The 70,573-nt window shown below is 50.4% G+C and overlaps 3 protein-coding genes across 5 annotated transcripts in view; all 3 read left to right on the top strand.

Moving 5' to 3' along the window:
* LSM4 (LSM4 homolog, U6 small nuclear RNA and mRNA degradation associated) overlaps positions 1-1,434 on the top strand; it is a 12,250-nt gene extending 10,816 nt beyond the window's left edge. Inside the window, exon 5 of the mRNA XM_029051585.2 lies at positions 1-1,434. This exon is cut by the window's left edge and continues 529 nt beyond it. The gene's annotated coding sequence lies outside the window, so the exon portion shown is untranslated.
* A 38,274-nt stretch (positions 1,435-39,708) lies between these two features.
* JUND (JunD proto-oncogene, AP-1 transcription factor subunit) lies at positions 39,709-41,782 on the top strand. The gene has a single exon (XM_001512398.4). The coding sequence runs from the start codon at positions 39,763-39,765 to the stop codon at positions 40,834-40,836; it is 1,074 nt and encodes a 357-aa protein (XP_001512448.3). The 5' UTR covers positions 39,709-39,762; the 3' UTR covers positions 40,837-41,782.
* An 8,621-nt stretch (positions 41,783-50,403) lies between these two features.
* IQCN (IQ motif containing N) lies at positions 50,404-69,958 on the top strand. Of its 3 annotated transcripts, none has more exons than XM_029049978.2 (4): positions 50,404-50,431; positions 59,429-59,512; positions 63,356-63,410; positions 67,127-69,958. In XM_029049978.2, exon 4 carries the CDS (start codon positions 67,137-67,139, stop codon positions 69,675-69,677), a length of 2,541 nt encoding a protein of 846 aa, XP_028905811.1. In that variant the 5' UTR covers positions 50,404-50,431; positions 59,429-59,512; positions 63,356-63,410; positions 67,127-67,136; the 3' UTR covers positions 69,678-69,958. The 3 variants fall into 3 exon arrangements, with proteins under 3 accessions (XP_028905811.1, XP_028905813.1, XP_028905810.1); XM_029049980.2 differs by lacking the exon at positions 50,404-50,431 and adding an exon at positions 51,052-51,095 and having other exon boundaries at positions 63,359-63,410; XM_029049977.2 differs by lacking the exon at positions 50,404-50,431 and adding an exon at positions 51,052-51,095.
* The last annotated feature ends 615 nt before the right edge of the window (positions 69,959-70,573 follow it).

Raw genomic sequence — 70,573 nt, 5'->3', positions numbered from 1 at the left:
TGGATTCGACAGCTGGAAGGTTTTTCTTTCAAGCTATATGCTCTGATATTGAACATGGAGTAAATTTCCTTAAGTATGGCCTCAAAAGTTTCCTTTTTTAAAACATATACAAAGAAACTTGTTCTAGGGGATGGCTGCCGGGGCAATTTTCCTTCCCATTTGCCAAGAAATCACATTAATTTGTGTGCTTCAAAATGAAATTAATAAAATTCTCAATTGAAAAATTAGTCATTCTTTTCCAAATCCTAAACAGATTACTCCTTGTATTCTTCATTCCCTGTGACAGGTTTAACTGCATTTTGGCAATTCCTCTCAAGTGTAAAGAGTGATAATAAACTGTTGTGATAAAATGTCTTTGTTTGATCAGAATACTTTTCATAATTTAAAACCGTATTCCTTTGTCCCCCGATAATGCATCCTTTTCAGCAGCATCAAAACAATGCCCAACAGTGCTCCCTAGCTCTTAGGCCCTTTTGTAACTGTATGGGGGAAAAACATTTTTTTAATCAATCCATCAGTGGTTTCGAATGAGGGGCCATTTTGTGCACTGTACTAAGCACTTGGGGAGCATATACTAGGGCAGTAGACATGGTTCCTGTCCAATGGGTGAAAATACCAGTGTTCCCCTTGATGGTTTTGTCTTCTGAAATATTTTTTTGCTGAATATGTGCAGGGGGATTTTGCCATTGGAATGTCTCAAGTGTGCAAATGGCATAAAGGAACCTCTGGAGATACTCTGAAACAAAAGAACAACATTTCTCAGGCCCTTGGCTGTACTTTTTACTCTGGGTGGCGTGCAGATACTATACTATTGTGGCGTGAATGTTTATCATTTGAAGCCTTTCTCCCCTGCTCCCAAACCTTAAGGAACTCCGTGTTTTAAACCATAGGAAAAATAAGCCTTTGGGAACACTGGTTTCAGAATTCATCAGGAAACACTTGGAGAGGAACTGCTTTAAAATCGATTCATATGGGATAATTTGTTTGGAAAAAGAGCTCAATTTGGGGGGAAATCTTTCCAGTAAAATCATTAAGGTGTGTGGTACATCCAGTGTTATTTCATTAACGTTTTTAACAAGAGCAAGTAAAGTTAATGTGACTTTATTCACAGCATTCTTTTAAATGATAAACCTTTTGGAATGATGATTGGAATAAATGTTGTTAACCTGTAGCGCATGACATCACTTCTATCTCTTTGGCAAAGCTGCAATCAAATCTTCCTGACCTCTTTGCTGCTTAAATTTTGCTGGGTGTGCTATTTTAAAATTTACATGATTGCAGTAATCCTGTTGCTCAAAACTTTGCCTCTAGAGCAGCCATCATCCTTCGCTGTCCCTGTAAATGCAACATCACAGCGTTTGCCTCATATATATATATATATGTGTGTGTGTGTGTATATATATATAAATAAAATATATTGCCATATTGCTATGACTTAGAAATGAGGCAGGCAACATAATTTTGTTATTTTTCCTCCCCCCCCCAACCCCATGACATTACCTCAGCTCATTTCCTGGTGCTTGGCACTCCCAAAATATATATATATATTCATTCAATAGTATTTATTGAGCGCTTACTATGTGCAGAGCACTGTACTAAGCACTTGGAATGAACAAGTCGGCAACAGATAGAGACAGTCCCTGCCTTTTGACGGGCTTACAGTCTAATCGGGGGAGACGGACAGACAAGAACAATGGCACTAAACAGCGTCAAGGGGAAGAACGTCTCGTAAAAACAATGGCAACTAAATAGAATGAAGGCGATGTACATTTCATTAACAAAATAAATAGGGTAATGAAAATATATACAGTTGAGCAGATGAGTACAGTGCTGAGGGGATGGGAAGGGATATATGTAGCCCCATGCCCCTTAGGAGTAACAGTCTTAGCTGCAGAAGGAATTGGGTCTTAACTGTGAGCTCTAAGAGAGGTGCGATGATAGCATTTTATGGAGGAAAAGCCCTGTCCCTCATGGAGTTGGCATGAAGAGGGTGACGATGTCACTAGCTTCAATGCCTCCATAGGTTTTTGGGCATGCTGGGCAGCCATAGCTAACCCACAGCCATCCCTCCCCCGGCCATCTCTCCACCCCCGCCCCTTGGAGCCAGATGGGAACCAAAGGTGGAGCTAAGATAGCAGTGGCACCTTCAGCCCCTGCCGCTAGGAGGAGGAAAGAGGATGTCACCGCTGCTATGATGATGCTCTGATTCTCGTTGGGGCTGGACGTGGGTGGTTTGGGTGTCCTGAGGGGCCGCCAAGGTGGGCAGGCGGCCCCTTCCTGTGGGAATTTGGGACAGGGACGAGGAACTGTGCTTTCTTTTCAGCCAGGCTCGCCAGTCGCTACCCAAAGGAAGAGGGCACCTGCAGTGCGGCAGCCCCAGAACACCCTCCACTGCTCTTTGTATCCCAAGTGACCGGCTCCCAGCCCAGGAACCTGGCCAGGGCCCCTAAAGCGGAAGTGAGCACTTTTTCCTCTCTTTCATTCCCTTTCTTATCTTTGCCCTCTCTCTCTCCCTCTTTTTCATCCCCGTGCTCAAAATGAAAATTGGGCACACCAGTTCTCATAAATGATGGCTTCTAAGCATTATCATCTACAGGTGCTCCCTTCCACACCCCTCCCAGTTTAGTTTGCCTTGCCTATCTGAGGACTTAGAAATGAGGCAGGCAACATAATTTTGTTATTTTTCAGTGATCTTGCCTTTTATTTCCCCTCCACTTTACTCCCCCCCACCCCACCCCATGACATTACCTCAGCTCATTTCCTGGTGCTTGGCACTCCCAAACTCCATTCTAATCCTCCCCACCCACACTTCCACTCAATGGGAGAGCAATACCAGCATCCCAGGTAAGTTGCTGTAAATCCCTAATGCTGCCAGACCAGTCTTCCTTTTGGGGACCCCGGCACTCTCCATGGAGACGTTCCAATATGGCCACCTCCCTTCTCACTGTGGGTGCTACCTTGAAATTGATGCTCTTTTTTCCTCGCCTGCCCCTCAGGCTTTGGATTTCAAAGTGAGCTTCATCCTCCTTGGCAGCATGTCAAATGGCAAGTCGGGACCCATCAGTTTCATACACACCAAAAAATATTAAATGGCCCCATTTTCAATCTCCCCTGGATAGTTTTAGAAGTTTCAGTTGCAGCTGCCTCAACAAGAAGGGAAACTAAATATATGAGGGAACCAGTTCCTAAATGTATGGTTTTCAGGTCCGTCAGGGGCAGATAATGATCAGTTAGAATGATGAGGCCCTTCACTTTTACTCAGGCAGTACTGTTCTACCCAGTTATTATCTAAGTGGTAATAAGCTTCAGAGCCAGACATTATAACTTAGCTTAATAACAAATTGCTGACTTTCAGGGCCCCAGTATGGGTTGCCTGTTGGATTATTAGCCAAGTTGCCAGTTTTGGTGCGGAGGTGTTGATAGGAATCTTCTTCCTTTATACTGTGATTCTGCCGTAGGTTAAAGTCCCGAAAATATCCTCGAAAACCACTGTTTTAAGGTGACTCATTCTCACAAGTGAAGGCTCCCTTGCTGCCCCCAGCATTCAGGCGGCCGCCATCGGTAGCTACCCCGCTGGGTCTGAACACTGCCGGCTCATTTTGCTGCATGTGTTTCACCGTCTTCCCAGTTTAGTGATAGTGAAACACAGAAGGGGCAGCAAGACTCCATTGTCAGTCAGTGCCAGAGCACAGTCTTGGCACGTGGTGAATAAATGTGACTTCTCATTAAGGCAAATAACAATGGGAGCAAGTTGTAAGGCAGGAAGAAGGAACAAGGGATGTTTGGTTCAGACTTGAAGTGGTTAGGCTGAGGCCAGTGGATTCAGGAAGCATAACCCAGCTGGGAGAAGTTGTGCTGGAGGAGGTTGTCTCACTAAGAAGTGAGATTGTGGGGGGAAATTAATTAACAGTGTAAGGCAGAGAAGTATGCTAAGAATACGAAAGAGTTTTTTCGGTGTCAATCATATAGGAAGAGAGAAATTCACATCTGACACAAGGTGGGTAGAATCAATAAAGTTTTCATTTGTGGACTGTGAGGCTCTTATTGACCTAGGAGAAAATCAGCTGCTGTTCTGAGGGCAAGGTGCAGCTGTCACTCCTCAGGGTAGGCTCTGAGCTCCTGTCACAAGAACTCTTTAGTCACTCATCTTGGTCCAGGTCTTCTCTGCTTTCATCTTTCCTTGTGTGTTGGCTCTCACGTTTACCTTTTCTGTAAAGCAGTTTTCTTCTGATTTCTTTCTCTTTTTTTTTTTTAAAGTTTCCATAGCTCAGAAGCCCTGGAAGGTAATGCCTGGCACTCTTCAGCCCAGTTTTGTGTATTTACTGGGCAAGTATTTACATTAAGGAACACATGATCTTTCTTTTTATAAGAGCACTTATTTTGCAAAGTGTACACAGCTCTCTGTTGACTCTGACCAGCAATGACTCATACCTTCTGTGCCTTTGGCTGGAAGGGAGCACAGGAATAGTTACACATGGCAGCCCTGCAAGCCAGAGGGAGTGGCTGTAGAAATATTTCAAGCCTGTGTTAAGCAACTAAAAATACACATTTCATTTTTTAAAAAATTTAACTTTTTTCAACGTGAAAACTTTCAGGTCTCTTTCTCTCCTCTTGCCAGGCGACTCTCCTGGGAATAGGGTGAGCAGAGTGGCAGCCCAACAGGTGGAATTCCCCTGTTAACACAGAATTTGGGGCAGGTTCACAGCATCTCTGGGAAGGAAGGAAGAAGCACTGCTCCCTCCCAGCTGTGCTTCTTGCTGTTACTATGGAAACATCTCAGCTGCTGTTTTCATTAGGAGTCCTGCTTTTTTGATGGGTTGGGTCTTTTTTCCACAAATCGCACAGGAGACTCAGCTGTTGTGATGGGAGGGGCTGAAGTCATGATGCCATCCAGAGAAGGTTTTTATTGACCATATATTTTCGGTTGGGGTGGGGTGGGGTTATGAACGATTTTTGCATTTCATTGCTAAAAATCTAGGCAGCAGCAACAAGACTGTGACCTGGCCCTTTGGGTCGTTCCGCCTTCCTGGAGGCTGGGGGTCTCTTGTTGTGTATCGCACCCATTTCAGAGGGTGGGAGATGGGGGTCAGTGTTACTGTCTCCACCCTATCTTGCTGGGGGGGGGGGGAATGCTGGAGTGAATTATTCCCAAGCCCCATCCTCTTCATAATGTGGTTAACTAAAGTGATTGAGAGGTGTCTTCCCATGAACCCTGATACCCACATGCCTGAGATGACTGCAGGTCTCCCTTGAAAGTTGTTTCCATAGCCTTGGGTTAAAAGAGGCATAAGAGAGTGTTAGTTTCCTTTGACTCTTTCCATAAAATGTGTGACTGTAGGGGAGAGGTGTTGAAGTGCTATGGAGTTGTCCTGTGGTTCAAAGATGACACTGTTGACAAAGAGACTCCACTCACATGAGTGAGTATCTTTGAGAGAGAATCTCTTGTATGCTTGCACACCATTCCCATGAAGATACAGGTAAATCACTATTTCTGGCTCCTTGCTTTTCAGAGTGAGCCCTGCTCAGGCACCAGTAGTTAAGAGGGGAAAGGATTGGGCATGAGTTGGTTTTTACAGAAAAGGGGCTAGTTTGTGCTGAGCCACCAATCAGTTAGTGGTATTTATTGAGTGCTTACTGTGTGAAGAGCACTGAACTAAGCTTTTGGGAGAGGGCAGAGAGGCCCAATAAGGGTCTTTTCCACTTTCTTTTCCTTGTTCTTGTAAAAGCCAGGGGAAAAACAACAGAAACAAAAAATACACCATTATAATTTTACACAGCTAGACCAACTGAAACTGGAAAACAGCAGCAGCATCAGAAAAAGTCCTATCGGAGGCAAAGGCAGCTATTTTAGAGGACAGGGTAGCGTCATCAGACAGTCCCATCTACCTTTGAGTGGATTTGGTCCCAGCAGTTGTTTCTGACTGTGAAACTCTCCCCCCATCCCCCCCAATTACTATCAATCTGAAGAAGGCCTCCTCGAAACAAGACACATCCAGATCCCATCTCCGTGAGTCATTCTTCATCAATCCATCTGTTCAGCCTTGTCAGGTGCTATGCTTGCTAATGGAGCTTATTAAAGAACTTCTGTCTCCCTTCATCTCGGAACCTAGCACCTGGCAGCAGTCGATTTCTCACAGGTGAGGGGAACTTGGCCTATGAGCCAAAGCTAGGGAGTAAGTGTCATTTCACACTAACACATTATCAGGGAGCTGATTAAAGAAGGCCAGTCTGGACCTGGGTTAGTTCCACAAGTAAACTGGACCCTTCATAATCAGTAAAGCCCTCTGGGATGAGGTCATGAACAAAGACCTTTGCCCGATGTTCATGAAGAAGGGGTGTTCAATCAAACAATGGTATTTATTGAGCGCTTACTGTGTGCAGAGCGTTGTACTGAGCGCTCCGGAGGGTACAATATAGCAGAGTTGGTAGACGTGTTTCCTGCCCACAAGGAGCTTACGGAGTATATTTGATTGCCTTTTATGGAAGAGCAGGAATTGACTCTGTCCTTCTAACATTCACCAGTGACACAACTGACCACAAGTGCCAGGCCAGCTGGCACCTAGCATATTAACTATCAGGGAAGTCCCTAGCTTTGCCTGGTGTTATCAAGGTCTCACTCCACTCCCCGCCCTATCTGGTCCAGGGAATGGCTGTAAAAGTGGGTGTCCAGCTGAGCTTTCCACTGTACATTCCAGTATGGGGGGCATTTTGGAATACAGCCTATGCTCCCTAGTCACCCAGCCCCTCAGCACAGTGCAAGAATTCCTGTCAGACTACTACAAGATAAATATAGCTGCTTTGCAACTCTACTAGCAGGTGGCAGAGTGAAGCTGTGACTAACGGACTACAAGAGCAAATGTGAGCTCAGAGCTGTATAAACTTGCCGCCTGGCTTCAGGAGCAGCAGCGGAGTAAGATGGAGAGAGGGTCCGTTATTTTGTGGCTATGGATTCTCTGGCTGCCTCTGCTGTCAAGTGAGGGGCACTGGGCTTCTGGTTCTCCATGTTTTTTTAATTTATACTTTTGAGTCCAATTTTTTTTTTTCAAATGTCAGAAGATCAAAGCTGACAGCCTGGAACCGCCATAGGAGACTGCTTCTCCCAGAGCCTGGGGCCCCCACCAGACCTAAGTTTCTGTCTGACAGGGCCGAGCCTCTGTTCTTCCCAAGCCTGCCAAGCTCTAGGTCCCTCAGGGAGTCAGGCTGTGACATTTGGTATTCTCCTTGCCTGCGCCTCCTTCTCTCATCCTCCTTTCCTTCCTCTTTCTAGTGGTTTGGATAGCTGCTAGGGCACCTTTTCTCCTGCTTCCCTGGCTGGGGAGGCTATCTACCGCTTGGACTCCCTCACTCTCCTCCTTGCCCTCAGAGTCTAGGGGCCCTACTCGGGGCACTGCCTGTGATGGCAGGCTTCCACTGTCCTTTGCTCAGAATCTTGGGTGGTTCCCTCTTTAGGGCCCCTGAACAGAGTGGGTGGATCGCCCTGACTGGGGCTTTACCAACTCCACCCAGTTCCATGACACTCAGGCAGGAACATACACCCAACTCTTTCCCCTGGGCTCAAAGGGCCCTTCCTCCTCAAGCCCAGCAACACCTTTCTGCTGCTGTCAGGCTCAACCCAACCCCTGAAGGAACACCCCAGCCAGCCCTGCCTTACTTTTTTTATTGGCATCTTTTTCCCTCCACCCTTAATATCGAGTGTCATCAGATCCTACACCTGTGTCTGCAAACTCCCAGTTCAGTCATTGAGAGTTAACTCAAAGAATGCCAGCACCCCTGGAACTCAGCACCCCTTGAAAATACAATGGTGTCAGCCACCTTTCAGCAGGAAGCCCCACAAGGAATGAAAGCAAACAGTAGCCTATACTTTCCAATGTGGTCCTGGGCTTATTTCAGGTCCTAGATACTGGGAAATTTAGAAATATTCCCCAAGGGGTTTGGGCCTGAAGCTGACTTCACTAAAGACCCAGAGCCTAGGGAGAAAGAAAGTTTTGCTAAGAAGGCTTGAAGGGAATGACTCCACAACGGGGGAAAGGTGGGCGTGAGGGCCTGTTCCTGGAAGTTCCCTTGTCCACGGGAGCTGCAGTGCCAGTGCTGGGAGCAGGGAGGCACGGCCAGAACCGCCTCCTAACTCCACCCCGAGGCCTAAATGGGGAAAGTTGTTGCCCTTTCTGAGCTGGAAGCGGAGAGGGTGGGTTTATGTTGCTGGCCTCCCCGAAAACCAAGGCCCATCACTTGCTTCAATCTCCTACATTGTCCAGAAGCCATAAGGCTCCTACACCCCTGAAGGGCAAGGTAGAGGGCTCAGGCCCTCCCCAAACCAATCCAGAACTGCCCCTCTTGCATCATGGACAACTTCAAAGCCCTACTGAGAGCTCACCTCCTCCAAGAGGCCTTCCCAGACTGAGCTCCCCCCTTTTCCCTCTGCTCCCTCCCCGCCCCTCCCCCTTCCCCTCAGCTGAGCCCCCTTTCCCTCTGCTCCCCCTCCCCTCCCCACCCCACCTTCTGCCCCTCCCCTCAGCACTGTGCTCATTTGTATATATTATTTATTACCCTATTTATTTTGTTAATGAGGTGTACATCCCCTTGATTCTATTTATCGTGATAATGTTGTCTTGTTTTTGTTTCATTCTGTTTTGCTCTGCCGTCTGTCTCCCCCGATTAGACTGTGAGCCCGTCATTGGGCAGGAATTGTCTCTATCTGTTGCCAACTTGTACATTCCAAGCGCTTAGTACAGTGCTCTGCACATAGTAAGTGCTCAATAAGTACTATTGAATGAATGAATGAATCCAGAACACTGAAGCCCCCAGCACACCTGGCTCAAGGCAGGAGGAGGAAACCCAATTGTTGGCAAGCATTTTAGCAGTCTTAGGCCTACAACCTGGAGAAACGAAGGGGGAGGGGAAAGAAAGGGGTCTAGCTCCTGTACCTACCTCAGCGGCGACTGATGTCAGCGTTGCCATGGCAGCCAGCCGGTCCCCTCGCAGTACTGATGCAGGCGCCACGCACGGTCGCCTCGCTTTGGGGGGGCAGGGGGGTGCTATTTTTATTCTCTCCCACCTCCGCATCCTCGCGCAGCATGGACCCAGCCATACGTTTCGTGGGGTGGGGGACGCCCTGCTGAGCCCCAACTTCCGGGGCAGTCCATCCACACAGTTAGTCCTCATTAAATAAGATTTATTGAATGAATGAATGAATCCTTACCTCAACCAGGGTCCTGGTGGACCTCACTCTAAGCACTTCCCTCCAGCTTGGAGGAGGGGAATAAAGGGATAAGAGCCCTTGCCCCTGGTGGGGAGGTGGGGGTGGGGCGAAGGTGTCATTTCTCTCTGACCCCCACTGGGACTGCAGCTCTTGGTTTGCATCTAGTAAGACACACAGGGGGCTATAAGGAAGGTGGAAGACATAGGGTGTTTCCAAAGAAAACTGAAAATGAGAAACTTCAAGTTCCATAGTAACTTCTGTTCTCCCTCACCACCGGTGGTTCCTTTGCAAAGTTTTTGACCCAGCTCCGCCGGAAACCCCTCCCGGGTCTCTCTGACTCCAAGGCTGGTCCTAAGCTTGACTGTGAGTCCCCTAGAGGCAGATGTCCAGGTGGGCTCCCCTCTTCCCCCTGGGACCATGACACTCTCGGAACCCCTGCAGCCCAGGAAAGATACCACGGCTGCGCTAGGCCTGATCTGAGTTGAGTATGCGGTGAGGGGTGGGAAGCACCTCTGGGTAGCTGGGAAGAGGCAGGTACACAGAGGCAAACTGTGGGCAGCTTACCCAGCAACCAAAAATAACTGTGATGGCTTTAATTAGAAAAATGGTCATGCGGAGGGAAGAGGGGAAGGGGGGCAACTAGAGAGCGGAATAACCTGGCAGGGACAGTGCTGCCCAGCCAGTTCCAGGCTGCGGAGAGGGGCTTCCCGGTGTGGGTCGGGGTGGGTGGAACCGGAGTTTTGAAAGCTCCTGCTAGGGCTTCCACCCTGAGAAACTCTCCCTCCTCATTCTGGCTGTCCTTCCCCTGGAAGTGGAGGCCTAGAGCTGCAGGGGGAGGGGAGAGAAGAGTGGGGGAAATGGGAGGGAACTCAGCTCTCTAATCTTCCGCTCCCTACAGGGTTCCCAGAGAAACATGTGGCTGACCCAGACCCAGACATTTCCCTTCCTCACAGGATTGGGGCGGGAAGGGGTAGCCCCCAAGATGTACGCAATAAAAACCACTGGGCCAGGACCCCTAACATAACATAACCCATCCAGGGTTGCCCAAAAGACAAAGAAGGCATTAGAGACAGAACACACAGAAAAGGCAAGACTGGATAGATAAGGTAGAAAAGAAGGACAAGGCAGGATAGGAGACAGACACCCAGTCCAGGCTGCTTCTCCCCATCAGAGCATCCGCGTTTCAAAACAGGAAACAGAATCTCAGATGAACTGGCCAAGGCTGAAGAGGTCCTTGCTGCCGGGGAGGCTGGGGCCTGCAGGAAGGGGGCATGGAGCCACCTGAATGATTGAATCATGAGCTGGTTTCTCCAAGAGAACCTGAAAAGGACCTCCATTCCCCTTTGGTCTGCCCCCCACCTTGTGCACTAGCCCAGAAGAGACAGAGGTGAGCCATGGGGAGTTTGGGGGTGGAGAATGGGTTCTTGGGTTCCCAGGAAGTGAAAACCTCATCCCCACGCTTTGTGTTGCAACCTTTCCCTCTGCCGGGCCCAGCCTGGTCCTGCCCCACCACATCCTGCATGACTCCGGCCCCGCCTGCGGAGCTCTCCTTTCCTTCTTCCTCTGTGGGAGGCTCTGGGAACACGCATCAGCAACCCCCCTTTTCACGGGAGGCAGCCAAGAAGACCCCTGTCCCTCTGGAGGAACCAGTCCTCCCACTCCTGCCTGTGGTGTTGGTGAGGAAGATCCAAGTTGCCCTCTAGACTGTAATTCATTCATTTGATCATATTTATTGAGCACTTACTGTGTGCAGAGCACTGTACTAAGCACTTGGGAGAATACAATACAATAATAAACACATTCCCTGCCCACAGTGGGCTTACAGTCTAGAGGGGGAGAAAGACATTAATATAAATAAATTACAGATATGCACATAAGTGCTGTGGGACTGGTAGGGGAGATTAACAAAGAGAGCAAGTTAGGGTGATGCAGAGGGGAGTGGGAAAAGAGAAAAGGGGGGCTTAGGGAAAACCTCTTGGAGATGTGCTTTCAATAAGGCTTTGAAGGGGGCGGGGGGGTGGAGGGGGGGAGAGGAGTCGTCTGTCAGATTTGAGGAGGAAAGGCGTTCCAGGCCATGGGCAAGGGATCCGCGGTGAGATAGACGAGATGGAGGTGTGGGCAGGGAATGTGGCTGTTTATTGTTATATTGTACTCTCCCAAGTGCTTAGTGCAGTGCACACAGTAAGCACTCAATAAATACGATTGACTGACTGGCTAACTTTCCCGGGGGGCTCAGGCTCTGCTGTTGGAGGAAAGCTGGATCATTGGGTTGGTCGAAGGGAGTGAATAGGAGAACGTCAGGGCCCGGACCTGGGGTCTCTGGAGAAAGACAGTTTCCCCCTGCCAGAGCCATCCCTGTCCCAGAACTTTACTCAATCACGACACCATTCTCTCTGCTCCCCACAAACCAGCAGCAGCTCTGGCTGCCTGACCAAAGAGGGAGGTCTACTCTCTCCTGCTGAGACCATGACCCCTGCTCAGTGAAGTCCGGGGCACTCTGGACCCTAATTTGCCTGCATACTGGGGAGAGGTCCGGGCTTGCTCCCAGGTCATATCAGGCTACCAGGGTGGCTTGTTCATGGAAAAGAAAAGGGGGAGACCCTAACCTTAGTGGTGGGAGGTTTGGTTGGTCTTCAGGCGCTTCCTCCTTCTCCCTCGTTGATACGTGAGGGGTTACGGGCTCTAGCGGGGGGGGGGGGGGCGGCAGCCTTGGGGAGCGGGAGAGAAGCTGCCACACCTGCCTCAAGCCCACAAACCAGCAGCAGCTCTGGCTGCCTGACCAAAGAGGGAGGTCTACTCTCTCCTGCTGAGACCATGACCCCTGCTCAGTGAAGTCCGGGGCACTCTGGACCCTAATTTGCCTGCATGCTGGGGAGAGATCCGGGCTTGCTCCCAGGTCATATCAGCCTACCAGGGTGGCTTGTTCATGGAAAAGAAAAGGGGGAGACCCTAACCTTAGGGTTGGGAGGTTTGGTTGGTCTTCAGGCGCTTCCTCCTTCTCCCACGTTGATACGTGAGGGGTTACGGGCTCTAGCGGGGGCGGCAGCATTGGGGAACGAGAGAGAAGCTGCCACACCTGCCTCAAGCCGAGGCGATTAAGTCTCGCCTTTTAACGAGTGCATTAATTAGCTCCCAAATTAGGGGGGAAAGCTCTGCCGAGCTGGCCAGGTTGCTGTGGCAACCCCCTCCCCCCAAATACTCACACCAACTGCACAGGGAGAGAGTTGTAGTGCCTGAAACTGCAGCAGAGAAGGCCGCTGGGCAGGGAAGGTGCTGGGGGAGTGCGGGATCCTACAGGTTGGGGTGGAGTAGGGTGCAGCGGAAGGGGGCTTACTAGGCTCCCAAAGGGACCAAGGGAAAACAAACCAGACTGATACCCCTCGGGCTCTGATCAGACTGCCCTCCCCCGCCGACCCCTCTCTCTCTCCTCTCTGAGGACTGGCTTTGGCCTCTCCTTCGGGGCTACTTGTGACCTCAGTGACCAAGACCTGTACAGCCCGGCCGGGAAGCGGTTAATTCTCCGTACGGCGCTTTCTTCTAAGAAAGCACGGCTGGCTGAGGCTCCGCAGGCCTCCCACCCGGGAACCCCCCGGGCCCCCGGGTCCCTGCATTTAATTAAGGGATCTGCACAGCCTCGGCGAGCAGCCCGGCAAGAACCGCTGATTTATTGTTTTCATTTCTCGCCCCTTCTCGGCTTTCTCCGCGGGGTCAAGGCCGACTGGGACGGGGCGGGGAGGGGCGACGGGGTCGGAGAGGGAACGGTCCAACGGCTCCTTTCATTGCTCCTGAGGCCCCACTCCGGCCTAACTCTTCCCTGGACATCCCGGGATGACAAGGGTGGAAGGAGAGAAGAAAACGGGGCCGAGAGAGGGGGGACCCAGGCCCCAAAGAGAGTGGGGGGCGGGGAGGAGGGGGTCTGGCTTCCATTAGGCTTTGCGGGAGGTAGGGGCCTTCCCGGGAACGCGGCCTGGTTCCGCGGAAAGGCAGTATAGCTGGCCACCCGCTCCTGTCCTGTCCCCTCCCCCGGCTTCAATTCTTTTGGTTGCCCTGGGGGGCGGCAAGAGGAGGCTCTAGCACGCCCCCCCCCGCCCCGGGCTTCCTCCGTTTGCCGGACGGATCAGAGGAGGGAGGCCCCTGACTCCCACCCTCCTCTTTACTCCCTCCACCCTTCCCCTCTGGACTAAACAGTCGGAGCGCCCTAGGAGGGGGAGGGGGGGCTGGCTTTGGAACCACCGCCCGGCACAGACTCTCTGGCCTCGCCGCCCCGGGACAGGGTGTCTCAAACAGCGAGTGCAAACGAGATCGAAAACGTCAGCTGCAGCTCAGTTCGGGTGCCAGCGCTTGCCTTCTTCCCTCCTTTCCCTCCCCCACCCCGGCCCCTGGGGTCCCCCGCCTTGGGCCCCAGGGTCTATGGGGGAGCTGTGGGGTGGGAGGGAGGGATTTGCAGACGGCTGCAGGGGGGAGTTTAGCCGCGGTGGATATGGGGGGGGGGCCGGCCCTTTCCCTCCCCCTTCCCCTGCCCTCAACCGCCGCCTCGCTCCCCCTATCTCCTTCCTCCCAGGCGGAGCTGTAACACACCCATCAATCAGAGAGAGGACAAGGTCTAAATGATAACAGGCGTGTGGATGTGTGTGGATGCACGCGCATGCAGTTCTCTGCGTCTATCTGGGGGTGTCTGTGTCATCGGGTCACTGGGAGTTCACTTGAGTGGGTTGCGGATCAACCGAAGAGGGATGAAGGATGTTCAGGTGGTCCTTGGGTCTCCCCGCTTGTGAACGTGTGCTAGCTTGTGCTCTAGACTGTAAGCGCGTTGTGGGCAGGGAATGCGCCCGTTATATTGTCGTGTTGTACTCTCCCAAGCGCTCAGTCCAGTAGCCTGCACACAGTAAGTGCCCAACAAGTTCGATTGAATGAACGAATGGAAAAGTGTAAACGCATTCCCTAAAAGCGTATGGGTTAGTGTGTGCGTGCGGGTCTGTACATCCGTATTCTTTGAATGAGTCGGTGTGTGTGTTTGTGTCCTCGGAGGGAGAAGAAAGCATGTATTTATACATTTCGGGATCCGGGCCCTGCAGTCCTCTCCCAAGCCCCATCCCACCCACTCCTCCTCCCCCTCTCCGCCCGACGAGGCTCTAGCTCCGGTCTCCCGCTGCCAGGGCAGAGGCCATTATCAGTCACAATCTGAACTTTGAGCTTCCCTTCCTCCACCGCAGCAGCCAGGCTCCGGCACGGCCTTGACGTCAGCGGCTGACGCGGTTCCACCCCCTCAGCCGCCCGCGGGCCCCGGCCACCGCTTAACTCTTGCCCTGCCGCGGATAATAATAATCCTGGGGTGGTATTTGTTAAGCGCTTACTATGTCCCAGGCACTGTACTAAGCGCTGGGGGGAATACAAGCAAATCGGATTGGACGCAGTCCCCATCCCATGTGGGGCTCGCAGGCTTAATCCCCATTTTACAGATGGAGGAACTGAGGCCCTGAGAAGTGAAATGACTTGCCCAAGCTCACACAGCAGACAAGTGGCGGAGCGGGGATTAGAATCCATGACCTTCCGACTCCCAGGTCCGGGCTCTATCCACCACGCCATTCTGATTGTCTCACACTATTCCCCGGTCCTTGGGGGTTCCGGGGCAGGAAGAAGAGCTGCTCCCTACTCTTTTTTTCCCTGTGCCTTTTTTTCCTTTAGGCCCACTGCCCCTCGGTGGGCCCTCTCGGTCGCCTCTGGACTTAGCCCTTTGTGAGACAGGGACTGCGTCTAACCTGATTAGCTCGTATCTACCTCAGCCCTTAGAACAGTGCTTGACACATAGTAAGCGCTTAACAACTATCGTAAAAGAAAGAAAGAAGAAAGACCTGATCCGGTTTCTCCCCATCTTCTATGCCCGATCTCCGGATCTGAGGGAGGCTCTGTGGGGGGGCGTTTTGCCTTGGGGCAGATGGCTTTTTTATGGTATTTATTAAGCACTTATTATGTTCATTTATTCAGTAGTATTAATTGAACGCTTACTATGTGCAGAGCACTGTACTAAGCGCTTGGGGTGCCAGGCACTGTACAAAACACTAGGGTAGATACAAGCTAATCAGATTGGACACAGTCCACATGTTCCACAGTCTTAATCCCCATTTTACAGATGAGGTAATTGATGCACAGTGAAGTGACTTGCCCAAGGTCACACAGCAGACATGTGGGGAGCAGGATTATAACCCAGGTCCTTCTGACTCCCAGGCCTGTGTTCTATCCACTAAGGCACGCTGCTTCCCATCTCCCGGAAAAATATTCCAGGGCTCAGGCAGGGTCCAATCTGAACCCCTTCTGCCCCTTTCCCCTCTCAGAGGTAGGTCCACCCTCCCCACTCTCCCACCCCCACCAGGTTGTCTGATGAGAGAGAGAGCCTTGGTTTGCGGGCCAGTGTCAATGAAGTCAGCAAGGCCGCAGCCCCTCCCTCTCACGTGCCCCTCCAACCGCTTCTCGTCCTTGGCACTCTGTGCCAGGTCCAAGCTGCAGAAACCCTTCCTTCTGGCAGTGGTTGAAGGCCACATGGAAAAGGAATGTGAGCTGCTTAGAAGCCAGCAAGGGGTGCACTCCTGTTCCCCACCTCCCCCATCTCCTGTTCCCTCTGTTCCCCCCTCCACAGTGTCCAAGGTTGGCCAGTCTAGGCCCTTCAGCTGAAAGAAGTAAAAGAGAATTTTCTGGGCTGGGTTTTCAAGGGATTCTTTCATTCATTCAGTCAGTCGTATTTATTGAGCGCTTACTGTGTGCAGAGCACTATACTAAGCACTTGCGAAAGTACAATAAACAGTTGTCCAGGGATGAGAGGGCAACTGGAGGAAAATCTCCATCTGGAACCTAGGCTGTTGTGTGTGGCTCAAGGGCCAGCTGTGATGTGCACCTGGCGAGTTTGACAAAGCATAGGGTTGCCCATCTTAGATTTCAGGGGAGTGAGGAAGTTCCAAGGCTGGAAATCAGAAAAGCACATCCCCTTTACCATCCTCTTCCTCTTCCGCACCACCCCCACTCCCCACCCAGTGTGGAAACAGCTGTCCTCTCCTCACCCTCCCTCGGAGGAGGCTGCTGGGGGCACCGTGACACCCATGGGATCAGACTAAAATGTGTTCTGGAAGGGGTTTAAGTGGTCTGTAGTGATCCACCCACCATCTGTGCACCCTTCCTCCCTCCCTTCCTCTCCCCTCTCCTTTCCTGCTCTGTCCGACCTCACAAATGCAGAGTGGAGTGCAGAAAGGACCAGGAGAAACAAGAGGAGGAGGAAGAGCTGGAGGAGGATGAGGAAGAGGAGGAAACTGCTCCCTCCCTCCACCTTCTGGGAGCCACCAGTGGATCAGGTCTGGACTCAGCCTATCCCTGCCACCTCCCAAAGCTGTGGGCACCAAATGAATGAGGAATCATCACCACCACCAAGGGATCTTTGGCCAGAGCTGAGCAGAAAACATTCCTAAGAGTTGGGTTTGTTTCACATTGTATTTACAGTCCATGATACCTGCTCGCCCAAAGCTGAGCCAATAAAACAGCCTGACCCACATCCCTGTGCCCCACACCCAAGAACCAAACATATGTGTGCCAAAGCTTTGTCATCATCAGTGGTATTTATTGAGTGCTTACTATGTGCAGGGCACTGTACTGGTTGGTTGGGAGAGTACGGTACAACAGTTGGTAGACATGTTCCCTGCCTACAAGGAGCTTTTTGTGCTCATGACCTGACTAGACTGGAAATCAAACAAACTCCTCTCACTTGATTGGCTGCTCCCCAAATGCTGTCCCAACCTAGTAGATAGGCACGGGCCTGGGAGTCAGAAGGACCTGGGTTCTAATCCCAGCTCTGCCACTTGTTTGCTCTGTGATCTTGGGCAAGTCACTTCAGTTCTCTGGTCCTCATTTACCTCATCTATCCAATGGGGATTAAGCCTGGGAGCCCCATGTGGGACAGGGACTGTGTCCAACCTGACTAGCTTGGATCTACCCCAACGCCGCTCAGAACAGTGTCTGCCACATAGTAAGTGCTTACCTTAAAAAAAAAACCTAAACCAGCTTCCCTCCCAGAGGCTTCTCCCCATAGGATACCAGGTGCCTGAAGATTACCTGTACAATCTTTAGAATCCTGGGAGGCTATATGTACTCTCCCAAGCACTTAGTACAGTGTTTTACACACAGTGAGAGTGTATTTATTACCTTTGATGATGAGGCTGCAATGGTTTGTAACTAGGCACTGTTTAACTGGAGCAGTGAGGAGTCTGAGGACTCTCCCCTCCAAGACCTATTCTTTTGCTTGTCCTGACATTGTCTATTTGGTCTGTTGCTGTTGTTGCAATCAGTTGTTACTTTTGTCTTTATCTGTCAACCCCTACCTAGATTGTGAGGGCCAAAGAAGATAGGGACCTTGTCTGATCTGTTCTGTTAGTATATACCTCAGTCACTTAGAACAGTGTTTGGCACATAGTCTGCACTTAACAATAATAATAATAATAACAGCAATAATTAGAGAGGCAGCATGGGTTAGTGGATAGAGCACGGACCTGGGAGTCAGAAGGACCTGGGTTCTAATCCCGGTTCCACCATGTGTCTGCTGTGTGACCTTAGACAAGCCACATAACTTCTCTGGGCCTCAGTTACCTCATCTGTAATGGGGATTAAGAGTGTGAGCCCCATGTGGGACAGGGACTGTGTCCAAGCTGATTAACTTGTATATACCCCAGTCCTTAGAACAGTGCTTGGCACATAGTAAATGCTAAATAAGTACCGAAAGAATAATAAATACCACAACTAATAGGCCTGTTCCTGGCCCCAGTGGATCATGGGCTGGCTCATATCTCCATTCCAGGTTAGGCCTTCTCCAACTCCCTGCTGGCAGGCCCAAGATGGAGAAGGAAGACTGCAGCCATCTGATAAACCAAAGTTACAATTCCTTTTCCTACTCCTTCCTGGAAGCCAGGTCAGCCAGAAAAACTGAAAAGAAAACAGCTATTAGGCACAATGTACTACATACGTTGTATTGGACTGGAAAAAGTACTATCACCTTTGACATAAGAGGGGCCCCCAAGTCCTCAGATTGTGGAAGGACCCTTCTAGAGAGAAGGCTCACTATATAGATACCCTTGTAACCAAAGCAACCCATTATTCACCTACATACCCTGGCTGCATAAGCTCCTTGAGGGCAAGGATCACGTCTAGTTACTCTTGTACTCTGTACTCAGTACTCTGTACACAGTGAGTATTCATTAAATACCATTGTTTGATTGCATATACACAGGCTCAAGGTTTTTCTGTGGGAGTCATTGGAATATGGATCCTGTAGCTCTAAGGAAGGTGATAAACATTCAATGGCCAGGTCTGTATAATCATAATAATAAAAAATAATAAAAATAATTCTAGTATTTAAGTGCTTATTATGTGCCAAATATTGGGGTAGATACAGGATAATCAGATTTGACACAGTCCCCATTCCAAACGTGACTCTCAGTCCAAGGAGGAGGGAGAACAGGTATTTCATCCCCATTTTACAGATGAGGAAAATGAGGGCCAGAAAAGTTAAGTGACTTGCCCAAGGTCACACAGCAGGCAAGTGGCAGAGCCAGGAATAGAATCCTGGCCTCCTGACTGCGGGGCCCATGCTCTTTCCATTAGGCCACACTGCTTCTCTTTCGCATAGAGCAAAATCCATGGCCTCTTTACAAAACACAACAACAACAAAAAAAACACTAGCCCAGATACTTTTTGATTACAACTGGGTCCTCTCTCCTTTTCATTTAACTAACAGGAGATTCTGTCAGAATATTTCTGGATCTCCAATAATTCAGCCCTTGCAAATGTGGATTTTTGTTCAGGGGATACATGTTCTTGCCTGCCTCCTGACTGGCTCTGAAGTCCACCCTGCAGTTACCCAGGAGTCTAGGTAGCCTGGACTTTGCCAGCTGCTCTGCGGCTCCCCAAGGTGATGGGAGGGTGGCAGACAGAATTGAAGGTCAGAAAAGCCCAAGATGCTATTGATCAATCAGGTGGATATGTTCACATCCAGGTTCCCAGGAAGGGCTCTGGGGAATGACAAACGGTATGTGGTTTCAGAAAGGTTCATCCAATCTACTTGGCACTCTCTCCACAAGCAATGGATTTGTGCTGAGGGGTTGGATTTGCCCCGCGAATGTGCTCATTTTAAGAGAATCTTCTAGAAATGTCCTCTCCCAAAGCGTGCCTTGCTCTGTGTGGCTCAGTCAATAACTGCTCAGTAAAAGCTGGGAACCAGTAAGTGGAGAGAGAAGGTTGTCTCCCAACCAGGCTCCAACTTAGAAGTAGATAGTTTCAGCACGTTTTGGGTAGGAAAAAAGCACTGCAAATACTCACCTACATATACCCAAATGTATATGCTCACCTAAATCTAAATACACACACACACACACACACACACACACACTCACTCTCTCTCTCTCTCACACACACACACATGCATGTGCCTGGGAGTCAGAGTAACAGGATCCTAATCCCAGCTCTGTCACTTTCCTGCTGTGTGACCTTGGGCAAGTCACTTAGCTTCTCTGTGCCTCAGTGGCTTAGAGGCTTGAGCACAGGCCTGGGCGTCAGAAGGACCTGGGTTTGAATCCCAGCTCCACCACATGTCTGCTGTTTGACCATGGGCAAGTCACTTCACTTCTCTGGGCCTCAGTTACCTCATCTGTAAAAAACAGGGATGACAGTGTGAGCCCCAAGTGGGACAGGGACTCTGTCCAACCTGATTAACTTGTATCCACCCCAGTGCTTAGAACAGTGCTTGGCATGTAATAAGCGCTTAATAAGTACTGTAATTATTATTATTATTAATTATTATCAGCCCACAGAAAAGCTTCTTCCCTATTTCAGCATTGACAGGAGCCACCTCTCTGCAGATTCAAGAGCATGGACTGTAAGCTCTTCAAGACGGGAATCACATCTAATACTTCTTCTGAACATCCCCCAAGCACTTAGTTAAGTGCTCTGCCCTTCATAGGCATTTATAAATAATGTTGTTGACGATGATGATTCAGTAGTAATTTAGCTCTCTCCTACTCTTCCCCATGCTTTTCCAGACCTTCCACCCCCTTCCTGGGGTTGCATGCACAGACTCCCCTCAGCTTTGCTTGGAGTCTTGGGGTCATGGCTATGTACAGGGAGTGGCACCTCAGCTGCAAGCCCCCCTCAAGGCCTGACTGCTACTGCTCAGGCTGCTCCTGCTTTTGCACCCTTACGGAAGTGACCGCAAAGCCAGCCAGCACTGAAGGAAGGGCCTGTGGGGAGGGAGGGAGCCAGGGAACTTCTCGCCCTTCTCGAGTAACCTGATCCTGAAGAATGTGCCCTTGATTTAGCATTCCCTGCCTATGCTCCCACATAACCTGATCGAGTTTTCCCTTAATCTCCTTTTCTACCATCTGGCAACTCTCTCTCCCTCTTGGGGGCAAGGGTGGGTTGAACATGGTGCTGATTCACTCTCTTTAGAAATTCTAAGGCTACCACCAATGTACTAGAGTGCCCTAGCTCCCGAATAATAATAATGAGTGCTAATGGTTAAGCTCCCCTCTCATGGTCACACCTGGAGAGTTTCCAGTACTCTACCAGTTTCCACTATGGGAGGGAGAGTCAAAAAGAGGTCTCCCCATTCCATTCCTAGCTTGGTCAGTGACTAGCGAGTGGAAGGCAATCTGCTACAAGTCAAAACTCACCTGTGCTAGGCAGCAGCAGCACGGGAGAGAGTTGAGGGCACAGACTCAAGGGTACTGGGCGGAAGGAGGCAATGGTAAACCATTTCCATATTTTTACCAAGAAAACTCTACGGATACACTACCAGAACGATTGCAAGTGGAGAGCGAGGCGTACTGGAAGAGATGTGCCCATGGTGTCGCTATGGGTCAGAGGCGATTAGATGGCATAAGACAAGATTGCTTAAGCACCTACTATCTGCCAACACTGTACTGAGGCCTGGGGTAGAGACAAGATAATCAGGTCCCTCCTGAGGCTCACAGTTTAAGGGGAGGGAGAAAAGGCACTGAATCCTCTTATTACAGATGAGGAAACAAAGGCATAGAACGGCTAAGTGAGTTGCCCAAGGTCACACAGCAGGCAAGTGGCAGAGCAGGGATTAGAACCCAGATCTTCTGACTCCCAGGCCCATGTTTTTACCAATAGGCCATATTGCTTCTTAATGCCACAGCAAGCTTAGCTTCCAGTAGGAGCAAGTGTTAGGCCTGGTTCAGCTACTACTGTGCTGTGTGACTTAAGTCTCTTAACGTCTCCGAGCTTCCAGTTTCCCCCTCTGGAAGATAGCAACTCTACCGAAAACAATATCCACTTACCTAGATGAGAAATGTAGAAAAATAAGTATAAATAGGGGAAGAAGGTGTTCTAAGGCAAATGTTTCAATCAATCAATCAATCATATTTACTGAGCACTTACTGTGTGCAGAGCACTGTACTTGAGAGACCGCTCAGGACAGTACAATATAATAGAGTTGGTAGTCATTCCCTGCCCACAACAAGCTATGTTTGCTACATTACTAACAATAATTGTGGTATTTGTTAAGTGCATACTCTGTTCCAAGCACTGTACTAAGCACTGGGGTAGATAGAAGATAATCAGGCCCCACATGAAGCTCACAGTCTAAGTAGGAGGGAGAATAGGTATTGATTCCCCATCTGCAGATGAGGGAACGGAAATAGAGAAGTTAAATGACTTGGTCAAGGTCATGCTGCAGCAAGCAGCGGGGCAGGGATTAGAACCCAGATCCTTTGACTCCCAGGCCCATGCTCTTTCCACTAGGCCATGCTGCTTCTCTATGTTCACTCTGAACGGGCCCTCAACCCCACCTCCCTCACTGCACATCCTGCCCTACCCCACAAAGGGCAGCCAGGATCCAGAACTGCAGAATGCAAAGTTGGAAATATGCTGACTCTGCATTCTGGTATTCCCAACAACCCCCCTGGGAATAAAAGGAAGCAGATGGTCAGATGTTTGAGCTGGGGCGGGGGGAAGATGGAGGAGAAGAGGGAGGGAGAATCAGATTTCAGGGATTTACTCTGATTGATTTAAATAGCTAATTCACCCTCTGTGCCCATGATGCTGGCCCCACGGTAGCCATGTTTCTAGGGGATGGGACAGAAGCCCCATGCAGGTGAGGGTGGATGATTAATAATAATACCAATAATAATTGTGGTATTGGTTAAGTGTTTACTAGGTACCAAGTACTGGGGTGGATGCAAGATCATCAGAACGGACACAGTCCCTGTCCCACATAGGGGACTGAGTGATCGTGGTTCTTACTACATGCTCAAGTAGTAGTCTGATGACCCTCATGTTCTGGGGAGCGGGTCCCACATCTGTAGACCCTGTGTGGTTCAACCTGGATCACTGAATATTGTCCCAAGGGGCTAGGAGGAGGGGTTGAAGGAGATATATGAGATCAATCCCTCTCTCTCTCTCTCCATATATTATGGTATTTGTTAAGCACAAACTGCTAGGCACTGCTCAATCATATTTATTGAGTGCTCACTCTGTGGAGCGCACTGTACTAAGCACATAGGCAAGCACAGTATAACAGAGTTGGTAGACGCTTCCCTGCCCACAACGAGCTTACAGTCTAGACAAAACAGTTTCAGAAGCAGGAGCAGCACACCCCAGTGGAACGAGCACAGGCCTGGGCGACAGCGGACCTGGGTTTTAACTGCAGTTCTACCACCTGCCTGCTGTGTGACCCTGGGGAAGTCACTTAACTTCTCTGAGCCTCAGTTGCCTCATCCGTAAAATGGGGGTTCAATACCTGTTCTCCCTCTCTCTTAGGCTGTGAGCCCCGTGCAGGACAAGGACTGTGTCTGACCTGATTAATTTGCATCTACTTCAGAGCGTAGTACAGTCCTTGGCCCATAGTAAGCACTTCACAAATACCCCAGTTATTATTATCAACATGAACACAATCTGTCTGCTTGCCGGCACCCATTCCCCCCTTCACTGGGGAAAGTGAACTGCTCAATCCTGGGGATCTGTGAATTGATTTTGGAACGCAAGCTGGTCTGGGGCCCCGAGCGAAGCCAAAGGCTTCTTTGTCCAATGTTGGCTGCTGCCCACCCCATCTGCCCCTGATCCAACACTGACACCCGGAGAGGAGATGGCAGAGCACCTTTTCTCCAGTGCTTTCGGGGTCCACGGAGAGGATTGAAGCAGCCAAGGTCCTTAGGACCCACTCAGCTCAGCCCACTCCAGCTCTGGTGTTTCTCCCTACTGCTGGGAGACTCTGACGGGGCTTCTGTTGTGACTGCTGTGGGATTTCATGTTAATGAGATGGATGGGCCAGATACCATCTCTTCTTGTCAGGACGGGCAAGGAGGCTGGCAACTTGGAAAAGACAACTTTGTCTCTACTTGTGTGTGCCTCTGTGGGTCTCTGTCTATGGATCTGAATGTCCACGTTTGTGTGTCTGTGTTTGTAAGTCTGAATATGTGTCTATGTCTGTGTGTATGAGTGTGTCTCTATGCCTATGTCTATATATCTGAGCGTGTGGCTGTGTGTCTGACTATGCCTATGTGTCTGTTTACGTCTGGGTCTGGAGGCAGGTCTATATCAGTGTCTGTGTTTGACTGTCTATGCGTCTGTTTATGTCTGGGTCTGGGTGCATGCCTGTATGTGTCTATGTACCTGAGTTCTGTCCATGTAATCATGTTGTGTGTTCTTGCCTGTGCCTGGTTGTGTGGGTTTGCATATCTGTTTTGCGTGTCCACATCTGTGTGGGCTTCAGAACAGAACCAGAGTATTTCCCGGAAGACAGCCGTCCCTGAGGAGAGGAGGCAGGAAGAAAGAAGGTGGAAAACTGTGTATCTCCTTGGCTGCCCAGCTCGAACATGTTCCGCTGTCTCTAGGTGTGACTTGACAGTTCACTCATTCTCCTTATTGGCATCCAGTCATTCTAAGGAAGGGAACCCGGTGAGGAGAGTGGGACTGGGTGGTGGGGAGGGAAGGGGAAGGAACAGGGAAAAGAAAAGGAAAGGGGAGGAGAGCAAGGGGAAGAGGGGAGGGCGCTATGTCCATCGCGAAGGGATGAGAATAGACTATGGGACTTGGAATCCTGCCTCTGAATTTGCCCTCCTGGGCCCAGGCCGTGGTCTCTTAGGAGGGTTGCTATGCAGGTTAGTTTAGGGTGCAAACATCAGTGGCCTGAGCAAGAATCAGCTTGTAAACCCCAGGACGAGTGGCTGGTGAAGTTTCCTTGAACTCAGGCCGCCATTCAAGCTCCTACACGCTGTGCACCTCCCCCCACCCTCTTCTCTCCCACTCCTCCATATCCGGGAAGACGCACATGCAAACACGCATGTACATACACACATACACTCGCCCTCCCGCTTCTGTCTGGAAAATAAAATTTAAAAAAACCCTCCCGCTGCTTATCCCCAAACGAGTTAAACTTCATTTCTAAACCGAGCCCTTAGGTGAGAAGCCTTAACCCTTACCCTGCCCCGTCTTGCCTTCACTGCACGTTCCCAAACCGCCCAGGACGAGGGCGGGGCCCGCCTGACCCCGCCGGATCGGGCACCGGGGAGACGCCCCGGGAGAAGGGAAGACACTCTTCGGGTGACCCTTGGTTATATGTGCCGAATGCGGGATTTGGACAGTCAAGCGGGGCAGCCCCGCAAACCTGGCGCCGGTTTAGCCCCGGCTCCCTCTGGCCGCCCCCCACTCCCCGGCGGCTGGTGTGGTTATTCGGGTGCGAGTCCTTCCCAGCCCGGTCCGGCCGAAGGCGACCACTCCCCTTCCCGCTCCCCTCTGGCCAAGACGCTGGAGACGCCACTCCAGTAACTGCTGCTGTCAGCATCTGCCAGAAAGAGGCCCCTGCAGAGCGAAGCGCGGAACCTCCCAGCCCCCCGGGACCGAACTACGGCCTCCGCAGCTTCAGCCGGCTTGAGAGCCGAGGCCCGAGGCCCGAGCCCAGCCGAGCCCGGAGCCGAGCCGAGGCCCGAGCCGAGTCACCTCGTTTCTTTCTCCCTCCTCTGTAGGAGGGGCTTTACTCTGGCGCCGTTCTCGCGCGCGCTCAGTTCTGCTTCCCCTCCCCGCCCCAACCCGGGCTCGGTAATAATGATGGCATTTGGTAAGCGCCTACTCTGTGCCAAGCACTGTTCTAAGCGCTGGAGAGGATACAGGGTGATCAAGTTGTCCTCCCGTGGGGCTCACAGTCTTCATCCCCATTTTCCAGATCAGGTCACTGAGGCCCAGAGAAGTGAAGTGACTTGCCCGAAGTCACACAGCCGACAAGCGGCTGAGCCGGGATTTGAACGAGGTGGGATTTGTCAGCCGCTTTTGGATTGCCTTCAGATTTCCAACACATCCGAGCCAGCTCCCAGCCCTGGCTGCCGGTGGCGGCCGGGGAAACGTCAAGTGTGAGATTTTAGCCTCCCCCACCCGTTCCTTTCGCCCAATCTCTCCCTTCTGGAAGGGGGTGGGAGGTGGGGAGAACGGGTTCACTTGTGTGTGACTGAACGTGCATGGCTGTGTGTTTGTGTGGAATCTGTATGTAATCAGTGTCCTTATCTCTGAGACTTTAGAGGCTGTGTATGTTTAAACAGAATGAATTGGAAAACTCTAATGGGTTCTTTCAGTTCCCAATTCGAATTTTATTTTGAGCTTAGTTAGATTCTAAGGGTTTAAAATTTCCCTTTTCCCTCTCCTTGCCAAATGGGGCACGTTTCCCAGAATCTCCTTCCCCCACACCCCCCAAGAAAAGTGTCAGATTAGGAAAAACGGCTCAGGCTCCAGGCCCTATGGGGAGACTCAGTTCCAGATAAACCTGGATCCAAGCTGAGTGGCTAAGTATGCTCACCAGCCCACTCTTTTTTCTAGGGGTTCAGTCTTCCAGACCAAGACTGAATTGTTTCCATGTCAGTGGGCCTTGTCAGGAGGTGGGGCTTCCTGAATAAAGCCTGGGGGGTATTTTTAGTGGAACTTAAGTACCACTCTGAAGCAGAATTGAAGATCCCTCTCCTCCCTCCTACCTACCCCTCACTTTACCCCCGCCAAATCAACCCTTAGTTTAGCCTTCCCAACCCTGCCCATACCCCTGTAGCCACAGGCCTCAGACCCTTCATCTTCCACTCACCAGGAGAGGTGAGTCACTGCGCCTGTGGGCCAAGAGCAGGAACCCAGAAGGGCCAGTCTGTCCAGGAATAATGTAGCCCAGACCCACCCACAGCCCAGCACTCTAGTCTTGCCACTTGACCTGCCTGATCTCTCCAGGGGCTCTCAGTGGGGAGTGCGTGTCAGAGATTGGTTTCCATGGTTTTCACCCCTCCAATCCTTTACTTGATGTAGGCCATGGGGAAGAGACTGAGGAGGAGCTGTGTGTGTGTGTTTGTAAGCGAGATAAGTATTCATATGTGCTCATCTAACGTGCAATCTTGTTTCTCTGGCAATTAATTAATCAGTCAATCAACGGTATTGACTGAGTGCTTACTTTGTGCACAGCACTGTGCTAAGTGCTTAGGAGAGTACAATACAGTTTGTAGACATGACTGTCCCTCTAGACTGTGAACTCCCTCTAGACTAAGCTCGTTGTGGGCAGGGAATGTATCTGTTTATTGTTCATTAATTCATTCAATCATATTTATTAAGTGCTTACTGTGTGCAGAGCACTGTACTAAGCACTTGGGAAAGTACAGTAATAATAATAATAATGGTATTTGTTGAGCACTTACTATGTGTCAGGTACGGTACTAAGCGCTGGGGTGGATAGAAGCAAATCAGGTAGAACACAGTCCCTGTCCCACATGGGGCTCACAGTCTCAATCTCCATTTTCCAGATGAGGTAACTGAGGCAGAGAGAAGTGAAATGACTTGCCCAAGGTCACACAGCTGCTAAGTGGTGGAGCCGGTATTAGAACCCATGGCCTTCTGACTCCCAGGCCCGTGCTCTATCCACTACACCATGCTGCTTCTCAATACAGCAATGAACAGTGACATTCCCTGCCCACAGTGAGCTCAGTCTATTGTTGTATGGTACTCTCCCGAGCACTTAGTAAAGTGCTCTGCACACAATAAGCGCTCAATAAATACAATTGAATGACTGCTGCCTTCAAAGAGCTTACAGTCTAATGGGGGAGACAGACATTAAATTAAATGACAGGTAAGGAAAACACCCCACGTGGGACATGGTCTGTGTCCAACCTATTCGGTTTATATCTACCCCAGTGTTTAGCATAGTGCTTAGCATATAGCAAGCGCTTAGCAGTTACCAGTCACCTCTCAGGGTCGCATCTGGAGAGTTTCCAGTACTCTTCCAGTCTCGATTGTGGGAGGGAGAGTCAAAGCAGAGGAATATCCATTCCATGCCCAGCTTGGGCAGTGGCTAGCGAGTGGCAGGCAATGTGCGATAAGTCAAAACTCACCCGTGCTGGGCAGCAGCGGCATGGGAGAGAATTGAGGGCGGAGAGTCAGGTTTACTGCACGGAAGGAGGCAATGGTAAACCCCTTCCCGTATTTTTACCAAGAAAACTCATTGGATCCACTAGCAGGACGATTGCAGATGGAGGTGGGGTGACCATGGGGAGGCTACGGGTCGGACATGACTTGACAACATAAGACAAGGGAAACAACCTGAGTATATGGATATGTACATAAGTGCTGTGAGGGTGGAGAGGGGGTGAATATCCAAGTGCTTAATAATAATAATGTTGGTATTTGTTAAGCGCTTACTATGTGCCAAGCACTGTTCTAAGCGCTGGTGTAGATACAGGGTAATCAGGTTGTCCCACGTAGGGCTCACGGTCTTCATCCCCATTTTACAGATGAGGTAACTGAGGCACAGAGAAGTTAAGTGACTTGCTCAAGGTCACACAGCTGACGAGCGGCGGGGCCGGAATTAGAACCGATGACCATGATGTGGTTTAACATGTGGAACTAAGTGCATGGGAGAGGCTGTATGGAGGGAAAATTAGATGGGGGGATGGGAACTTGGTCTGGGAAGGCTTCCTGGAGGAAATATGATTTCACTAGGCTTTGGAAGATGGGGAGAGGCTGATCTGCTGGATACGTAGTAGGAGGGAGTTCCGGGCAGGAGAGAGGGTGTGAGCAAGGGGTTGACGGAGGGCCAGGCAAAAGAGAGGGACAGTGAGTAGGTTGGTATTAGAGGAGCAAAGTGTGGGGGTCTCCAGGACATCTCCACTTGGAGTCCTGCTGGTATAGAGAAGCAGCGTGGCTTAGTGGAAAGAGCGCGGGCTGGGGAGTCAGAGGTCATGGGTTCTAGTCCCGGCTCTGCCGCTTGCCATTGTGTGACTTTGGACAAGTCACTTAACTTCTCTGGTCCTCAGTGACCTCATCTGTAAAATGGGGATGAAGACTGTGAGCCCCACGTGGGACAACCTGATTCCCTCGTATCTACCCCAGCGCTTAGAACAGTGCTTGGCACATAGTAAGCACTTAACAAATACCATCATCATCATCTCAAACTCAACATGTCTAAAGCAGAATTCCTCATCTTTCCCCCTAACCCCACTCTTCTCCCCAACTTTCCCATCGTCATCCTCCATGTCACTGAAGCCCACAGTCTCGGTGTCATCCTTGACTCTTCGCTATTGTTCAAGTCTCACATTCAGTCTATTAAATTCTGCTAATTTTCCCTGCACAGTATCTCCCAGATCCACTCCTTCCTCTCCACCCAAACTGCTACCACCCTGGTAGAAGCTCTCATCTTTCCACCACTGCATCAGCCTCCTCACTGGTCTCCCCTCTCCAATCTATCCTACGCGCTGTGGCATGAATCACCTTCCTGAAGCATCCCTTGACCCACGTCTCTCCTCTCCTCCAAACTCTCCACTGGGTCTATGTATCATCACACAAACAAAATCTCTTCACGGTTAGTTTCAAGGCTCTCCACCATCTGGCCACACCTTACTTCTGCTCTTATAATAATAATAATTGTATTTGTTAGGCACTTACGGTGTGCCATGCACTGTGCTAAGCGCTGGTACAAGCAAATAGGGTTGAACACAGTCCCTGTCCCACATAGGGCTCCCTGGCTTAATCCCCATTTTACAGATGAGGTAACTGAGAAGCAGCGTGGCCTAGTGGAAAGACCATGGGCCTGGAAGTCAGAGGACCTGGGTTCTAATCCCGGTTCTGCCAATTGCTTGCTGTGTGACCTTGGGCAAGTCACTTAATTTCTCTGTGCCTCAGTTTCCCCAACTGGAAAATGGAGATTAAGACTGTGAGCCCCATTAATTCTATTTATTTTTATTAATGATGTGTATATATCTATAATTCTATTTATAATGATGCTGCTGATGCCTGTTTACTTGTCTTGATGTCTGTCTCTCCCCTTCCAGACTGTGAGCCCGCTGTGGGCAGGGATTGTCTCTATTTGTCGCTGAATTGTACTTCCCAAACGCTTAGTACAGTGCCCTGTACACAGTAAGCGCTCAGTAAATACGATTGAATGAATGAATGTGGGACAGGGACTGTGTCCAAACTGATAAACTTATAAACGAGAAGCAGTGTGGCCTTGTGGAAAGAGCACGGAACTGGGAGTCAGAAGGACCTGAGTTCTAATCCTAGCTCCCTCACTTTTCTGATGTGTGGTCTTGGGCAAGTCATTTAACTTTCCTGCCTCTGTCCTGTTGCTCATGCTGTTCCTCCAGCTTGAAACTCCCTCCCTTCCCCACATCAGGCAGACCCAGCTCTCCCCACTTTCAAATCCCTCCTAAAATCTCGCCTCCTTCAACAAGCTTTCCCTGATTAATTTCTCACCACCCTGAGCTATATCATTCCTTTAGCCAATTCTAACACTTATGAACTTATTTATACCCTTTTTAGCACTCATGTATGTTTTGTCTGCTCAATGTATTTATTTTGATCACTCGAGGTGAATATTTTTATGTCTGACCTCCGATAGAGTGTAAGCTCGTTATGAGCAGGGGACATGTCACTTTATTATTCTGTACTTCCAAGGGCCTAGGACAGTGCCCTCCACCAAGTGGATCTCAATAAATGCTGCTGCTGCTGCAATAATCAATCAATGGTATGTATCGAGCACTTACTGGGGGCAGCGTGCTGTACTAAGTGCTTGGAAGAGTACACTGTAACAGAGTTGATAGGCACATGCCCTTCCCAACAACTAGAGAAGCAGCGTGGTCTAGTGGCAAGAGCACGGGCTTGCGAGTCAGAGGAAATGGGTTCTAATCCCGACTCTGCCACTTGTCTGCTGTGTGACCTTGGGCAAGTCACTTAACTTCTCTGTGCCTCAGTTACCTCATCTGTAAAATGGAGATTAAGAACTGTGTGACTGTGGGCAAGTCACTTCACTTCTCTGTGCCTCAGTTCGCTCATCTGTAAAATGGGGATTAAGACTGTGAGCCCCATGTGGGACAACCTGATTCCCCTGTGTCTACCCCAGCGCTTAGAACAGTGCTCTGCACATAGTAAGCGCTTAACAAATACCAACTAAACAAACAAATAAAGAACTGTGAGCCCCATGTGGGACAACCTGATTACCTTGTATCTACCCCAGCACTTAGAACAGTGCTTGGCACATAGTAAGTGCTTAAAAAATACCATTATTATTAACTACTGTTGCTGTTAGTGCCAGGGGATGGGGGTGGGCAGAGTCTGAGTTGCCAATCATAAATGCCAACTCCATGGGGGCGATGGAGGCTGTTTTCCCCAAGGGTTTCCAGCTGTGGGGGTGAAGACAGTGTTTTCTCCCCCCAGTTTTTGGGCTAAATTTATTCACTCATTCTGACAAGATTTGATAGCCTTCAAGATGGGCCCAAAAGACCTAAAATAGGATCTTTTAGACTTCAAAACTTGCCTCCCACCCCCAAGCCAACTCTCCATCAACTCTCCCCTTTTTACATATCTTCTCTCTTCATCTGCTACTCCCTAGCTAGCTCTGTTCATTCCTCCCAACCTTCTAACTGTACCTCACTCATGACTCTCCCACCTCCATCCCCTCAATCATACAGTGCTCTGCACAGAGTAAACCCTTAATAAATATGACTGAATGAACCAATACTTTTCCCATGGCCTAGAAGTCCCTCTATAAACCTGCCTTCAAAGCCCTCTGGAAGCTCACCTCCTTCCAACAACCTTTCTTGATAAACTCCCAGCCTCCCAAGCTGAATCAACCCATCAGCCATCTCTAACACCTCCACATTTATGGTATTTATTTCGAGCTTACTATGTGCAGAGCACTGTACTAAGTGCTTAGGGAGAACGTAATACAACAGACACGTTCCCTGCCCACACAGTGGAAAGAAGTGGCTTTGGAGTCAGAGGCCATGGGTTCGATTCCCAGCTCTGCCACTTGTTAGCTGTGTGACTGTGGGCAAGTCACTTAACTTCTCTGTGCCTCAGTTCCCTCATCTGTAAAATGGGGATTAACTGTGAGCCTCAAGTGGGACAACCTGATTACCCTGTATCTACCCCAGTGCTTAGAACAGTGCTCTGCACATAGTAAGCTACCTTTCATCCATGACCTTTTCCTCTCTCACTCTCTCCTCCTCCTCGCCCTTTCGGAAACGTGGCTCTCTCCCGAAGGCACGGTCTCCGCCGCCGCTCTCTCCGGCGGAGGCCTCTCCTTCTCCCACTCCCCCAGACTCACCGGTAAGGGAGGAGGCGTCGGCTTCCTCCTCTCGCCCCGTTGCCGCTTCCGCACTATCCCTCCTCCCCCCTCCTTCTCCTTCCCCTCCTTTGAAGCCCATATCATTCGCCTCTACCACCCCCTCCAGTTACTTGTCGCTGTCATCTACCGCCCTCCCGGTCCCACCTCCGACTTCTTCAACCACCTTGACCCCTTTCTCACCTTCCTTCTCTCCTTCTCTCTGCCCACTCTGATCCTTGGAGACTTCAACATCCATACGGATGTACCCGACGACTCCTCTGCCGCCCGCCTGCTATCCCTCCTCGACTCTGCCGACCTCCTCCTCCAACATACCGCGCCCACTCACCGACTCGGTCACACCCTCGATCTCGTCATCTCCTATCGCTGCACTATCTCCTCCCTCACCAACTCTGAAATCCCTCTCTCTGACCATAACCTTCTCACCTGCCTCATCTCTCACACTCCCTCCGCCTGCAAATCTTCGCTACTGCCCCACAGAGACCTCCGCTCTCTCGATCCCATCTGTCTTTCCAATAGCATCTCTCCTCACCTTGCCGCCCTGTCCTCTCTTCCCACTCTCGATGATCAGGTCTCCACTCTCAACTCCACCCTCTCTACTCATCTCGACTCTCTTGCCCCCCTTTCCCTCCGCCGCTCTCGCTCCACTAACCCACAGCCCTGGATCACCTCCTCCGTCCGCCTCCTACGCTCCTATGCTCGAGCTGCTGAGCGCCGCTGGCGAAAGTCCAAGCACCAAGCCGACCTCACACACTTCAAATTTATCCTTTCCTGCCTTAACTCTACCCTCTCCTCCGCCAGGCAAAGCTTCTTCTCCTCCATCATCGACACCCATGCCCGTCACCCCCGCCGATTGTTCCGGACCTTTACTCTCTCCTTAGGCCCCCTGTTCCTCCCCCTCCCCCATCTCTCACTCCCAATGATCTGGCTACCTATTTCCTCACGAAAATCAACACGATCAGGTCTGAGCTCCCCAAAGTCACCCCTCCGCCTCTCCACCCCCCCCACCAACCCCCTCCCCTACTTTCCCATCCTTCCCTGCAGTATCCTCAGAGGAGATCTCCTCCCTCCTCGCAAGTGTCACCCCCTCCACCTGCGCCTCGGACCCCATTCCCTCACCTTATTAAAACCATCGCCCCTGCCCTCCTCCCTTCCTTAACTTCTATTTTTAACCACTCAATCTCCAAGGGCTCCTTCCCCTCTGCCTTCAAACATGCCCACGTCTCCCCCATCCTAAAAAAACCTGCTCTCGACCCCACTTCCCCCTCCAGTTATCGTCCTATCTCCCTACTACCCTTCCTTTCCAAAATCCTAGAACGAGTCGTCTACAATCGATGCTTAGAATTCCTTAACTCCCATTCTCTCCTAGACCCCATCCAATCTGGCTTCCGTCCCCTCCACTCTACCGAGACTGCTCTCTCTAAGGTCACCCATGACCTCCTTCTTGCCAAATCCAATGGCTCCTACTCCATTCTGATCCTCCTTGACCTCTCTGCTGCCTTTGACACTGTCGACCATCCCCTCCTCCTCCATACCTTATCTCACCTTGGCTTCACGGACTCTGTCCTCTCCCGGTTCTCCTCTTACCTCTCCGGCCGGTCATTCTCGGTCTCCTTCGCTGGAGCCTCCTCCCCCTCCCATCCTTTAACTGTTGGAGTTCCTCAAGGGTCAGTTCTTGGCCCTCTTCTCTTCTCCATTTACACTCACTCCCTCGGTGAACTCATTCGCTCTCACGGCTTTGACTACCATCTCTACGCAGATGACACGCAGATCTACATCTCCGCCCCTGTCCTCTCCCCCTCCCTTTGGGCTCGCATCTCCTCCTGCCTCCGTGACGTCTCCACCTGGATGTCGGCCCGCCACCTAAAACTCAACATGAGCAAGACTGAGCTCCTCATCTTCCCTCCCAAACCCGGTCCTCTCCCAGACTTCTCTATCACCGTGGATGGCACGACCATCCTTCCCGTCTCTCAGGCCCGCAATCTCGGTGTCATCCTTGACTCGTCCCTCTCGTTCACCCCACACATCCTATCCGTTACCAAGACCTGCCGGTTTCGCCTCTACAATATCGCCAAGATCCGCCCTTTCCTCTCCACCCTTACTGCTACCTTACTGCTACGGGCTCTCGTTATATCCCGGCTAGACTACTGTGTCGGCCTTCTCTCTGACCTCCCTTCCTCCTCTCTCGCCCCGCTCCAGTCTATTCTTCACTCCGCTGCCCGGCTCATCTTCCTGCAGAAACGATCTGGGCATGTCACTCCCCTTCTTAAACAACTCCAGTGGTTGCCTATCAACCTCCGCTCCAAACAAAAACTCCTCACTCTAGGCTTCAAGGCTCTCCATCATCTTGCCCCTTCCTACCTCTCCTCCCTTCTCTCTTTCTACCACCCACCCCGCACGCTCCGCTCCTCTGCCGCCCACCTCCTCACCGTCCCTCGGTCTCGCCTATCCCGCCGTCGACCCCCGGGTCACGTCCTCCCGCGGTCCTGGAACGCCCTCCCTCCTCACCTCCGCCAAACTGATTCTCTTTCCCTCTTCAAAACCCTACTTAAAACTCACCTCCTCCAAGAGGCGTTCCCAGACTGAGCTCCTCTTCTCCCTCTACTCCCTCTGCCATCCCCCCTTTACCTCTCCGCAGCTTAACCCTCTTTTTCCCCTTTTCCCTCTGCTCCTCCACCTCTCCCTTCCCATCCCCACAGCACTGTACTCGTCCGCTCAACTGTATATATTTTCGTTACCCTATTTATTTTGTTAATGAAATGTACATCGCCTCGATTCTATTTAGTTGCCATTGTTTTTACGAGATGTTCTTCCCCTTGACTCTATTTATTGCCATTGTTCTTGTCTGTCCGTCTCCCCCGATTAGACTGTAAGCCCGTCAAACGGCAGGGACTGTCTCTATCTGTTGCCGACTTGTTCATCCCAAGCGCTTAGTACAGTGCTCTGCACATAGTAAGCGCTCAATAAATACTATTGAATGAATGAATGAACAAATACCAAAATTATTACAGTCTAAAGACGGTATCCATCCTCAGCACTTGTGTATATGTGCGTATTCAATTGAACTGAACATTTGATTATTTATTCTGATTACTTTAGGTCTAAATATTTTTTATATGTGTCTCCCCCGTTACAGTGTAAGCTCCTTGTGGGGAGGTAATTTGTCACTTATTTCTGCTGTACTTTCCCAAGTATTTAGGAAAGTGTATTGCACCCAGTAGGTGCTCAATAAATACCAATACCACTATTACCACAGGCCGCTTCCTCCTGCCTCTAAAAGGTTTCAGCTTCTTTTTTCCTCTACACTCAGAATAAAAAGTCGGCCCCTGGGTCTATCACCCTTCCCCGGTACTTCTTGCATTGCCCACGAGAATGCCATCCTGATAAGAATGTTAAGTGCTTACTATGCTGCCAGGCACTGTTCTAAGCACTGAGAAAGAGGGGCTCGTCCAGGATCCCAAGATGTCACCTTCCACACCATCGCCACTTTAATAATGATAGTAATAGTAATGATCGGCTGCCCTGGTATTGACGCGGCTTCATGTCTCACCTGGAGCGCTCAATAAATCCGATTAATAATAATCTGGAAAAGCTACCAAGCTGGGCCAGAGGAAGTCCCTCCCTATGCCCTATTAATTAGCTGGGTGCTTTGAGGATGAATGGCACTTCTACTGCGGGAAGAGGAATTGCTCCCAGGCCCACAGTTGCTGCCCAATTTGTGGTATTTGTTAAGTGCTTTCTACGTGCCAGGTACTGTACTAAGTGCTGGGGTAGATACACGATAATCTGGTTGGACACAATCCCTATCCCACAAAGGGCTCAATCTTAATCCCCATTTTACAGATGAGGTAACTGAGACACAGAGAATTCATTCATTTACTTAATCATTCATTCAAACAGAAGCAGCGTGGCTTAGTGGATAGACCATGGGTCTGGGAGTCAGAAGTACCTGGGTCTAAAGCCAGCACCACCATATGTCTGCTGTGTGACCTTGGGCAAGTCACTTAACTTGTCAGTGCCTCAGTTCCCTCATCTGTAAAAGGGGGATTAAGAGTGTGAGCCCCTTATGGGACAGGACTGTGTCAAACCTGATTAATTTGTATCTACCCCAGTGCTTAAAACAGTGCTTGGCACATGGTAAGTGCTTAACCAGTAGCATTATTATTAATAATCGTATTTATTGAATGCTTACTGTGTGCAGAGCACTGTACTAAGCACTTGGGGGAGTACAATATAACAATAAACAGACACATTTCCTAACCACAATGTGTTCACCTTCTAGAGGGGGAGACAGACATTAATGTGAATAAATAAATTACAGATATGTACATAAGTGCTGTGGGACTGGGGAGGGAATGAATGAAGGGAGCAAATCAGGATGACATAGAAGGAAGTGGGAGAAGAGGAAAGGAGGGCTTAGTCAGGGAAGGCCTCTTGAAGGAGATGTGCCTTCATTAAGGCTTTAAAGCGGGGGAGAGTCAGGGAGAGTCACTGTCTATTGGATATGAGGAGGGAGGGAGTTCCAGGCCAGAGGCAGGACACAGGTGAGGTCGGCAAGGCAACGAGATAGACGGGATCAAAGTACAGTGAGAAGAAGCTAAGTGACTTGCCCAAGGTCATACAGCAGACAAGTGACAGAACTGGGATTAGAACCTGTGCTCTTTCCACTAGGCCATGTTGCTTCTCAACGGATGAGATGCCACCTGCAGCCCTTGGCATAATGGGGAGTAGAAGATAGTAGCAGCATTTATTGAGCACCCATTTGATGTGACACACTGTATCAGGTGGTAGGAAAGTACTTAATACTGAAGTGACCTGTTCCTTACCCACAAGGGTGCTTACACTCTAATGGGGGAGAGAAACATAAAAATATTTCCTGCTCAAGTGGTCAAAATAGACAAGAGTACGCACAGACATACATAAATAAATATGTACTCAATTATCTCTTTATATAGGTGAATGCTAAGGAAGGTGTAAATAAGTTCATAACCTAACTACCAGCCTCGGCTGAAGAGATGATATGGCTCAGGGTGTTGGGAAATCAATTGGGAAAAGGTTGCTAAAGAAGGTGGGATTTTTGAAAGGCTTTGAAAGGCTTTGCAGTCTGATGTGGGGATTCTTATGCTGGGTTGCTGCCCTTCTCTGTGATTTATTTTAATGTCTGTCTCCCCCACTAGATTGTCAGCTCCTTGTTGGTTCCCGTCTACCAACTCTGTTGTATTGTACTCTCCCAAATGCTTACTGCTGTGCCCTGCACTCATTCGGTCATTCGATCTTATTTATTGAGCGCTTATGGTGTGCAGGGCACTTTACTAAGCACTTTAGAGAGTACAACATAACAGTAAACAGATTCCCTGCCCACAATGAGCTTACAGTCTAGAGGGGGAGACAGACATTAATAAAAATAAATAACAGATGTGTACAGCAGTATTGTGGGCTGAGACGGGGGATGAACTAAGGGAGCGAGTCAGGGCGAAGCAGAAGGGCCCGGGCGGTGGTTTGGTATCACCCTTACACATGTATTTGTTCCTTTTATCCACATCACCCTCAGCCCCACAGCTCTTACGTCCATATCCACAGCATTCAATAGACACCTTCGATTGGGAAGCAGCGTGGCTCAGTGGAAAGAGCCCGAGCTTAGGAGTCAGAGATCATGGGTTCAAATCCCGGCTCCGCCGCTTGTCAGCTGTGTAACTGTGGGCAAGTCACTTAACTTCTCTGGGCCTAAGTTCCCTCATCTGTAAAATGGGGATTAACTGTGAACCTCACGTGGGACAACTTGATTACCCTGTATCTACCTCAGCGCTTAGAACAGTGCTCTGCACATAGTAAGCGCTTAACAAATACCAGCATTATTATTATTGATTGACTGGGGAGGGAGATCCAAGCTGGGGGAACAGTGCGAGCAAAGGGAAGGAGGTAGGAAGGCACAGGGAGCTCTGCAACAGGTTGCCAGTTATTCCAAGACCTGGTGCTGGTTTTGCCCTCCTCCATTCCCAAGCTCGAGTAGACCTATCCTATCTTATTGAGAAGCAGCATGGCTTAGTGGAAGAGCCCGGGTTTGGGAGTCAGAGGTTGTGGGTTCTAATCCTGACTCTGCCACGTATCAGCTGTGTGACTTTGGGCAAGTCACTTCACTTCTCCGTGCCTCAGTTCCCTCATCTGTAAAATGGGGATTAAGTCTGTGAATCCCACGTGGGACCACCTGATTACCTTGTATCTACCCCGGCACTTAGAACAGTGCTTGGTACACAGTAAGCACTTAAAAAATACAATTTTTATTATGGTTATTCATTCACTTATTCAATCGTATTTATTGAGCGCTTAGTGTGTGCAGAGCAAACACTGTACCAAGTGCTTGGAAAGTACGATTCGGCAATAGAGAAGCAGCATGGCTCAATGGAAAGAGCACAGGCTTAGGAGTCAAAGGTCATGGGTTCTAATCCTGGCTCTGCCAGTTGTCAGCTGTGTGACTTTGGGCAAGTCACTTAACTTCTATGTGCCTCAGTTCCCCCGTCTGTAAAATGGGGCTGAAGATTGTGAGCCCCACATGGGGCAACCTGATGACCTTATATCTACTCCACCGCTTAGAACAGTGCTTGGCACATAGTAAGCCCTTAACAAATCCCAAGATAAACAGAGACAACCCCTACCCGACAACGGGCTCACAGTCTGGAAGGGGGAGACAACCAGACCAAACAAAAAAACAAGTAGGCATCAATAGTATCAATACAAAGCAATCGAATTATAGATATATACCCATCATTAATAAAATAAATAGAATAAATATGTACACGTCACTATCCTCCTCACTCAATCGATGGTATTTATAGAGCACTATGTGCAGAGCATTGTACTAAGCGCTTGGGAGAGTGGGTACAACAGAATTAGCAGCCACGTTCCTTGCCCAGAACGAGTTTACAGTCTAGAAGGGGAGAGCGACAGTCCCAAAAATAAATGTTCTTCCTGCTGTAAAGACAGGCGGGCGACCGGACGGGCGGACCGAGTGACTGTGGAGTCGTTCCGGTCAGGCGGGGGGCGGGCAGGGAGACTGTAATCTCGTTGTGGGCAGGGGAAGTCACTGTTCACCGTCGTGTTGAACATCACCCGGCGCTCTGCACACTGCAAGCGCTCAATAAATTCGAGCGAATGAATGAAGGGGACGATCGACGGCCAGGTGGGACACTTGTCAGGTCACGCCACTCCAGGAAGGGGACCCGGAGGTAGGGGGGCACCGTGCCAATGACCGGGGAGGGGGCAGGGAACGAGGGAGGAGCGGCGATGGCCCCACGGGGCCCGCACCAGGCGACTCCCTCTGTGCCTATAAATAGTCCCGAAGCCCGGTGGGCCGAGGCCGGGCCAGCTCCAGAGAACGGCACGTGACCAACCCCCGGGACCCCGCCTCCATGACATCAACCCACAAGGCCGCGCACTGTTGTGCAGTTTACTTCGCGTCGCTGGGACGACCGGAGGGGGAGGAGGGAGGCGGGGAGGTTTCCCGCCCCGATGTAAATGAGGAGGCCGGGGGGGAGACGTCATTTGCGTCCAATAGAGAGGAGGCGAAGTGAGCTCATCGGGGCCGATTGAGGGTATAAGAGGCGCGACGGTGGAGCGGCGGCCGCTGCTAAGGCCGGACAGACGGGGGGGAAGCGGGGGGCGGGCTTTTCGGTCACACTGCCTCCCCCGCGAGCCGCGCAGCCAGCGCTCCGGCCGGTTCTGCGGGGTGAAATCGGCGGCGGCGCCCCAAAGCGGGGGAGGGAAAAAAGCAGTCCCGTAGCCCGGCGCCTGTTCCGTCCTTCCCCTCTTCGCCCGCCTCCCTATCCTCTTGGGACCGCCCCCGTCCCCTTACTCCTCCTCCTCCCCCTCCCCCCGCCCCCTTTTCCCCTCCTCTTCCCGGTCCCCTCCCCTCCCCCCCCCGGGGCCGCTGCGGGGGAGGAGGAGAATGGAAACACCCTTCTACCATGATGATGTGTTAAGCAGCCTGAGAAGCAGCGGCAGCGGCAACAACAACGGCAGCAGTTTCGCCTCCCCGAGCCGCCGCTTCCCCTCCGCCGCCTCCCCGTTCGGCGGCGGCAGCGGCAGCAGCAGCAGCATGATGAAGAAAGACGGTCTCACCCTGAACCTCAGCGACCAGGTTGTGGCCACCTTGAAGCCCGCCCCGCCGCCGCCTCACGGGGGCCACCACCTGCGAGGGGACACCAGCGGCGCCGCCGCCGAGGGGCTGCTCACCTCTCCGGACCTGGGATTGCTCAAACTGGCCTCGCCGGAGCTGGAGCGGCTCATCATCCAGTCCAACGGGCTGGTCACCACCACCCCGACCAGCACCCAGTTCCTCTACCCCAAGGTGACGGCCACGGAGGAGCAGGAGTTCGCCGAAGGCTTCGTCAAGGCCCTGGAGGACTTACATAAACAGAACCAGCTAAGCGGAGGGGCCGGGCCGGCCGGAGCCGCGGGGGGCTGTGCCCAGCCGCCGGGCGGGGCCGGCGTCGATCTCACCTCGGGGCCCCCCGCCGCCGCCGCTTCTCTCGCGCAGCAAGAGCCGCCGGTCTACGCCAACCTCAGCAGCTACACGGGCAACGCGGCCGGCGCGCTGGGCAGCACCACGGTGAACTACTCGACCGACACGGTGCCCTACCCGCCCCCGCCCGGCCTGGGCCAGCCCCAGCCTCACCCCCGGCTCCAGGCGCTCAAGGACGAGCCCCAGATCGTGCCCGACGTGCCCAGCTTCGGCGAGAGTCCCCCGCTCTCCCCCATCGACATGGACACGCAGGAGCGCATCAAGGCCGAGCGCAAGAGGCTGCGGAACCGCATCGCCGCCTCCAAATGCCGCAAAAGGAAGCTGGAGCGGATCTCGCGGCTGGAGGAGAAGGTCAAGAGCCTCAAGAGCCAGAACACGGAGCTGGCGTCCACCGCCAACCTCCTCCGGGAGCAGGTGGCCCAGCTCAAGCAGAAGGTGCTCAGCCATGTTAACAGCGGCTGCCAGCTGCTGCCCCAGCACCAGGTCCCCGCGTACTGAGGGGCCCGGCCGGGCGCGCACCCCCAGTCTCCCCGGGGAGGCACTGAGACCGGGCGCCTGGCCCGGGACTGGTCTCAGGGCGCACGCCCCGCCAGGGCGCCCCCACGCACAGGCTCCGGCCCTGCCGCTCCGCCATCGCCTTCGCCCCCGCCCCCCCCTTCCCTTTCTCTGCCCCTTCTCCGACTTTTCGTAGGACCGACGAGGGCGAGTGGCTTGCTCGGGAGGAAGCTGCGCAGCAGGCGGGGACGGGGAGTAGCGCGGGGCCCTTTTCCCTCCCGTTCCCCCCCCCCTTGGAGAAGACCCCCCCCCCGGACTCAGCGGAGAGGGCCACCCTGGCCAAAGGGGCTTTCCCCACCCCCCCCACCCCCGGCCGCGGCTCGGGAGGAGGAGGAGGCCGGCGGAGGACGTTGTGGGAACGGAGACGACGTCTTCGACTCTTAGCAAAGGGCTGGAACGAGGATCGCTCCCGGACTCGGAGGAGAGACCGGAGGAGAGGACAGGACAGGAGTGGAGAGGACCGGGGCGCCCGGAAGACCCTGCCCGGAGTGACAAGCTCGCAGCCCGGGAGGGCCGAGTGCATGATGAACCTTCCCCTCCCCACGCACCCCCACCCCCATCGTAGACTCTTCTGCCCCACCTTCCCCTCCCCCATGTTTACAAGCTCTTCACGAACAGAAGATCCGAGTCTTTTCTTTTCTACAGACTCTTCAGTGTCGTGTGTTCTGTTTGCACATCCCGAGTCTCAGATCCTCTGTACAAAGTGTAAATGTGACACACAGAATTTCAAGCTATTTTTTTTTGTTGTTTGAAGTGTTCGATTTGCTCTATTTATGTTTCTACTGGGAACAATGTTTTTTTAGAAAAAAAAAATTTGCTATCTCTCCACATTCCAGTATGTAATACTGTACAACGATGCTCTTCTGTTCAGTAAAGTATTGTTACATGAGCTTCGGCCTCTGTCTGCTTCTTCCCTGACGGCAGTGAGGGACTCGGGGAGAGACACCCTCCCTCCCCGCCCCCCCGTCTGTCACCCGGCCCCCGGGCTCATGCAATTGCGCTGCTCCGGCCCCAGCTGCCGCCCAGACAAAGGGCCCCGTCCGTGCTGCTCCACAGGCCGCCCGGGGCCCGAGCGGCGGACGGACTTTCCCGTCACACGCACGGCGGCGGGGAGAGGAAGGGGAAGAGTAGAGCGCGTACGAGGGAGGAGCCACCGAGGACCGAATCGAGGCCCTGGGCCACTGGCGCCCCCTAGGCGCGCTGCCCACTAGCTCCGGCTTATGTAAAACGCCCGCTGCTAAAAAAGGGCAAGAGGCGCCGCTGGGCCTTCCTGAAGATGGGTCTGTTTGGATGGTCTCCTGGCAGGCGGCCTGCTGATTGGCTAAGCCGATAATTATGTAACACGGAAATGATGGGGTGGTTGCTGGGAATTGAGCTCCCGTCTCCTTGAACGTGGGTTTCTTCCCGGGCCCCGGGAGGCTGTGGAGTTAGGCCCTTTTCTCCCTGGGACAGTCAGCCGGCTCTTAGGAGTTGGGCTATTTGCTTCCCGAACTGGTTTTTCTGCCCCCCCCGCTATGAAAGAAGGAAGAGTCAACTGAAAGCAGGCAAACCGTTTGCTCCATCCCTGGGGAGCGGGAGTTGCCGGCCGGTGACCCAAACCTCCTCTCAACGTGGCTTAAGCGATCCCTCAGCCTCCAAAGGGCAGACGGCCGAACTGTGGGAGACGACGAGTGCTCTTTCTTCGAGCAGCACCCAAGTTAGGGAGGATGTGTGCACTTTCTCAGGGTGCTACTGATCCACTCTGTGATGGCTTAATCTCAGCTCCTGCAGGGAGCTAGTGGGGAGGGGGGTGGAAGTGAGGGCTGGGATGGTTTGGGGTTTTACCGCGAACAAGAGAAGTGGTTCATTCAGGTTTCACCGCTTGTGAGCATAAAGCCACCCACCCCTTCATTTGGAACATCACGTCCATGCAGGGATCAAACTGTTCTCGCCGATTCCTGTGGGACAGGCACAGCACGCAATGTACAAAGCTGTTTTGGAGTGTTCAGGTTTAATATTACATTATGGTTTTTCAGATCTGTCAAGGATGATAACTGCACTCACTAATGATACACCATGCACATCTGCCGAAACATAGTAATGTAATACCTGCCCTAGATTTGACCCGCTTTACGATTATTAGGTGAGAAGTGTCTTCTAATTAATGAAACACATGTACGCACAGGTTTATTTTAGCGAGAAAGCCCCACAGGCCCATATCAAGCAATCTGTTGATTAAAGTAACTGAGGTGGGTCTGGGGTTCTCACGGACCTCTGGGAACGGTAGGGCCTTGGGTAGTGTCTCTACACCTTGCCAAAGACTTTAATCAAGTCCCTTGCCAGAAATGACAATGATGTTGGCTTCATGACAAACCATGTGGCCGTGCATGTCTTCAAAATTGGGAGTGAGTGTATGTGGGGCGGGGGTTTAATCCAAGCACAATCCTTGTTTTGGTCTGAGCCAAAGTTTGCTCTCCCTCTGCTGGTTGTGTAGCAATAACTGCCGAAGCTCTAGTCCCAGGGCTGTAACAGACCGTGTGAGTCGCCCTTGAAACATATTTGATACTGATAAGAAACCCCTCCCAAGGCCCCTCGCCCCAGGAAGAGCCATCCTGATAGAAGGGTGGTCTGGGCCCAGGCAGACTCACAGCTCTTCAGCTGTAATGCTACTGGCAGGGAGCAGCCCTCTTTTGTCCGAATGTACAAATAAAAGCAAAGGGGAAAAAAGGGACTTTTGCAGCCAACACAAATGTAATTTTCAAACCAAGCCAGAGGAGTGACTCAGAGTTCCTCTGTGTTTGTACCTTAGCCCACAGCAACTGCCCCTCTGGTTCAGCCCAATTCAGGGCAGCCCACCTAAGCTTTAGGGTGTTGTAACAGAACAAGGAGGGAGAGGAGCAAAGGCCTCCTCCATCTTCAAATGATTTCACCAGTGACGACTGGAAAGCCGATGTTAGGACAGCGTTCTTTTCAAATCTCAGCACCTAATTCGGTGCTCTGAGCCATGTGGGGGTTCAGTTGAAAGCATTCTCATTAATAATGATGGATACGCTAGGACATCCCTTTGAGAGCGAGCCCATGGAGAGGAGGTTGAGAGTCAGTCTTCTCAAGCCCGCGGAAAGGTGAGAACGTGTTATCCTTGCTATAGTCACGGTAATTAGCCAAAGGCCGGAGGACCCGACGTCCTGGGTTCTGGTGCTGTGACTATGGCCCTGACTTTCGGCACGACTCCCTCGGCATTAGTAATATCTGTCCCTGACCCCTCTACCTGCCTGTGAGACAGAAATTTACTTGTCGGAGAAAACCAACGTTAAAAGTGGATTTTCCTGTAAAGCAGACAGCAGCCCACACTACTCACTCTACTTCTTTGAGTCAGAAAGGGCAAGAGAGAGACAAGCCCTGCCTGACCTTTCTTTGCTATTCTTCCTGGAAGTTCTCCTAGATTCACTCAGAGCTGCTCTTCTGCCCCCTCTAGACCATAAGTTCCTTGTGGGCAGGGAACGTGTCTACCAACTCCGTTGTATTATACTCTCCTCCCAAGAGCTTAGTACAGTGCTCTGCATACAGTAAGTGCTCCATAAATACGATTGATTGATTCCCCAGGGTCCCCATGGCTCTGTTCCCAGCTGTCATTGCTCCCCTAGATCACTCCTCCCCACTCTTTAGGTCTCAGCAATCACCTCCTCAACTTCTAGGCTCAAATTGCCAACCTCTCCCCAGCTGCCAATCATCCAGCGTCACCTCAGCCGCCCATTGTCGTAGTAGTAATAAGTATTTATTAAGCATTTACTGTGTGTAGAGCATGGTCCTAAGCGCCGGGAAAGAGTGAGGAGCAGCGGGTCCTAGTGAGAGTACAGCCTTGGGAGTCAGAGGAGCTGGGTTCTAATTCGGACTCTGCCACTGGCCTGTTGTGTGACCTTGGGCAAGTCACTTCACTTCTCTGGGCCTTAGTTTCCTCCTCTGTAAAATGGAGATTCAATACCTGTTCTCTCCTTCTCAGATTGTGAGCCCCATGGGGGACAGAGACGGTATGCCGGCCTAATTAACTTGTATCTATTCCAGCGCTCAGAAGGGTGTTTGCCATGTAGTAAGAACTGAACAAATACTATGATTCTCTATTATTAGACACGAACGCTGTCCCTCAAGGGGCTCGCAATTCTCATCACTAACCTTCTCAGGACCCAGAGATGGCTCCCATCTCAGTAGCCCCATAGTGGATTCTCACACCTGATTTGGGGCTTCTCTCTCAAAACCTGTCTAGGCCTAGCTTTCCTATCTCTTTCAATGACGCAGCCAGCCTCCCTATCCCAGAAGCCTATCACCTTTGACTCCTCATGGTCTTTCAGCCCTCACATCTACTAAACTGTTAAATTCTGCCAGTTTTTCCTTCTCTAACAATATCCTAGTTCTCCACTCAAACAGCTACTACTTTGGTCCAAGCTCTGGTCAGAACATGGTTGAGGTTATTCAGCCAGCCTCCTCGCTGGGCTCCATCTCTCCTGTCTCCCCTTCCTTCAGACCAAACTCCACACTGCTTTATCAACTGTCTGCTTCTGCAGCACTGCAACACGCATCTTTCCATTCCTCAAAAGCCTCTATTGCCAACCTATTTCTGGTTGCATCAAGCAGAAATCACGACCTAAGTAACTTGTACCAACCCCAGTCCTCCCATCACCTCAAACTGAACATGTCCAAAACAGAACTCCGTATCTTCTCAGTTAAACCCTGTCCTCCCCCTGACTTTCCCATCACTGTAGTTGGCATCACCATTCTTCCGGTCTCACAAGCCCATAACCTTGGAGTTATCCTTGGCCCCTTTCTGTAATTCAACCCACATATTCAATCCTTCACTAAATCCAGTCGGTCCCATCTTCACAACATCAGTAAAATCCGTCCTTTCCTCTCCATCCAAACGGCTACCACGTTAATACAATCACTCGTCCTATCCTGCCTGGATTACGGCATCAGCCTCCACCTTGATGACCTCCCAGCCTCCTGTCTCTCCCCACTCCAGTCCATACTTCACTCTGCCGCCCAGATCATTTTTCTACAAAAACAATCAGGACAGGTCACCCCTCTCCTCAAAATCTCCAGTGGTTGCCCATCCACCTCCATAGGAAATGAAAACTCCTCATCGTTGGCTTTACAGCATTCCATCACTTGGCCCCCTCCCACCTCAGTTCGCTTCTCTCCTTTTACAGCCCAGCCCACACACTTCACTCCTGTAGTGCTAACCTTTTCACTCTGACCTGATCTCACCTGTCTCGCCACCGACCACTGGCCCACCTCCTGCCTCTGGCCTGAAATGCCCTCCCTTCTCAAATCCGACAGACAGTGACTCTCCCCTGCTTCAGAGCCTTACTGAAGGCACATCTCCTCCAAGAGGCCTTCCCAGACTATTCCCCACTTTTCCTCATCTCCCACTCCCTTCGGTGTTGCCCTGACTTGCTCCTTTCATTCTTCCTCCCTCCCAGCCCCACAGCACGTAAGCTTGTTGTGGGCAGGGAATATCCCTGTTTATGGTTGTATTGTACTTTCCCCAAGTGCTTAGTATGGTGCTTTGCACAGAGTAAGCACTCAGTAAATAACCATTGAATGAATTAACTTAGAACAGTGCTTGACATGTAGTAAGTGCTTAACAAGTACCATAATTTTTTTTTAAAAAAAGGCTCCCCACTAGCTCTCTTTGTCTTACGTATCAGTTCTCTTCACCTGCTACCCTTCATCTTAAACTCTTTGCTCCAGGTTTCATGTCTGTTTCATGTACATATCGTGGTATTTGTTAAGTGCTTTTATTATGTTCCACGCACTTACTAAGCGCTGCTGTAGGTACAGGATAATCAGAATGGAGAGAACAGATATCGAACCCTTATTTTGAAGATGAAAAAGCTGAAGCACAGAGAGGGTAAGTGATTTGCCCAAGGTCACACAGCTGGCAAGTGGTGAAGACAGGATGAGAACCCAGGTCTCCTGCCTCCCAGCTTTGTGCTCAATTCATTAGGACACATGCAACTGGCCCTTGCTTTCTACTCTTCTGTCTCCAAACTCTCACTCATGCTGTTCCTGGAGCTCCCTCTCCCTCCAAATCTGCCACCTCAGCTCTCCCCTCATCTTCATAGCCCTCCTAAAATCCCACCTTCTCCAGGAAGCTGTCCCCAATTCATTTGCACATGTTCCAGCTGCATCAAACCAACACCCAGCCTTAGCACTTATGTCCTTTAATTGCATCCTTAGCACTCATATACATATTTATGATTTATTTCATTATATTTAATTGCTTCTTCAGATGCTTCATCCTGATGTATTCATTTCTGCTTATATTTCTTCTTTCTCTGGCTTTCACTATCTCTAAATAATTTTTGTCTATCTCTCCCTTGCTTGCGCCTTCCCTCCTGCCTGGAACTCCTTCCACCCCTCTCCCCATCTTTAAAGCCCTACTGAAATTATATCTCCTCCAGCAAGCCTTCCCTACCTAACCTAACCTAATCCCCAATTAGACGGTAAGCCCGTCAAACGGCAGGGACTGTCTCTATCTGTTGCCAACTTGTTCATTCCAAGCGCTTAGTACAGTGCTCTGCACATAGTAAGCGCTCAATAAATACTATTGAATGAATGAATGAATGAACCTCTTATCTTCCCACAAACCTTAGCTTTGCTGACACTGTCCTCTGCTGGTTCTCCTCCTATCTCTCTGGCCACTCATTCTCGGTCTCTTCCATGGGCTCTTTCTCTGCCTCCCATCCCCTAACTGTGGGTGTCCCTCAAGGTTCAGTTCTGGGTCTCCTTCTATTCTCCATCTACACTCACTCCCTTGGAGAATTCATTTGCTACCACCTCTGTGTGGATGATTTCCAAATCTACTTCTCCAGCCCTGTTCTCTCTCCCTCTCTGCAGTCTTGCATTTGCTCCTGACTTCAAGGACATCTCTACTTAGATGTTCTGCCATCACCTCAAACTTAACATGTCCAAAACAGAACTCCTTATCTCCCCACCCAAACCCTGCCTTTCCCTGTCCTCCCCCCTGACAACAACACCATCCTTCTTGTCTCACAAGCCCCTAACCTTGGCATTATCCTTGACTCCTCTCTCTCATCCAACCCACATATTCAATCTATCACTAAGTCCTGTCTGTATGACCTTCACGTCACTAAAATCCACCTTTCCTCTCCATCCAAACTGCTACCACGTTAATCCAAGCACTTGTCCTCTCCCACCTTGATTACTTGTATCAGCTTCCTTGCTGATCTTCCTGCCTCCTGTCTCTCCCCATTCCAGTCCATATTTCACTCTGCTGCCCGGATCAACACTTTCTACAGAAATGTTCAGACACGTTTTGCCATTCCTCAAAAACCTCCAAGTGGATTGTCCATCCACCTCCACATCAAACAGAAACTCCTTACCATCGGCTCTAAGGCACTCGATCGCCTTGCCCCCTCCTACCTCACCTCGCTACTCTCCTACTGCAACCCTGCCCACACACTTTGCTCCAACGCCAACCTACTCTCTCTACCCCAATCTCACCTATCTCGCCACAGACCTCTCGCTCACGTACTGCCTCTGGCCTGGAATGCCCTCCCTCCTCATATCTGACAGACAATTACCCTCCCCATTTTCAAAACCTTATGGAAGGCACATCTCTTCCAAGAGACCTTCCCTGATTAAGCCCTCATTTCCTCTTTTCCCACTCCCTTCTGCATCTCCATGACTTGCTCCCTTTATTCACCACCCCCACACCCAGCCCCAAAGCACTTATGAAGATATCCATAATTTATTTATTTATATTAATGTCTGTCACTCCTTCCAAACTGTGAGCTCATCGTGGACAGGGAATGTATCTGTTATATTGTTGTATTGTGCTCTCCCAAGCACTTAGTCGGTCAATCATATTAATTGAGCGCTTATTGTGTGCGGAGCACTGTACTAAGTGCTTGGGAGAGTACCCTGCACATAGTAAGTGCTCAATAAATACAATTGATTGATTGTTCTCCCTCCGTTCTGCGTTGCCTTTGCTTTTACGTCCATACTCCCTAAGCGCTTTGATATTCACCTCATACCCAGGCACACGGTGCTTACGAACATAACTTTATACTCTGTTGCTTCCCCTACCCATAATTTATTTTAAGGTCTGCTTCCTCTACTGGACTGTAAGTTCCTCGAGGTCAGGGACTATACTTACTTTATTGTAATAATAATAATAATGTTGGTATTTGTTAAGTGCTTACTATGTGCAGAGCACTGTTCTAAGCGCTGGGGGGGATACAGGGTCATCAGGTTGTCCCACGTGAGGCTCACAGTTAATTCCCATTTTACAGATGAGGTAACTGAGGCACAGAGAAGGGAAGTGACTTGCCCACGGTCACACAGCTGACAAGTGGCAGAGCCGGGATTCGAACCCATGACCTCTGACTCCCAAGCCCAGGTTCTTTCCACTGAGCCACGCTGCTTCTCTATAATAATAATGTTGGTATTTGTTAAGCGCTTACTATGTCCAGAGCACTGTTCTAAGCGCTGGGGTAGATACAAGGTCATTAGGTTATCCCAAGTGAGGCTCACAGTCTTCATCCCCACTTTGCAGATGAGGTAATTGAGGCCCAGAGAAGTTAAGTGACTTGCCCACAGTCACACAGCTGACAAGTGGCAGAGCCGGGATTCAAACCCATGACCTCTGACTCCCAAGCCCGTGCCTTTCCACTGAGCCACGCTGCTTCTCTACCAAATGCTTAATTCAGTGCTCTGCACAAGGTAAGGGCTCAATAAATATAAATGATTGATTGATTGATTGATTCCCCTATCAGACTGAAGCTTGAGGGGAGGAAATATGTATTTTGCTACCATTATACTCTCCTGAACACTTAGTACAGTGCTTTGCCAGGTGCTTTATACATTCCATGATTATGTTGATGATAATGATTAGGGCAGGGCCTGTTGATCTGGCCATCTAGGGAATTCGGAGAATCGCAGCCAGAGAGATTGCAAGGCCAGGTCAAAGGATCCTTTTAATACATCAATCAATCGTATTTATTGAGTGTTTACTGTGTGCAGAGCGCTAAACTAAGCACTTGGACGAGTATAGTATAACAGAGTTCATTCATTCATTCATTAGTATTTATTGAGCGCTTACTATGTGCAGAGCACTGTACTAAACGCTTGGAATGTACAATTCGGCAACAGAGACAATCCCTGCCCAGTGACTCCCTCACAGTCTTGTTAGACACCCTCCCTGCCTACAGCTAACTTACAGTCTCACTTTTGATTGACAAGGGGAGTCAATCCCAGAGAGAAGGAGCCCAGGGATTGGCTGAAATTGGATGCTGTCCAGATAATTTATGTATGTTATAGCATAATGCCTCACAGCCAATGAGATTGCAGCCCAGACCATAGGTTCCTTTGACTACACCTGTGATTGACAAAGGGTGCCAAAGCCAGACAGGAGCTCAGGGATTGGCTGAAATTGGATGCTGTCCAGTTAGTGTATGTGATGTCATAATGCCTCAGGGCTTTATATCCCCTTCCCTTCCCCTTGAGGGGGCCAGGGTTGCCAAGAATAATGCGGGGATAGGTGAGTTTGAATTCATGAGCTTCCTCAAACCATCATCCTATAGGATTTATTGAGAATCTACTTTTATGTAGAGCGCTGTACTAAACACTTGGGAGAGTGAATAGAGTTAGTAGATGGGAATCCTGCCTTTAAGGAGTAATCAATCAATCATTCAATTTTATTTATTGAGTGCTTACTGTGTGCAGGGCACTATACTATTCATTCATTCAATAGTATTTATTGAGCGCTTACTATGTGCAGAGCACTGTACTAAGCGCTTGGAATGTACAATTCGGCAACAGAGACGATCCCTGCCCAGGGCTCACAGTCTCGTTAGACACCCTCCCTGCCTACAGCTAACTTACAGTCTCACTTTTGATTGACAAGGGGAGTCAATCCCAGAGAGAAGGAGCCCAGGGATTGGCTGAAATTGGATACTGTCCAGATAATTTATGTATGTTATAGCATAATGCCTCACAGCCAATGAGATTGCAGCCCAGACCATAGGTTCCTTTGACTACACCTGTGATTGACAAAGGGTGCCAAAGCCAGACAGGAGCTCAGGGATTGGCTGAAATTGGATGCTGTCCAGTTAGTGTATGTGATGTCATAATGCCTCAGGGCTTTATATCCCCTTCCCTTCCCCTTGAGGGGGCCAGGGCTGCCAAGAATAATGCTGGGATAGGTGAGTTTGAATTCATGAGCTTCCTCAAAACATCATCCTATAGGATTTATTGAGAATCTACTTTTATGTAGAGCGCTGTACTAAACACTTGGGAGAGTGAATAGAGTTAGTAGATGGGAATCCTGCCTTTAAGGAGTAATCAATCATTCAATTTTATTTATTGAGTGCTTACTGTGTACAGAGCACTATTCATTCATTCATTCAATAGTATTTATTGAGCGCTTACTATGTGCAGAGCACTGTACTAAGCGCTTGGAATGAACAAGTCGGCAACAGATAGAGCCAGTCCCTGCCGTTTGACGGGCTTACAGTCTAATCGGGGGAGACGGACAGACAAGAACAATGGCAATAAATAGAGTCGAGGGGAAGAACATCTCGTAAAAACAATGGCAACTAAATAGAATCAAGGCGATGTACATTTCATTAACAAAATAAATAGGGTAATGGAAATATATACAGTTGAGCGGACGAGTACAGTGCTGAGGGGATGGGAAGGGAGAGGGGGAGGAGCAGAGGGAAAGGGGTAAAAGAGGGTTTAGCTGCGGAGAGGTGAAGGGGGGGTGGTAGGGGGGGTAGAGGGAGAAGAGGAGCTCAGTCTGGGAAGGCCTCTTGGAGGAGGTGAGTTTTAAGTAGGGTTTTGAAAAGGGGAAGAGAATCAGTTTGGCGGAGGTGAGGAGGGAGGGCGTTCCAGGACCGCAGAGAAGCAGCGTGGCGCAGTGGAAAGAGCACGGGCTTTGGAGTCAGGGCTCATGAGTTCGAATCCCAGCTCTGCCACTTGTCAGCTGTGTGACTGTGGGCAAGTCACTTAACTTCTCTGTGCCTCAGTTCCCTCATCTGTAAAATGGGGATTAAGACTGTGAGCCCCACGTGGGACGACCTGATTCCCCTGTGTTTACCCCAGCGCTTAGAACAGTGCTCTGCACATAGTAAGCGCTTAACAAGTACCAACATTATTATTATGTGGCCCGGGGGTCGACTGCGGGATGGGCGAGACCGAGGGACGGCGAGGAGATGGGCGGCGGAGGAGCGGAGCGTGCGGGGTGGGCGGTAGAAAGAGAGAAGGGAGGAGAGGTAGGAAGGGGCAAGGTGATGGAGAGCCTTGAAGCCTAGAGTGAGGAGTTTTTGTTTGGAGCGGAGTTTGATAGGCAACCACTGGAGTTGTTTAAGAAGGGGAGTGACATGCCCAGATCGTTTCTGCAGGAAGATGAGCCGGGCAGCGGAGTGAAGAATAGACTGGAGCGGGGCGAGAGAGGAGGAAGGGAGGTCAGAGAGAAGGCTGACACAGTAGTCTAGCCGGGATATAACGAGAGCCCGTAGCAGTAAGGTAGCCTTTTGGGTGGAGAGGTAAGGGCGCATCTTGGCGATATTGTAAAGGTGAAACTGGCAGGTCTCGGTAACGGATAGGATGTGTGGGGTGAACGAGAGAGACGAGTCAAGGATGACACCGAGATTGCGGGCCTGAGAGACGGGAAGGATGGTCGTGCCATCCACGGTGATAGAGAAGTCTGGGAGAGGACCGGGTTTGGGAGGGAAGATGAGGAGCTCAGCCTCGCTCATGTTGAGTTTTAGGTGGTGGGCCGACATCCAGGTGGAGACATCGTGGAGGCAGGAGGAGATGCGAACCTGAAGGGAAGGGGAGAGGATGGGCGGAGATGTAGATCTGCGTGTCATCTGCGTAGAGATGGTAGTCAAAGCCGTGAGAGCGAATGAGTTCACCGAGGGAGTGAGTGTAAATGGAGAACAGAAGAGGGCCAAGAACTGACCCTTGAGGAACTCCAACAGTTAAAGGATGGGAGGGGGAGGAGGCGCCAGCGAAGGAGACTGAGAATGACCGGCCAGAGAGGTAAGAGGAGAACCAGGAGAGGACGGAGTCTGTGAAGCCAAGGTGAGATAAGGTATGGAGGAGAAAGGGATGGTCGACAGTGTCAAAGGCAGCAGAGAGGTCAAGGAGGATCAGAATGGAGTAGGAGCCATTGGATTTGGCAAGAAGGAGGTCATGGGTGACCTTAGAGAGAGCAGTCTCGGTAGAGTGGAGGGGACAGAAGCCAGATCGGAGGGGGTCTAGGAGAGAATGGGAGTTAAGGAATTCTAAGCATCGATTGTAGACGACTCGTTCTAGGATTTTGGAAAGAAAGGGTAGTAGGGAGATAGGGCGATAACTGGAGGGGGAGGTGGGGTCAAGAGCGGGTTTTTTTAGGATGGGGGAGATGTGGGCATGTTTGAAGGCAGCGGGGAAGGAGCCATTGGAGATTGAGTGGTTAAAAATAGAAGTTAAGGAAGGGAGGAGGGCAGGGGCGATGGTTTTAATAAGGTGAGGGAATGGGGTCCGAGGCGCAGGTGGAGGGGGTGGCACTTGCGAGGAGGGAGGAGATCTCCTCTGAGGATACTGCAGGGAAGGATGGGAAAGTAGGGGAGAGGGTTGGTGGGGGGGAGGGGAGAGGCGGAGGGGTGACTTTGGGGAGCTCAGACCTGATTGTGTTGATTTTCGTGAGGAAATAGGTGGCCAGATCATTGGGGGTGAGAGATGGGGGACGGGGAGGAACAGGGGGCCAAAGGAGAGAGTTAAAGGTCCAGAACAATCGGCGGAGGTGACGGGCATGGGTGTCGATGAGGGAGGAGAAGACGTTTTGCCTGGCGGAGGAGAGGGCAGAGTTAAGGCAGGAAAGGATAAATTTGAAGTGTGTGAGGTCGGCTTGGTGCTTGGACTTCCGCCAGCAGCGCTCAGCAGCTCAAGCATAGGAGCGTATTCATTCATTCAATAGTATTTATTGAGCACTTACTATGTGCAGAGCACTGTACTAAACGCTTGGAATGTACAATTCGGCAACAGAGACAATCCCTGCCCAGTGACTCGCTCACAGTCTTGTTAGACACCCTCCCTGCCTACAGCTAATTTACAGTCTCACTTTTGATTGACAAGGGGAGTCAATCCCAGAGAGAAGGAGCCCAGGGATTGGCTGAAATTGGATGCTGTCCAGATAATTTATGTATGTTATAGCATAATGCCTCACAGCCAATGAGATTGCAGCCCAGACCATAGGTTCCTTTGACTACACCTGTGATTGACAAAGGGTGCCAAAGCCAGACAGGAGCTCAGGGATTGGCTGAAATTGGATGCTGTCCAGTTAGTGTATGTGATGTCATAATGCCTCAGGGCTTTCTATCCCCTTCCCTTCCCCTTGAGGGGGCCAGGGTTGCCAAGAATAATGTGGGGATAGGTGAGTTTGAATTCATGAGCTTCCTCAAACCATCATCCTATAGGATTTATTGAGAATCTACTTTTATGTAGAGCGCTGTACTAAACACTTGGGAGAGTGAATAGAGTTAGTAGATGGGAATCCTGCCTTTAAGGAGTAATCAATCAATCATTCAATTTTATTTATTGAGTGCTTACTGTGTGCAGGGCACTATGCTATTCATTCATTCAATAGTATTTATTGAGCGCTTACTATGTGCAGAGCACTGTACTAAACGCTTGGAATGAACAAGTCGGCAACAGATAGAGCCAGTCCCTGCCGTTTGACGGGCTTACAGTCTAATCGGGGGAGACGGACAGACAAGAACAATGGCAATAAATAGAGTCGAGGGGAAGAACATCTCGTAAAAACAATGGCAACTAAATAGAATCAAGGCGATGTACATTTCACTAACAAAATAAATAGGGTATTGTAAATATATACAGTTAAGCAGATGAGTACAGTGCTGAGGGGATGGGAAGGGAGAGGGGGAGGAGCAGAGGGAGATGGGAAAAGAGGGTTAAGCTGCGGAGAGGTGAAGGGGGGGGCGGTAGAGGGAGTAGAGGGAGAAGGGGAGCTCAGTCTGGGAAGGCCTCTCGGAGGAGGTGAGTTTTAAGTAGGGTTTTGAAGAGGGGAAGAGAATTAGCCTGGCGGAGGTGAGGAGGGAGGGCATTCCAGGATCACGGGAGGACGTGACCCAGGGGTCGACGGCGGGATAGGCGAGACCGAGGGACGGTGAGGAGGTGGGTGGCAGAGGAGCGGAGCGTGCGGGGTGGGCGGTAGAAAGAGAGAAGGGAGGAGAGGTAGGAAGGGGCAAGGTGATGGAGAGCCTTGAAGCCTAGAGTGAGGAGTTTTTGTTTGGAGCGGAGATTGATAGGCAACCACTGGAGGTGTTTAAGAAGGAGAGTGACATGCTAAGCACTTGGGAGAGTAGAATATAACAATCAATCAATCATATTTAATGAGCGCTTACTATGTACAGAGCACTGAGTACTAAAACTCAACATGAGCAAGACTGAGCTCCTCATCTTCCCTCCCAAGCCCGGTCCGCTCCCAGACTTCTCCGTCACCGTGGATGGCACGACCATCCTTCCCGTCCCGCAGGCCCACAATCTCGGTGTCATCCTTGACTCGTCCCTCTCGTTCACCCCACACATCCTATCCGTTACCAAGACCTGCCGGTTTCACCTCTACAATATCGCCAAGATCCGCCCTTTCCTCTCCACCCAAACGGCTACCTTACTATTACGGGCTCTCGTTATATCCCGGCTAGACTACTGTGTCAGCCTTCTCTCTGACCTCCCTTCCTCCTCTCTCGCCCCGCTCCGGTCTATTCTTCACTCCGCTGCCCGGCTCATCTTCCTGCAGAAACGATCTGGGCATGTCACTCCCCTTCTTAAACAACTCCAGTGGTTGCCTATCAACCTCCGCTCCAAACAAAAACTCCTCACTCTAGGCTTCAAGGCTCTCCATCACCTTGCCCCTTCCTACCTCTCCTCCCTTCTCTCTTTCTACCGCCCACCCCGCACGCTCCGCTCCTCCGCCGCCCACCTCCTCGCCGTCCCTCGGTCTCGCCTATCCCGCCGTCGACCCCTGGGTCACGTCCTCCCGCGGTCCTGGAACGCCCTCCCTCCTCACCTCCGCCAAACTGATTCTCTTCCCTCTTCAAAACCTTACTTAAAAATCACCTCCTCCAAGAGGCGTTCCCAGACTGAGCTCCTCTTCCCCCTCTACTCCCTCTGCCATCCCCCCTTTACCTCTCCGCAGCTAAAGCCTCATTTTCCCCTTTTCCCTCCGCTCCTCCACCTCTCCCTTCCCATCCCCACAGCACTGTACCCGTCCGCTCAACTGTATATATTTTCGTTACCCTATTTATTTTGTTAATGAATTGTACATCGCCTTGATTCTATTTAGTTGCCATTGTTTTTATGAGATGTTCTTCCCCTTGACGCTGTTTAGTGCCATTGTTCTTGTCTGTCCGTCTCCCCCGATTAGACTGTAAGCCCGTCAAACGGCAGGGACTGTCTCTATCTGTTGCCGACTTGTTCATCCCAAGCGCTTAGTACAGTGCTCTGCACATAGTAAGCGCTCAATAAATACTATTGAATGAATATAACAATAAAACAAAATTGGTAGAGACATTCTCTGCCCACAACAAGATCTAAGGGTCGGGGTTAGGAGTGTTGGGGAGAAGACTCAATGTTTCTAGTTACTGTTGTATTGTACTCTCCCAAGCACTGAGTACAGTGCTCTGCACTCAGTAAATGCTCGATAAATACGAATGAGTGAATGAATGAATGAAAATAAATTAGACAGAGGAGGAAGAAGAGAATAGGAATCAATCAATGGCATTTATTGAGCACCTACTATGTTCAGAGCACTGTACTAAGCACTTGGGAGAGTACAATATAACCGTATTAGTAGATGGATTGACGGATCTTTATGTACAGAAGCACTTTCAGTGGTTGTAAGAGGGAGAGAGCCAGTAGAATGCCTTAAAATCAGGCATCGGGAGAAAGAAGGGTGGGGAGAATCAATAGTGTCAGGTTCTGAGGTTCTTGACCACAGGCCCCTAACCTCCGTCTGTTATAGTAATAATGATGGCATTCATTAATCAGTTGCTATGTGCCAAACATTTTGCTAAGTGCTGGGTATTTCTGATTCCCGGTCCCATGCTTTTTCTACTAGACCTTGCTGTCTCCCCAGTGCATTGTGGGCACTCAGTAAAAGTTTAACAGAAAGTATGATTTAGTTGGGAGAAAATGATCTTTTGGTCTGAACCATTCCAAACAAATCTGGAAGAGAGTTAATGGCTGAAGTAGTTAACATAAATTATGTGCACTCCATTCACACCCCCCCCATTAGTGCTGCCATTTCCTCATTAATAAATCAACAAAAAGCAAGATCTGTGTTGAAATGAGGAGCTGGAGAAACTCCCCAGGCTTAGATTTTTTTTTCAAATGGTATTTGTGAAGTGCTTAATATGTGTCAAACACCATTCTAAGCTCTGGGGTAGGAAGAAGTTAATTAGGTTGGACAAAGTCCCTATCTCACATGGGGCTCATGGTCTAACTAGGAGGGAGAACAGGAGAACTGAGGCACAAAGTAGTTAAATGACTTGCTCAAGGTCACACAGCAAGCACTTGGCAGAGCTGGGATTGGAATCTGACTTCCAGGCTGGTGCTCTTTCCACCAGGCCATGCTGCTTTTATTCATTCATTTATTCATTTAATCGTATTTAGTGAGTGCTTACTGTGTGCAGAGAACTGTACTAAGCGCTTGGGAAAGTGCAATACAGCAGTAGAGGCAATCCCTGCCCACAACAAGCACACAGTCTAGAGGAGGGGAGACAGACATCAATACAAGTAAACAGGCATCAAGACATGAATACAAATAAACAGGCATCAATATAAATAAATACAATTAAAGATATATCCATAAGTGCTGTGGGGCAGGGATGGGGGAAGAGCAAAGGGAGCGAGTCGGGGTGAGGCCAAAGGGAGTGGGAGATGAGGAAAAGTGGGGCTTAGTCAGGGAAGGTCTCTTGGAGGAGACGTGCCTCTTGTAACTGTAGCTTGTAGACATATCACTTAACTGCCCTTCCTCTTTTCTTGGGTTTGTCAGCGTGTCTTAGTAAATAGAGCACAGGCCTGGGAGTCAGAAGTACTTGAGTTGTAATCCCAGCTCTGCCACATGTCTGCTGTTTGACCTTGGGTAAATCACTTAACTTCTCAGTGCCTCAGTTCCCTCACCTGTAAAATGGGGATTAAGAGCGGGAGCCCCATGTGGGACAGGGACTGTGACCAACCTAATTAACTGTATCTACCCAGCGCTTAAAATGGTGTTTGGCAGATGGTAAGCACTTAACAGAGAAGCAGCGTGGCTCAGTGGAAAGAGCACGGGCTTTGGAGTCAGAGGTCATGGGTTCGAATCCCGGCTCAGCCACTTAGCAGCTGTGTGACTTTGGGCAAGTCACTTAACTTCTCGGTGCCTCAGTTACCTCATCTGTAAAATGGGGATGAAGACTGTGAGCCCCACGTGGGACAACCTGATTCTCCTGTGTCTACCCCAGCGCTTAGAACAGTGCTCAGCACATAGTAAGCGCTCAACAAATACCAACATTATTATTAACAAGTACCATAATTATTATTACCCTTGGAGAGAAGCTCGATCTGCCCAGCTCCATCTCCTGCCCAACCCAGTCCAGCCCACCAGCAGGGAGCTCCTTCAGGCTCTGTGCTCTGGAGGCTGTTGAGGATGAGAGTTATTGCTCTGCCCCTCCCTGTCCCTGCCCCTGGAGAAATAAGTTCCTTCAAAGAGCTGTCGATTCCAGTCGGCCCACTTCATAGTGATATGTTTGGCTTTTGAATTTTCCTTTTCCTCTTTTTTTCAAGTTTACCACTCCATAATTGGGGTTCCAGGCCCTTCTGCTTTACCTTCCCCATCAACATGTAGGGGGAGGGTGCCAGGAAGTAGGCTCCACGGCCTTGGGGTTTGGAGCAGAGAAGACTTTATCTAGGTTTCAGAAATGTTAATCTGCTTGTTCTCTGGCCCGTTTTCCCAAGAGGGGGACGGGGAGTGGGGAAGGGGCGGAGGGTGGGGGGTGGCGGTGGAGAGCAATGGTGTAGGGAAGGCTACTCAAGAAGATAACATTAGAATGGGGTAGGACGAGATAAGAAGGCTTTGCCCTGGCTGAGTCTGCCCAATGGTGTAACGCCCCCTTCTGGGCTACCCCTTCTCCTGTCGCCTTTTCCAATCCTTGCTGCCTAATGAGCAGTTGCAGCAAATGGGGGTGGGGGTGGGGGGAGTGTCCTGAGTGGAGGGGAGCCATAGTTTTGCAATGAACACGCCCAGATTATCCCCTTTGCATCCTGGAGAGGAGGAACTTCTCACAGCTTTGTGGGGGTGGACTCTTTGTGGGGCCTGGGGAACCTCTCATCCCTTCAGATACTGGTAACTGCTACGGCCCTTTAATCCTCTCAATCTGGTCCCAGCAGTGAACATTACCAAAACCCTGAGAGCAAATGTCAAAGCTGTCTCCAGGCCTTGGCTCCTGAAGGAATCACAATAGGGTCGGTCTCTCCTTTATCGCTCCAGGATATCATCACTAGTGGCCAGAGGATTTTGGGAGCCAGACCACCCTCATCTTGTGTCAACTCTGACAGAGAATGACTCTGGCAGGTGAGCTGGGGGCTATGGTTTGTGAGGAGGGCAATCAGGGTTGGAGATAGAGATGGTAGTTGAAGCCATGGGAGCGAATGAATTCTCCAAGGGAGTGGGTATAGGTGGAGAAGGGAAGGGGAACCAGAACTAGGCAGAGCACTAGACGGGAGAAAGAATGAAAAGAGGGAGAGGAAGATAGGGACGTGAAATAGGAAGAGTCAAAGCAGGGAAAAGGGAGCAGGAGAATGTTAAAGGAAGAACGAGTTCAGACTGGGCCAGTTTAAGGCTTTTGGTGGGCCCAGAGAAGAGAAATCTCTAGGTGAAAGGGAGGAGGGTGGACCCAGAGTCAAAATTTGCCACCGCCCACCCTCAGAGAACATGAGGTCTCTATCTCCACTCATGATAATTAATCAATCAATAGTATTTATTGAGCACCTAGTGTACAGAGCACTGTACTAAGTACTTGGGAGAGTGCCATTCAGTAGAGTTGGTAGACATAATCCCTGCCCCCAAGGAGTTTCCAATCTAGTATAAGCTTGTAGTCTACAATCACATACTTCCCTCCCGGACATCTCAAATTCATCCTTGCCTGCTTTAACTCTGTACTTGCCTCTGCCTGGCAACATTATTCCATCCATGTTTATTTGTTTATTTCATGCCTGTCTCCCTCTCTAGACTGTAAGCTTGTTGTGTGCAGGGAATGTGTCTACCAACTCTTTTGTATTGTACTCTCCCAAGTGCTTAGTACACTGCTCAATAAATATGATTGACTGATTGATCCTTTTTGACTCCCACGCCCATTTACCTCACCAGTTTCTTCAAACATTTATCTCCTCAAACCCTCTTTCCCCTGCTCCCCCCACCGTATCTTGCCCCTAATGACCTGGCCACATACTTCATTGAGAAAACTGAAAGAATTCGACATGATCTCCCTAAAATCTCCCTGGCTCTTCTCCAGTCCCTCCCTCCTCTTGCCCCTTCTTCGACTCCCCCATCTTTCCCAGAAGTATCTCAAGATGAGGTCCCCTGCCTTTTGAAGTCCACCCTCTCAAACTGCATCTCTGACCCCAATCCCTTCACACTTTATCAAAATGCTTGCCCCCTCCCTCCTTCCCTCCCTGACTACCATCTTCAACTGTTTACCCTCCAATGGCTTCCCACTGTTTTCAAACGTGCTCACGAATCTCTTTCCTAAAAAAAACTCCCTTGACCCCATGACTCCTTCCAGTTAATGCCCCATCTCCCCCCCCATTCCTCTCCAAACTGTTTAAGCAAATTGTCTACACCCACTGCCTCCACTTCCTCCCCTCCAATTTTCTCCTTGACCCCCTTCAATCTGGATTCTGCCCCCTTCACTCCACTGAAATTACCCTCTCAGGTCACCAGTGATCTCCTTCTTGCCAAATTCAATGGCCTCTATTCTACCCTAATGTCTCTCCACCTCTCATTTGCCTTTGACACTGTTGACCACCCCCTTCTCCTGGAAACAGTATCTAACCTCAGCTTCGCTGACGCTGTCCTTTCCTGGTTCTCCTCCTATCTCCTTGGCCGCTCGTCCTCAGTCTCTTTCACTGGCTCGTCTTCTGTCTCCCACCCCCACCATCCCACTCTCCAGGCTTAGCTCTGGGTCCTCTTCTATTCTCTGTCTACACCCATTCCCTTGGAGAACCCATTTGCTTCCATGGCTACCCCTCTAGATTGTAAGCTCAGTGTGGGCAGGGAATGTGTCCGCTTATTGTTGTATTGTATTCTCCCAAGTGCTTAGTACAGTGCTGTGCACACAGTAAGCATGCTCTGCACACAGTAAGCACTCTAAGTAATATTGAACAAATGAATCTCGCCTGTCCCACCGTCGACCCCTGGCCCATGTCCTACCTCTGACCTGGAATGCCCTCCCTCCTCAAATCCGCCAAACACTCTTTCCCCCTTCCAAGTCCTATTAAAGGCTCACCTCCTCTAAGAGGCCTTCCCAGACTAAGCTCCCCTTTTCCTCAGCTCCCCCTCCCTTCTGCGTCACCTCGACTCACTCCCTTTGCTCTACCCCACCCCCCAGCCCCATGGCACTTGTATATGTATGTTTCCCCACTCCTCAAGAACCTCCAGTGGTTGCCCATCCACTTCTGCATCAAACAGAATCTTATCATTGACTTTAAAGAACTCAGTCACCTTACCTCTTCCTATCTTACTTGCCGATTTCCTACTACAGCCCAGACCACACACTTCACTCTTCTAGTGCCAACCTACTCACTGTACTCACTGTACCTCGATCTCATCTACCTCTCTGTTGACCCCTTGCCCACATCCTGCTTCTAGCCTGGAACGCCCTCCCCCTTCAAATCCAATAGATGATCATTCTCCCCACCTACAAAGCCTTATTTCCGCTTCTCCCACTCCCTTCCACTTATCCATGCACTTGAATTTTCACTCTTCATTCACCCCAACCTCAGTCCCACAGCACTTATATACATATGCATAATTTATTTATTTATATTGTCTGTCTCCTCCTCTATAGTGTAAACTTGTTGTGGGCAGGGAGTGTGTCTATTAGCTCTGTCATACTGTACTATCCCAAGTGCTTAGTATAGTGCTCTGCACACAGTAAGTGCTCAATAAATAGGATTGATTGATTGATTGATTAGCACTGCCTATGCATTATAAAGGTAAGAGTGGAAAGAGGTGCTGTTTGCTTGACTACAGTGAGCCCCGTGATAGCCACAGGAAATCTCTGAGGGCAGAGGGCCTGACCAGATGCTCTGTCCACCTGATGGCTAAAGCAGCCTGGCCATCTGGTAGTGACTGAGCAAATGTCACTAGAATGAAATGTCTCCAGCACTGCTCAGAAGCACTGCTACCTAAGCATCCTCCAACACCTGGGCCCTGAGGTAACTTGGCTGTGTTTGGGTTGCAATCACTGGATTTGTAATTGGGAGGGGACAGGGAGCAGGGAGTTAGAAGAGGAGGGCTCCGAAATCTCTGGAGGAGTTTAGAAATGTGTGGGTTTTGTTTTGTAGTCACAGTGGGATGGAACCTTGGCTTTCCACCCTTCTGGAGCTGGGCCCTCTGTCTTAGCCTTTATCTAAACACCCTGAGCCTGAGTCATCCTCTGGGTAACTCCTTCCAATCCAGGCTCCTGAGGCAACGGAGAGGGTGAAGGCCAGGATGAAGATCAGACCAAGTCCCAAAGGGTGCTGTGCCAACCGTTGTCCCATAAATGGCACAAAGAGATGGATGTTTTTGCCCTCCAGGGTTATGGTGGCTCTTTGTGACACTGGCATAGGGCAGTGATGAAACTTATGCAGGGAGAAAGGAGAGGAGGGTTGGGAGGGTGGAATTCCAAGGGACTCAGGACACCCAAACTGATAACTTTATGGTATAGTAGAGACAAAGCGGGGCTTGGGGCAGGCAGCAGGTCCTGCTCATGATAGAGTGGGTCGTGGAACACTGACATTCAGTAGTATTCATTGAGCTCTTGCCGTGTGTAGAACACTGTACTGAGTGCTTGGGAAAGTAAAATCAGTGATATTTATTTTATGATGAAGGTAAAAGAAGTGATTCCCCACCCTCAAGGAGCTTACAGTCTGAGGAAGTGGCAGCTATTACTCTGGAACGGTTCTGCTAAGGACTCACAATTCTTACTATTCTCCCAGACCCTGCTACCTCTCTGTCATCCCCGACCCTGCCTCCTCTGGCTCAGCCCTCTGAGATTTGGAGCCCAAGATGCCAAATGTTGATCTGACTTCACCTCTCCCTAGCTCTGATGGCTGGCTGCATCTTTGGAATCTTCATTTCATTCTAACCTTTGAGGACTTCGGGGTTTTTAATTCAATTTTTTTCCATTTTCCTGTTTGACTCTCTTGGCAGAAGGCTGCAACTAAACAAGTCATCATCAATGGTCTAGAACCCCATCTAACAACAGGTAAGAAGTCTGGGTCAGGGTCAGTCCAACTCTTCTCAGAAAGAGGGGTAAATTTCCTTCATTCAATCGTATTTATTGAGTGCTTTCTATGTGAAAAGCACTGTACTAAGTGCTTGGGAGAGTAAAATATAACAGTAAGCAGACACATTGCCTGCTCACAATGAGCTTACAATCTAGAAGGGGGAGACAGACATTGATATATATAAACAAATTACAGATTTCCATGCTGCCAAGCCCCTGGTTGGATCTTCCAGGGTGGGCCGTCTGGTAACTAGCAACGTCCTGAGTAATGTCACTAATGCGGATCATCATTCATTAATTCATTCAATAGTATTTATTGAGTGCTTACTATGTGCAGAGCACTGTACTAAGCGCTTGGAATGTACAAGTCGGCAACAGATAGAGACAGTCCCTGCCCTTTGACGGGCTTACAGTCTAATCGGGGGAGATAGGCAGACAAGAACAATGGCAATAAATAGAGTCAAGGGGAAGAACATCTCATAAAAATAATGGGAAATAAATAGAATCGGGGTAATGTACATCTCATTAAACAAAATAAACAAAATAAATAGGATGATGAAGATATATACAGTTGAGCGGACGAGTACAGTGCTGAGGGGGTGGGATGGGAGAGGGGGAGGAGGAGAGGGAAAGGGGGGAGAAGAGGGTTTAGCTGCGGAGAGGTGAAGGGGGGTGGGAGAGGGAGCAGAGGGAAATAGGGGGGAGCTCAGTCTGGGAAGGCCTCTTGGAGGAGGTGAGCTTTAAGTAGGGATTTGAAGAGGGGAAGAGAATTAGATTGTCCGAGGTGAGGAGGGAGGGCATTCCAGGACCACGGGAGGATGTGGCCCAGGGGTCGACGGCAGGATAGGCGGGACTGAGGGGCGGTGAGGAGGTGGGTGGCAGAGGAGCGGAGCGTGCGGGGTGGGCAGTAGAAAGAGAGAAGGGAGGAGAGGTAGGAAGGTGATGGAGAGCCTTGAAGCCTAAAGTGAGGAGTTTTTGTTTTGAGCGGAGGTTGATAGGCAACCACTGGAGGTGTTTAAGAAGGGGAGTGACATGCCCAGATCATCATCATCAATGGTAATTATTGAGTGTTTACTGTGTGCAGAGCATTGTACTAAGCACTTGGGAGAGTACAGTGCAACAGCATTGGTAGTCAGATTCCCTGTCCACAACGAGCTTACAGTCTAGAGGGATGAAGTTAGGAACAGGCCAGAGATGATGCTGCTCAAGCCCTCCCCTCCACGCCAACACACACAAAGTGAAAAAAGTGAGCAAATGCCCGAGTGGCCTTTGGGGTAGTCCAGTCCCCTCTGGAGATCACCACTGCTGCCCATGGACAGCAGAGGGATAGAAAGGCTCAGAGCTGAGCCCGGCTCTGAATGAGAGGGTCCGATAGACGTGACCCCCTTCTAGAATTCAAAGGCTTCAAAGCAGGAAATAAAAGTGTGACAAGTCATAAAATGTCAGATCACAAAGCTAACAGCTGGTGGCTCCATCCCTGATTTGGCTTGATCACATCCTCCCTTCTGTCACTTATCTAATGCACCAACCTCCCACTTAATTTCCTCTTGTTTCCAGGACATCACCATTTGGATGTCCTACGGGCTTCTCAAACTCAATACATCTAAAACCGAACTTCTCATCTTCTCTCCTAAACCCACTCCTCCTAACTTTCCCATCTGTCACCCTCCCTGTCTATGAAGTCACAGATGGTTGTCCGCAAAGCTTACCTGTGAGAGAGAGGGCTTTGGGGCATGTCAGTCTCAGAAGTTATCTTGTGGCTTCTCGGCTAACTTGGGGAGGCCAAGTGTTGACATATCAGCAGCAGCTTGGCCAATTTCACCCATGCTGGGTTCTTGGGTAAGAGAGCTTCTGAACTATAGCAGAACCTGGTTTATAATAATAATTATGGTATTTGTTAAGTGCTTCCTATGTACCAGGCACTGTACTAAGCACTGGGTTGTATACAAGCAAATCCGGTTGGTCACAGTCCCTGTCCCATGTGGGGCTCACAGTCTCGATTCCCATTTTAAGATGAGGTTGTTGAGGCACATATAAGTTAAGTGACTTGCCTAAGGTCACACAGCAGACAAATGGCAGAGCCAGTATTAGAACCCATGACCTTCTGACTCCCAGGCCCATGCTTTATCCACTACTCCATGCTGCTTCTCAGCATGGTTAATGAGGAATATCTCCCCAGAAGACACTGGGAAGACCCAAACCCAGGAAGCTAACAAGCTCAAGCCTTGGCTTCAGCTGCTCTTTGCTCACACTCACTGGACCCAGGTGGGGTTGAAGGGTAAGATCTTCAGCCACGCTATGAGCTGAGGCTTCCTTCCTGGCCTGAAAAGACCTCTGAACAACACAAAACAACTTCCTTCCCTAAGATGCTCTTTGGGGTAGGAGAGGTGAAGCGACAGATGGCTCGTGCAGGGAAGAGTAACCCTGTGACCTCAGCATTCTGGGTGGATGACCTCCCAGCTCATGAGTAGTTTCTGAGTCAGTCTGTTCAGGGGAAATTGGTCCAGGGGAACAGCGGATTTCAGCCAGCATTTTCTCTGATCTGCTACTTTAATGGAGGGGCTCTTGACTCAGGGAGTCTGCCCAGAGAGAAAGAAAGGTTGAGCTGCTGCTGGCAAGTGTAAATCAGGCCAGATTAGCCCTGATGCAGTGGAATGTCCTCTCTGGACCTCGCATCTCTAGGGGTTACTATGTAAGCTTAGAACAGTAAGCACTTAGTCCTGTAAGAGCTTAGTACAGTGCTGTGCACACAGTAAGCCTTCAATAAATATAATTGATCAATTGAATGATAGGGCCCTCCAGGGCCAGGGAAATCCCGGTGGTTAGTGTAAGCTGCATCCGTCTTGTAGGACCAAGAGGCTTCCCCTCTAGACTGTCAGCTCCTTATGGGCAGGGATCGTACCTACCAACTCTATTGTTCTGTATTCTCCCAAGCACCGAGTACAGTGCTCTGCATGCAGTAAGTGCTCAGTAAGTATCATTCATTCGTTGATGGGGATGTGTCTACCAACTCTGTTCTGTACTCTCCCAAGTGTCTAGTACTGTACTCTGCATCCAGTAAGCTCTTGATGAATACCACTGATTGATTGATTGATTGATTGATTAATTGGTTGATTCCTTCCTCCATGCCTTTCTAACTGGCTCAGGCCCAAGGAGCCACTCAGAGCCAGGTAGGAGAGAAGTGTGGTGGAAGGAAAGGAACTTCCTCTCCTCAAGCAACATTCCCTGACCCACCCCCTCTTTTCAGTCTGGCCCAGAGGGAGCCCCCCAGTCTGGCCCTGGTGGGAATGACAATTAGTGCTGAGTGGCCTAGGATCCCAACAGCGTGGTGGGGCTGGTAGGGTTTATTTGGGATGGTCTCTGAGGCCAGAATCCCCAGGACATTGAGAAGAAATAAAGACCAGGATCCTGTTCCCCTGGAGGATCTTCTGGGGACAAACACCCCTCCCAAAATTCCCAGGTCGGAAGTTCCCTCCCATCCCATCCCCTAGCCAAACAAGGAAATGGGAGGAGCAGGGATAGGAGGGGACTGGGTCTCTGGTTAAGAGCAGAGGTTCTCATAATGGGCAAACTACCCCATTGACACCCGCTGGGTGGGGCTAGAATGGGTTTTTGCTGTTTTTGTGGAGTGGTGGGGAGGAGAGAAGAGATCTCCGGTAGTGTCAGAGTGCCATCTGCTTTTCTTGCTCTCCCAGACCTGTAGAAATGGAGCACTATCGCAACAAGCAAGAACATCAAGCCAACCATCAAGACCCAGCCCAGCCAACCCAGTCAGACAAGCAATTCAACAACGTGCTGGTAGATGAACTGGACATGCTATTGACCCAAGCAGCTTCCGTTATTCATTCTTCTAAGGCAAACCATCCGAAGCACCATAAATCCAGTTCTGAGGAAGAGGACACAGAGGATATGAATGATGTCTGGAACAATTATAATCCCCGACAACGTTTGGAAACTGCCCGGGTCTTGGGACATTGGGAGCATGAGCGACAGCTCAACATGAGTGCCCCAGGGAGAACTAGGGTACTACCAAAGTCTGGGCAGTGCTGGAATCCAGGGAGATCATCAGAAACCCCCCAGGAGCCTCTGAAGAGCCAGTTATATCCTCTGGACAGGCAGACGAATATGGCGTTACAGGTTCCTTCTCAGGAAAACCTTGGAGTGGGAGTAACTAAGATCCCAGTCCAGAAACAAGTGGAGGCTAGAGGGGCTGAAGCCTTAATCCAGCAACAGGTAAGGGACAGAGTGATTGAGGTCCTGTCCCGAGGACTAACAATCAAGAATTCAGTCCAGAAACAACCGGAGGCTAGAGAGATTAAGACCCTGTCCCAGGGACCGTCAAGAGGCAGAGAGACTCGGATGCCACCTTGGGAACAACAGGAAGATAAAGTTGAGTCCCAGTCCCGGAGACACTCGAGGGCCAGAGAGACACATTCCCCATCTTGGGAAAAGCTGGGAGATAGAGAAGTTGACTCCCAGGCTCAGAGACATTCGGAGGCCAGAGAGATGCATCCTGAATCTAAGGAAGAAGTAATTCGTATCTGGTACCATGAACCCTCAGACTTCAGAGATTCTCCCACACCATCCTGGGAACAACCGGGAGCTAAAGAAATTGAATCCTGGTCCCAGGGACTCTCAGGGGATTTAGATTCTTCTACACCATCCTGGGAAGAAGCGATTAAGATCTGGTCGCAGGACTCCTCAGACACCCAAGAGATTAATTTTCCATCTTGGGAAGAAGCAATTAAGATCTGGTCCCCGGAGTCCTTGGGGGCCAGCAAGAATCAGACACCTGATTGGAAACAGCTGGGAGGTAGAGAAGTTGAGTCTGGGTCCCAGGGACAATCAGGGACCCAAGTGACTCCTGTAACACTTTGGGAAGAAGCAATGAAGATCTGGTCCCAGGGACACTTAGAGGCCAGAGAGACCCCTACACCATTTTGGGAAGAAGTAATTAAGACCAGGTTGCAGGAGCCCTCAGAGTCCTCAGAAACTCCTACATCATCTTGGGAGCAGCTGGGCACTAGAAAAGTTGAATCTTGGTCCCAAGAACATTTAAGGGCCAGCAAGAGCTATATACCATCTCTGACGCAAATGAAATTTTTAAGCCCCCGGATCACTTCCCAAACATTTTTAGCATCCATGATATCAAAGGCTTTAACTCAAGAAGAAGTTAAAGATGCCCTCATCAAAATCTTGGCCAGTGAGGTGTTGGGGGCTTATGTAGCCAAAGCTCTGCCCCAGAGGATGCTGAAGCCTGCCTTGACAAGAGCCCTATCCCAGAAGGACCTGGGAAACACCATTATTAAAGTTCTCTTCCAGCCTAAAGTGAGGGCTCAAGTAGCAAAGATCTTGTCTCAAGAGGAGCTAAGAGCTGCTTTAGCCAGGGTTCTCACACAAGAGGAAAAAGGGGTCCTGATCCAAGCCCTACTTAAAGGGGAACTGGGATCGATGGTCATCCAGGCCTTAGCCAGAGGGATCCTGGGAGTTACTGTGAATAGCTTCGTCACCCTGATGACCCTCGCCCCCACCGAGAAGATCCCGTGCCCATCAGAGCAGTCTTTGAGGACTGTATCAGGTGAGAACGCCCCAAGTCCAACCTGTCAGTCAGTGAGGAGGAAGGAAACTGTGAAAGTACCCCAGGGGTCCTCAGAAAGGAAGGAGTCCCCACTCCCGGGAGCTACTCGGGTGGCTTTGAAAGCGAGCCCAACTCAGAAGATTAACGAGGAACAGCTCTGGGCCATTCTGGTGATTCAGTCCTATTTCAGGGGCTTCAAGGTTCGACAAAATATAGCCCAGCAGCATTTGGCAGCTACCTTCGTACAGTCCATCTGGAAAGGCTTAATGGTACGGCGAACCTTGGGCAGGTGCAACACTGCTGCCATCATCATCCAGGCAGCCTGGCGGGGCTATATTACCCGGAAATTGATGACCTGGGACCTGCTCTCCACCTCCCTTATTAAGATGATGCGCCAGAAAGAGAAGAGACCCTTAGGACACTGCAACCTCCGGCCCTGCCAACCTGGCTCTTCCGGCACCTGTGGGTCCAGGCTCCCGAATATGACTCTGGGCCGGAAGATAGACGGATCACCCAACCTGATGCTGTTGACCTTTATGGGTTCCCGTTGCCCCCATGCTTCTGGGTGTTATACAGACAACAACGTCACTTGCAGAATGGGTAGAGGCCCCAGGCTGGAGAGCGGAAAACTCAAGGGGTACAAGAGGCCTGAGAAGCCAAGCAAGTAAAAGCAACTGGAGAATGCAGCCACAGTGTTGCAGGCTGCCTGGCGAGGGTACCAGGTTCGGCAGGCTCCGAGGCAGCAGCAAAGGGCAGGCCCCATGATGCAAGTTGCCTGGAGGGAGTTTTACTATCAGAATGAGCTGGTCTAGCAGGTGCAATAAGAGGGGGAGAATACTACCTGGGACCCCTGAAGGACAATGTGCCGTGGCATAGGGCTGCACTGCACCACTACTGTCCATCTACCTGCCACAGTTTGTCTGAGCTGAAATAAAACAACTGCAACCCATCTGGGACATCTCTGAGCTGCTCTGGGATAGTGTGCTAGGGTGCCTCACTCTCTAGTGACTCTTTTCCCTCTGCCTTCAAACACGTTCAACTCTGCCCTGGACTAAACAAATCTACTCTCAATCTCAATCCTCCAGCTATCACCCCATCTCCCTGCCCCCCTTCCTATCCAAACTCCTGGAATAGGTCTGATACTCCCGCTGCCTTCATTTCCTCTCCCCCATCTCTCTTCTTTACTCACTAAACTCAGGCTTTCTATTTTTTTCCCCTCCACAGAGACTGCACTCTTTAAGGTCACCACTGACTGTCTTGTAGCTGAGTCCAAAGGGCTCTACTCTAGCCTAATCCTCGACCTTTCAGTTGCTTTTGCCACTATGGACCCTATCAGGCCTTGGTTTTGATGATATGGTGCTAACGTGGTTCTCCTGCCTCTCTGACCATTCCTCACTTTCGCTCACGGGCTCCTCCTCTGCCTCTCAAGGCTCTGTTCTTGGTCTCTGACACTTCTTGCTGCATACCCCCTTTCTCTGGGAGTTCATCTGCTCACATGGATGACCAAGTCCAACCTGATTATCTTGCATCTCCCCAATTGCTTAGTAAGGTGTTTGGCACATAG

The sequence above is a fragment of the Ornithorhynchus anatinus genome, chromosome X1 (genome assembly GCF_004115215.2).
Source record: "Ornithorhynchus anatinus isolate Pmale09 chromosome X1, mOrnAna1.pri.v4, whole genome shotgun sequence".
NCBI classification, from domain to species: domain Eukaryota; kingdom Metazoa; phylum Chordata; class Mammalia; order Monotremata; family Ornithorhynchidae; genus Ornithorhynchus; species Ornithorhynchus anatinus.
This window is presented reverse-complemented; position numbering and strand designations above follow the sequence as displayed.

What these genes read in the sequence shown, in the direction of transcription:
- IQCN (XM_029049978.2), top strand. Translation starts at nt 67,137, where the DNA reads ATGGAGCACTATCGCAACAAGCAAGAACATCAAGCCAACCATCAAGAC.
- JUND (XM_001512398.4), top strand. Translation starts at nt 39,763, where the DNA reads ATGGAAACACCCTTCTACCATGATGATGTGTTAAGCAGCCTGAGAAGC.